Raw genomic sequence first — 72,089 nt, forward strand, 5'->3', positions numbered from 1 at the left:
CAGCTTCCTGCAGAGGATGCCCTTTCACTGCTTGATGATTTTCTATACGGTGACCAAAGCCTGTCGGAGTTGTCACCGTCCGAGTATTTCGGACAATATCCCAGTCCCGCGGTTAACACCATTGACTTAACGCAAGACGCAGCAGCGACTTGGTCGTCGCTGTCTCAGCAACCTGTTGCAAGCTCTCCAGTCGAGCACCTTCAATTCGGACACACGCAGTCCCTTGGGGAAAGGCAGTCTCCCTGTGTGCCTCCGCACGAGCTATCGTCCGCGGCGCCAGCAAGCAGAATCAACGTGCTTCCCCCGTCAGGTGTGCGCATAACCCATTCACCTCTGGTAGGCAAGGCTGGCGGTAAAGACACGCAAAAGACCATGGCAAACAAACTGAACGGGGACGTCGGTAGCGGCTCGCCGAAAAAGACAACACCGGATGACAAGGTTCACAAGTGCAACTATCCAAACTGCGGGAAAATGTACAGCAAGAGCTCGCATCTGAAAGCCCACCTGAGGAGACACACTGGAGAGAAACCCTTCGTCTGCACCTGGGAAGGTTGCAAGTGGAGATTTTCGCGGTCTGACGAACTGGCTCGTCACAAACGCTCACACTCCGGCATCAAACCGTACAAATGTACAATATGCGAAAAACGATTTTCACGCTCGGATCACCTGTCAAAGCACATTAAAGTGCATTTGCACAGGGGGTCAAGAGGAATAAGGAACACGAACAGAACTTGATCTAAGAACGTGACCTCAAGGAACAGTCCTCGAGATACGATGGGAAATAAAACTTATGAGCTGTACAGTTTCAAACTCTATTCGGAGCGTGTTCATGAACTTTTTATGCAATGAAACACGGGTAATCTAGACTTATCGAACGTAATCTATAGTTAATTGGTACAATTATTGTACACCCCAGGCACGAGGCCAAAGCATCGCAGCATTGACACTTTTACATGTAAACAATTACGCTGTACGTTGTCAGGAACGAGGACGTATTACTAGACCTGTACCTCGGTATGAAGTGCCGTCTAAGGATGCATTTTTGTCAAGCAACGCACACATTGTTATTACTGGTTATGCAGACTTTGACAGTGTGGTCAAAGATTGGTGATCTGGAGTCCAAAGCCCCGTAAAATTTGACCCGCTATTGCGGAAAGGTTAAAACTCTGGCCTCTGCAGAGATTTCCAGTGTTAAAGTTCCAGCAGAACACTGACTAGCAAGTGTTTTTGTTTTGTTTGACTTACAAGTCCTAAACTGAAGTACATTTCTCATATTCGAGCAGTGCCTGTCTCTGTTTAGTGTGTCAAGGCCTCCCTAGGTCCAGCAGTGTACGTTTAAAACCACATAACGCCCACTGGGTCGCAATCACTTCGGGCATACAAGCGATCATATTTCATTTCATTTCGAGACAGCGTGGAGTATAAAGAGTCGCCTTCATTTGTATATATTTAGTATAGGTTAAATTTTGTGGAATGGGATCTATTATATGAATGAACTTTTTTCCAAACCACATAATCTGATACTTTGATTTGTTACCTAAGAAATTTTTATCTGCTATTGCATAATCGGATCGAAGTGATTTTCGTGAAGTTTTGATAAATTTTCATCATTCCACGGAACCTGTACGTTTACTCTTCTTAGTTTTGATTAAAAATAATACGAAACACAAGACGCAAGGACTGTTTGTGTGTGTTTTTCTCGGTTCGAAGGAATGTGAACGACTTAAAAACAATCAAGACTGCATCTAGTCCAGTAAACATTCCCTATTGTTGCCTTCCGGGGAGCCTGTTTATGCCATTTGATCCCCGATTACGCACTGCCAGGAGAACAGATAGCATGCCTGCCCTCATGGGGCTAACTATTTCCCCCACACCAGTTGGTGGTTTTCCCACACCGCATTACCATGATCACTCCCTGTAACACATGTCCCGCCAATATACGCTACTTTTTCAGTCGGAATTTAAAATCAGTTTAAAATCAAAACCTGTGTGTTCCTTGCAGTGCTTGTCTCGTGGAAAGATCGACATACACACGTACATACCATGGAGCTACCAAGTGGCTCCATGTACATACATAGATACATACATAGATATATAGATACATACATACATACATACATACATACATACATACATACATACATACATACATACATACATACATACATACATACATACATACATACTAGATAGATAGATAGATAGATAAATAGATACATAAGTAGATAGATAGAGACATACATACATACATACATACATACATACATACATACATACATACATACATACATACATACATACATACATACATACATTTGTGATGTTTGTATCGATCGTTGTTTCACTCACGTTCTGACCAATCTGTGGTTTGAGGGGTCGAAATTCCACCCAGGGTTCAGGAGTGCAACTGCTTTAATCAGTTAAAACATATTTGCAAACAACCAGTTCACTCAGGTTGCGCATCTTCAAATTTCTGATCATCATATATCACGGCATATGGACATTCTCGATGGTGTTGTTTATCTACGCATTGTTAATCCCTCGCCGGCATATTAGCGGACATAATACACACGCACACAGACAGACACTCACACGCACAGACGCGCACATATTCTTTATTCATTACTGGATGCTCGTGCTCGTCACTGCTCTTCCGTCCAATCGGGTTGGCCTCAAGCACCAATGTCTTATACTGTGAAGCAGTAACTAATGTTACCACACAAGACAGCACTGGATTACGACGAAGAAGGCAAAAGACAAAAACAACCATACCAAAGTTTTGCAAACACTGAACTGAGTTATGGGCAAATTATGATCGCCCTTGATTTAAAATCGATAAGTAGGTAAAGCATGGGGAAAGATGAAAAAAGAGGCACTTCAATTTTCACACGCCACGGAGCCGGCAAGTTCGCCGACGAGTTTAGCGGCGTAGCATGTGGTATACCCCGATATCTGGGCTGTACACAACTCATGGCAAATATTAGAACGGCGGCGATACTCACATTAAAAACTTGTAAAACTGCCTTCTGAATGGCTTTATGATGGTCAGTGTTTGGTCGTATAGCGCTATCTTAAAGAGGCTCTAAAGTTGTTATTTGTTCACGAAAAGGGTAGTGACACCATGTATTGAGTTTGATTGATGGTAACACAGCGCAAACCCTCATATGACTGCGACAGGTTTGATAAAGCGATGAAGGAGAGAAAAAAAAATTAACCCGAATATTGAACAAACCGAAATCTTTGCAAGCGCACATGATGGCATGGGGTATGGCCGGCTAACGATGTCTCATTTTAAAATTTTCCGCTTTCGGTCACGTGGTTGCCTGTGCAAGCCGCGGATTTCGTCGGGCTGCACGCGACTGCAAAGGTCCCCCGTGACGCTTGTATCATGTTACAGAAAGCGCATCAAAAGTGAACACGGCTGACCACTGACAAACATATCCAGCATTCCTCGTCGTCCGAATTGTTCTGGGTAACACAAAGTTGACGAGATCGAGAAGAATGTTAAATCAAATGGGGAATCGGGTATCTGCAGCAAGTCGCAAAAGCAATGTTCGGCTTCTGAGCGCTCAACATTCATGAAAAAGTGGTAGTAACTAGTATCGATATGTTTTGCTGAGAGATTTATACCAAAACGCAGTCTCCTCAAAGGAGATGACAAATTGGATATATATTTTGAGATGATGTCCACCTTGATGTCTCAAAGTAGAAATATTGTTGATAATGAGCAAGAATAAAGATAAAGAAACGGGCATCTTACAAGCACAGTGCACGAACAGTGGCGATGAAAAGAGGGATTTGACAAGCTGAAGTAAGTGTTTCACGGAATTCATGTTGTAGTATCCATGATATATCTTGTTTTTATTTGTGCCAGGGAGTACTGACCTAGGAAGTGTTCAAACAATACCTTGCAAGAAGATGACGTCACACGGTTGAGACCCCTGCGAAGACGGTGCCGATTGGTACCATCACAAGTTTCCCTGAACCGGCTCGCCGATATCAACAAATATGTATCAAGAAACATATTTTTCGTTCGTACATCCTGTTTTCATAACAACAGTAGCTTGTATCACACATGTCAAGGCCACACTCCAATAACGCAAAACGCTAAAACCCAAACAGACTGGGAAAGTGATTTGTTATCGGATATGTTTTTACATCCGGGGCCTTCAGTTTAACTGACACACTCCGATCATCGTGCCTCTGTGTACACAAACGTGAACTTACTGACTCAAACTTGAGATGCTTGAATGTTGTGCAACATTGCAGGATGAGTGACACTCGGGAGGGAGACGCAACGGTAACGAGGAATTTTAGATATGAGCAACCTGTCTGAAGTATTTCCATAACTCGCAAAACAGTCCGAGAGTACATTTTACTAGCGTCGATCTCTCCTGGCTCGTTTTCTCCCCGGGTTTTCCAGTTCTCACTGTGGCCGTAGCAGGCAACTTTCGTTCGACTAAGGGGACGTCTGTGGATTCGCATAAAATAAATACGCTCAATTGGCAGGTGAAAGTGGGATATTTGACGTTTTGAGGGGGAGTTGGTCGGATCTTTCGGCGGCCAAGTGATCGCATTTAAAGCTTTCAATGACAAAAAATTCCAGGATAAAACTTTGATTCAATGAGGCGATTGCAGTTAGCCATGGGTATTACAAAGATAGTGTAATTATGCTGAATATTCATCTTGTTTGAAGTTATTACTCTAGACCTTTCCGATGAAATATTTTGCCATCGGAAAGTACGACTAGCGATCGCCGACAAGCCGCAGAACGTGACCAAGACAGCGCTGGTAGTAAATAACCAAATAAAGTAACTTAACACGAGAGCAATTTTACTACCTAATAATTCTGTTGACTAATTTTCGGATCACTTTTGTCGGAAATCCTTGACCGACTTAAAGCGACTTGAAAAAAAACCCAGCCGCATCGAAAACTCCGTCCTGAGCCGGAACTCACGGCATGGCATGGATAGAAACATCGGTATTTGAACCTTGGTACTCTGATGCCGGTCAGTAGCGTGCCCGAACAAGGTATTTTAATTCATCACCGGTTTCACTGATTTTTTTCTTCGAGTGGGTCGTAATGATGATTTGTGAGCAGCATGGAAAGTTTGAAATATAGCTTGATTGGGTATATTGCTGACTTCCTTTTACTGTATATTAGTTTGACCTTTATGGGAACGGTTTTCGGAGTTTGAAATATAGAACCAAGGCCTTTCGGTAATCATGAAAGCGCCCGCATAAAAACATCGTCATAAATAGTACACGAAGACTGTTCACCTTCTTTTGAAAATCGCCTCTCCATGGGTATGACAATTTTAAAGTTCTGCAAATGACACTCTATTCCTTTCAAGCATTCTGATAATGGCCTCAATGCATTTTGTATGTGAAGTTCTAGATTACGAATTGAACTGAATGGACGGTGTGGAGGCTGATCTCGTTGAACGGTGGCAAACTAAATGGGTAACACCGAGACACGTAGGGGCTTTGCAAGTATATCAAGTGCACAGTAGGCTATGTTGTCAACAACGTTCTCTTGTAAAACCTCCCCCCCCACAAGGACTTACACACTAACGCGACTGACAGCAAGTCTCAACCAACTTTTTATGTGTAATAACAATAAACTGACGATCGTGGCCCTTTTATCAGTTTATTGCGTAAGCTTTGCACCTTAGCGAGTCCTGTCGGGGCGTTCTATATTTCTCTTCTCCTGTCCTTGCTATGGAAGAAAAGTTCCAAAAGTTCATGAACGCAGTGATACTTCATCCATCAGGCGTACTCTCCGCTGCGTTGTTCATCTACACCAGAGCACAACATTCCGTCGATGACACACCCGAGAGATAAATACCGCGACACGTAACCAAGACTACCGCAGTTACAGAATACCACGCTAGTCTGATATCTTTACTGATACACTGTAGATTTCTGTAGTTGTACGTGCTTGAGTTACCAAGGTCAACATACCCACCTGTGATTGTGAGCGCCACGAGCGATTGAATAAAGAGACCCTCTTTGCGTACACTGAGCGGAAAATTCCACAAGTCTTCAAAACTCGATGCGATGCGTTAACGCTAAAATTTAGTCCGGGTGGTGAACAGAATTTTGATGGGGTGTACCAAGAAAAGTCTTTTATCATAAAGAAGTGTTTGTAACGGTCCTTTGCTGACTATGAACTTGTCTCTCGTCCCCGCAAAAACGTATGCATGCGATACATAATGTAACTATGAGAAAAAACCCTATTTTTTGCGTTCAGAAGGTTTACAATGACAAATGAAGAACGGAGAATTCCACTGTTTTTCTTTCTATCGAACGGAAATTCTACTGAGGCAACAATGCAGCATTTTGTATGAGCAAAGTTACGTGTTACTTCCATAACTCAAGTTCAAACATGTCGAATGTTTGTACCGAAATATTTCTTACACCGGTATCTCGTCTCAAGATTACGGCATGACTTTGTTGATGGAAAGTTAATTTTTCCACCAACGTTACTGACAAATATAGATTTTATATCGCCATTTTGATTTTTTTATCATTGAGTGAGTGAAAGCCCCTGAGAACCGAATCCACGTTAATCATTGCGTATCTTGAAGAATTCGAACTGGCTGGCGCATCCAGATCCCGAAGACACTCTTTATTTGAATGTCTGAAGGAAGGCCAGGAGTCGGGGTGGTCGGGTTCATGGGTCCGTTCAAAAATTGGGTAACCAAGTCGGTGCATTCTCTTCCAGTTCAGGTAACCCAGTGAACACAAACAACCATCGTATGGAGTGGCAGCATCGACACGACGCGACGGGATGATGATTTGATCGGTGTCCACAGCGTGCGTAAAACGTCACGTGATAAAGATATTGTGATACCATCGATCCTACGCTCAGTCGTTATCTGCAATGGTGAATGGGATGGTCGCGGAGGGGAACGCAATTAGAAACGGGGCTTCTTGTTTCTGACGGTGAACAGAATTGATAACATTCGTTTAGCCAAGTTTAGATTACTATCGCCTATTGTGCCGTCGCTTGGACGATACAGAGGCATGTGAAGTTTCCTCGTCCCGAGATATACAAACAAATAATAACCGAACCGATTAAATGAGTGTTAACTATACGTTGTGACCCTGCTCAATATTCCAGAACGGCAGTATAATCACTGTTGCACAAGAAACCCGTCTGACATAACATATTATTCCCCTGTTTGAGAACTAAGTCACAAGAATTGAACATCAATTTAAAAACAGGTGCTGTCAACTCACTACAATTATAAGAAAACCACCGCTGTGTACACAGTCCAATAGAACAAAGATGACCATATCTCGGAGAAAGCATGCCTCAACGTTAATCCGACATAATCTCGAGAGAATCTGGCTCACGTGTATGTAGCATGGGGACCAAACTAAAACTACATTCCCTCAATTTTTCATATATAAATACGACTGGAACTTGTGATTGTTCAAATAAAAAATAAATGTATTCCAAAAAGGAAAAATGGATGAGATAATTCTGATTCAACCAACATAACCGCACTATCCACTTAGCCTAAATCAGCTCCAATTGTGTTTATATCAGTTGATGGAAAACTAAAGCTGGACATTAAAAACTTACGGTATTTGCGCTTGATTTTATGGGATATTCTTGAAAGGAAATCAAAAGTCGGCATATAAGAGACGATTCCGAAGAACTCTGCCTGGCCAAAGGTGAACGCTTATGGCGCTTCACTGAGAATGCATGGCAATAGTACATATCGATAAAACCAGCCGCTGGAGCTTTCAATTAACTGTTTCAATATTGTAAGTCCGCGTCCAAATTTTCTGCTTGGCTCCTCATATCACGTTTGAACCCATTACTCGGAGTTACACGTAGACTTTTTTGGTACACCATGGAATTAAAAGTTTCGAATTATAAAATCGATTGTCAAAGATGACCTGATAAATAAAGCTGCGTTGACGAACTGCGTGCTGGGTGATCACTTGCACATCCTGCACGGAGAAGATGAAAAACTCAAGTAATGGAGAACATTTCACAAGTGGCGGTAAATGTTAGGTAATTGTAAGGTAATTGTAGATTTAAACGAGGACAGCATTACCGGGAAATCATCAAATTTATCCATCGATTTGTGTCAATCGAAAGAGGAGACCGAATTTTTTTCAGAGACACTGAAACACACCCGCACACATACACACACACACTCTCTCTCTCTCCCTCTCTCTCATGTCCCCCCCCTCTCTCTCTCTCTCTCTCTCTCTCTCTCTCTCTCTCTCTCTCTCTCTCTCTCTCTCTCTCTCTCTCTCTCTCTCTCTCTCTCTCTCTCTCTCTCTCTCTCTCTCTCTCATGTCCTTCCGTCGAGTACATCCGCGGTCAGTCAGTCATCATCATCATCATCATCATCATCATCATCATCATCATCATCATCAATCTCACTACAACCACCATGAAAATCGCCACAATTTTCTCTTCAGCACGTGACGGGCTCGGAATTGGATTATTGAGATCTCTTGTAAATGACGGCGCATGACAAACACAACAGCCTGCGATCCATAAAATTGACCCAGATATCAAACTAACTATACTCTGAATACCGATCAGTCAAGCTGATTAGATCCTTTCAAGTTTAATGCTATGCCTAATTGTAAAGCCATCATGAGTTAATTTTCAAATAAACAATTAATTAAAGTGGCAGACGAAGGAATTTCGACCCATGTGACCGCCGTCTACCCGAGATTACGTATCTGTGGGATTCAATTAGAAAAAGAAATTGCGCCTAATTTGTTTATCATTATGTTAGTCTTATGATTACTGTCTTAAAACAGTAAATAAATTGTCAAGTGAGTGAACTCATGGCTAATCTTCCAAAGTGTTTTCCGATGACGATGAAAATTCAATTTGCTCATCATTTACATGTTATCACATACGTGGCAGCTATGTCACGTTCAGTTAAGGTCACATGCTCGACCATGGCAACCAGCTATGAGCACACCACCAAACATCGCCCTGCCTTAATTTGACTATTCATACGAGTACATTGTACATTTCAGGTTTATCTATCTGAATCATCATGCATATGTCTGTGTGCCCATTGTCAATGTTCAAATGTCGTCTGTCTTTTTTGTCGACTATCAACAGCCGCTTATGCTATTGTGGCCTGCAGTTCGACTCGTGCCTGCGGCTCTCGGTTGCGAGGGGAAAAGCAAAGTCTACGGCACCTTCCACAGTGGCTACGTCAGTATTTCAGGTAAAGAAGCTGAAGAAGGCAAGAGGGACTATCGACTGAGTCTAGTCTTTTTGCTACTTTCATGTTCATTCATATTTCGCCATTTCACTATTATGCGATTAATAGGTTTATGTCACAGTCATAAACACACTGTAAACAACTATCTAGAATAGCACCGATTCATTTAAAGTGCACATTTTTGTCCTATGTTCAGGTATGCTTACGTGCATGGACGAGTTCTTTCAGAGAGAGAGAGAGAGAGAGAGAGAGAGAGAGAGAGAGAGAGAGAGAGAGAGATTATCCTTTGTCTGAAATCAATACAAGCCTAAATCGCTGTACACATTAGCAGAGGCGAATGTTGCAAACAAACAATAATGCTCTCTGACCTACTGTAATACAGTAAGTCCTTGCAGGAGTCCAAGAATTGACGTCAGTGCTGATTACGATTTTCACGATAACAAGTTGGAAAATTGTGTTTTTTGCCAATTCGTTGGCAGATAGACCGTAGATCGTTTCCCTGTATAGACTGAGCCGTGGTCAACGTTTAGGAGGTCACTGCTGAGACCACGACAGTGATTTGGTTTATATTGTTAATGTTTACGTATAACAGGTCTTAGTGCACATGTTAAACTAGCAGAGCAGTCATGATTTTAAGACCATTTGGAATTTTTGTTTTGAAACTGCGGCAAATATATAACTTTTCTGACCGTTCTGTTGTGCATATATAGTTTTTACAGGTTTTTGTTTTCTTCAGGGAGCACTTGGCTATGCTCAGAATTTGTTCTGTCAATACTGCCGGTATATGTAATACACTTCGATTATTGTGGACATTTTGCAAAAGTCATCAGTAAAAATGTAACAGTGGGAGATTTTGCTGCTTCGTAAAAAATAAAACAAAGTCGCTCGCCGCTCCTGTAGCTTTGCCAAAAAATCCGACGAACAATGTTTTTTTTTCTTACCTCTTAGTTTTTAAGTGTATAAGTTTCCGATACATACGAAGCTCATGTTCCTACTTATTAGGGAGGTAAGAGTTCAAGGCTTTGTTGCTGCACTGCGTACAAACACATTGTTTACAACATGAGCGCTCATCACGAGAAAGATCACCATGTACCGGCGCCACAACATCACGCATTTAGCAATACCCGTACGCTTCACTGAACTGCACAGCGGACGTCGGTGTTGAACTTGTATGCAACTGCTCCACACGAATACTTTAAGCGTGCACATTACTTTAATACTAGCTGTGGGTCCATAGCTGTGGTGTTTTCGGACGGGATTTCTGCCTTTTACGGCTGGTTTTGCTTTTACGTTTTTAACGCCGCCAACGTAAAAGTCAAAACCAACCCGTAAAAGGCAGAAATCCCGTCCGAAAACACCACAGCTATGGACCCACTGCTAATTACTTACATGCTGTCAGGGCAAAAGGAATTTTAATGTTAAATTCAACTTTCAAATATATATTATTCACAGGCTGTATAGATACATGTAGAATTATAAAAACAAAGAAACAAAAATCCCCCGAAACCGCTTGACCTCTTCGATGGAGAAAATATTCTCAAAAGGTTGAATGTGTAAGAAAATGCAAACGCAACATATGAGCATTACACACAGCGCTATAGCCTTTCTAGAGAAAAGCTACAGAAATCGCCGTCATACAAACGATAACTCTTTAACAGTTTAGATATTCCTTTCACTTTATGCCTTAGATGCTAATAAGACTGACACGCTATCACAAAAATCATTTTCACTCACAATTAATGCTCATTGGAAGTGTGACGACTATAATCTGCATAATAATGTTGATGTAGTTCACTATTACGCATGCTATTCCGTCCATAAGGATGGTATTAAAAATAATCAAAATCGTTTTCCTTTTTTTTCTTACAAAGACGCCCTCTGGAGGTCATTGGTGTTTGCTATTCCTGTCGACATAATAGCAAGTGACGTACTTTTCTAACGCAATGAGAAGTCGAAGAACGAATGCTTAAAGACATCAGGGGGATACTGGATAATTAATTTGGATATTCAAAATAGGCTTTTTGGTGAGGCGGTAAAATATATGAGCAAAAGAGGTGCTGAATTACATCTCTCAAGTTAACTACGTTACATCGATAAAAGACTACTTTTTCCTCTCGGTTACCGGCTTTGATATTAAATCAGAACATATTGCCGACAATATCCATACCTCACCAGTAGATTTATGTTGATTCCTAATTAAGGGAAAAATGACTGGTACTATATTGTGCACGTAGCCGCTGCGAGGCTATTATAAAACCAAATCTAAATTATTTAAGCGCAATAATTGTCGCTACATTAAGGCCAATATTAAGTTCCTCTCACTATTTTGGCAACGGTAATAAGTGTTGCCTGACAAACAACCGAACGAAAAAATGATAAAAGAGAAAAATAACAAATAAACAACAGATAAAAAACATTTATAAACAAATAAGTAATTTTCAAACTACGTCAACGTAAACAGTTGTATTCAGTATGCCCACTTCATCGCAGAGGGCAGACTACAAACGACGAACCTGCAGAGGAACCTCTGCTTTACTTTAAATATGTTTTAAATTACACATACATATATACATACACACATACACACATACACACACACACACATACATAAATACATACATACATACACACATACATACATACATACATACATACATACATATATATATATATATATATCTATATCTATATCTATCTATCTATCTATCTATCTATCTATCTATCTATCTATCTATCTATCTATCTATCTATCTATATATATTATATATATATATATATATATATATATATATATATATATATATATATATATATATATATATATAAGGTATACAGATGTCCTCGTGGGAAATCTACGCTGTTAAACAAACGCTCGGAGTTGGTTTCAAAATGTAGCCACCAAAACAATTATTATTTATCAAATCTACAAATAGAATGGTACGTCCCGATCACACATAGGGAGCGTTCAGTTATTACGGCCGGGGGTGGGCCGGCAAATTCTTCCTGTGCATCAGTCAAAATAAGTGAACCCCCTACCCATTGCACAAAAAATTGATGATCCCCCTTTTAAAATGACAAAAATTTAATGACCCCCCAACATTGCTTGAGTAAGCTGCACACCTCTGTAGGGCAGGGGGGGGGGCAATAGAAAAAAAAAAAAAAGATTCTCAGATTTTTTACAAATGACCCCCCCTTACAAACTTGCAAGCGGTTAATGTTCAAATTGCCCCTTCTGACTTGCTATAATTTTTAACTTATCCCTGAAAGGGATTGGACAGAAATTCAGGTGGATCGCAATATTTTTTGCCAGCGTGGTTGTACAAAATTTTGATATTTGGATTTAACTGATAATCAGGTGTTGATAATATTGATTCACTATACATGGTAGTCTATGAGAAAACGATGTAATATTTTTTCAATGCAAAAGTATATCTATGCATTTATAGATATTTGATAATTGACATAAATGTATTTAATTGGAATAGGGTTGTTACAACTCGTATGTGTACAAGAAATTTGACATTAGAATTTCACCAAAAATGTTCATTCACTATATATAGGAGTCTCTGATAAAATTGTGAATAATTTTTTCCAATGAAAAACTTGCTATACATGTGCATATATAAACGTTGGATGTTACATAATTATACTTGATTAGAATATGATGGTTAAAGGTGCACATTATGTGTACAAGAAATCTGATTTTGGAATTTCACTGAAAATGTTCATCCATTGTACATTAGAGTCTGGAAATTATGAATAATTTTTTCCCTATACAAAACAAACTAAATCTGTGTATATATGGACGTTTGATAATTCATTTTCAAGTACTTAGACTAGGATTGGTCAAAAGTTGATATGTGTGCAAGAAATTGGATTTTGGAATTTCACCGAAATATTGATTCACTTTACATTGGAGTCTATCAGAAAACTATGAATAATTTTTTTATAATGCTAAACTAACTTAATCTGTGCTTTTATAAGTGTTTGACAATTGATACAAATGTACTTGATTCAAATAGGGTATTTGAAAGTTCAGATGTGGACAACAATTATGATATTGGAATTTCGCCTAAATATTCACTTTTCATGGTACCAGTAGTCTACAGATAGCTGTTAAGTAATTTCCCTGACAAAACTTGCTATATCTCTAATATGTAAGTAATAGGAATTGTTCATTGCCCTCAGTGAGCTCGATTTACAATAAGACAAGCCTCAGAGTTGCAGAGGCAAGATGTTCATGTGACAGATAATTATACTTTTGCTCAGATGTACAGTTAATTGACTTCAGAGAATGAAATCATGCAGCCGCCGAATCATTTTTATCTCCAAGAACATTTCTGAACACTGAAACTGCTTTTTGACGGGACGGATACTTATGAAAATTAAGTGAACCCCCCCCTCTGAACTGTTTGAAAAATACATAATCCCCCCTTTGCAGTTTTCAAATTTCAGGTGACCCCCCCTGGATTTTGCCGGCCCTTAATAACTGAACGCTCCCATATATAAGAGTGTTGAGCTGAGAATCCTTTTACTTTTTCTGTCTGATGATTGCAGGATGCATGAAACTTAAGTAACAGATATCATTACTTACTTGAAGTAATTTGTGTTATTATATATATATATATATATATATATATATATATATATATATATATATATATATATATATACTCACTCTCTCTCTCTCTCTCTCTTTCTCTCTCTCAGCTGAATCGTTCTTCAGATCACTTCAAACTAAACAATTACGTGTCACGTTTTCCTAAAAATGTAGCCTGCGATGTCTGCATCGACTTAGGCCTGTTGACAGAAATGAAATTAAGACGTCGTTCAATAAATAAATGGAACGCGAAAATTAAGAAAAACCTTCCACTGGCCTTTAAAATTGAAATTGAATTCAGTTTGTTCTGGCATCTTTGACCTTCGAACAACGAAAGAGATGGAAAATTTTCACAGAATTTCGTTAAACGTGGTTTTGTCGTTTATTTCGCGTTCACTTTTAGGTTCACAGGTAGATGAGTCGGTCAGGCTTTGCTTGGCTGTTTATCACCTATAACCTGACAATACATGTTCACAACCCTGCCAAAGATATTGTTGCGACACAAACTCAGGTCAGAAAACCAGCTAAGTATGAAAACGGTAAAAGCTGACACGATAACGCTGCGCTGAAAAGATCGTAATATGGACGGATCTTAGCCGGACTAAATTTTGACGTCAACGCATTGCATGCTTCAAGCTTAAACTGAGTTCGTCGTCTAAATATTCCCAAACTTTTTGAGAACAACTGTGGAATAATTTGATGATGATACGGTGAAAGAAATCTCACTTACGTTTCAAGGTGTATTATATTTCAAATCTTCAAGGGGTGGATAATCCTTATATTTTCATATGGGAGAGACTGCTCAAGCTGAAAACGTCTACCCAATATCAAAAATGTGACCCATCGTTAGGGATTTGCTAAACAAATATTTTGATTTTCACCTTTATTCTGTTACATTTGAAGGTTTTCCTAAAGCATATGAAATTTGCTTTGTTATCGACCAATGTTTAGGTTATTTTGGATGATAAAACTACTCATGTTTGGGAATTTTTCCGTCAAAAGTGACCCATTCGGGCGAAGTCGACACACACCTTGGGAGTACCCCCACAAGTCTTCAACCTGTCTAATATACTACGCCGTCTTTTCCATGTGCAGGTGGATGACAAACAGATGTCAATGGTACATATCTCTCTGCAACAAGCATGACACGATCGCTTCCGAGTGGGATGTTTTTCAGTGCCTAGAAATTATGTTATACGTGGGCACCATCCAGTGAAATCTTCATCCCTTGTAGTGGACTTGCTTCAAGTCTGTGGGTATATCAATATCAAAGTGTAATCAATTGAAGGAATAACTTCAGCAGACTGTCGCATTGGTGGCAGGCTGTTGTGTAGATCGTGCGTTGGCTTTGCCAGCCAGTAACTGCCGCTGAGAAAAGTCAAGCGACTCGGTCCAGTCAACACTTGTAAGCTTATGTGTATAGGAAAGAATTGACACCGGCGCTGTACTCTATCTTCTTGGCACCTCAAAGCCTTGGAAGATCTATAATTATTACTTTCTTTACGGTTATTTAGAAAGATAGCAGTAGAAATGAATAAACAAAAGGAAAATACTAGTATTCTTCAGTTCTATCAGCCAATAACAACGTAAACAACAACCAAAACAACAACACTAAACACCCATATTGCTCTGTTCCCATTGTATCTAGCGGTCTCCTGGGTGACCGTGACGGGTCGCAGCGACGAGTCGTTCATTTCATTCAGAAAAACTTCCTAGTCGATATGCGAGTCCCACCCTACGAGTAATGCGTGCTGTCACTGTGAGTGGTTGCGAGATGACCTAAGCAGCCGTAACGTCGGTATTACAAACCGCAGAAACTACGGCCGATGAAACCACTAACCGCAATGAAACGTAATCTGTGCTTTGAGATGTGCACCGATAGGGGCACGACGCAATGAGCTATGTTAAAAATCCTGACTTTGAAGAAAAGGTTAATTGCAACGAATTGTAGAAAAAAATGTTCAATTGTAACAGAAAAATGCTTAAAAAAATAATGGCAAGGGAAAAAAAAGACAAAAGATTACTTGTTAAAAAAGATGTCCTTCGAACCGGATTCGAACCAGTGACCTAAGGATGACTTTGCATTATGCCTCTACAGTCCTCCGCTCTACCAACTGAGCTATCGAAGGATACATATTAACGGCGAGTTTTTATAATATAAGAACCATGTATACAAAATCGTAATTCGCTTATCCATTTGTTTTCATCAAAACTATAGCAGCGTTTTAGAATTCGTTTATTGAGCGCTGGCGACTTACCACGAGTGTTACCTAATGACAATTTTCTTGAACACACCCGTACCGGGCTACCTGTTTGTAGCGGCATCGTTGGGGGCGCTGTTCAAAGCGCTAGTTTGCGCAATAGCATAGACCTATGGGGCCACGAAAAAATTAGGGACTGGTCAGTTTCTTCAGCGGGGGGCACCCTTATTGACTTTGTTGATAGGGATCACAATGCTTTTGCAATGCTCAAGGGGGTGGGGATGTCAGTGTGGTTTGAATCAAGACACCAGCTCATACTTCTATAAAATGCATCGTACCAGCCATGAATTGCATCATACAGTTGCAATTTTCCGTGCGCTCTTCGGACGCGTAACTTTAATACACCAGAGATATATACCACAGATATCTGGATGCTTGCAAGTTGAATTTCTGTTTTTTAAAGCGCCATACCAGCCACAAATTGCATCATTCACTTACAGTTTTCGGCGCGCCCTTCAGGTGCATAAATTTAATATATCAGCGATATATCGATGTTTGCAACCTGAACGTCAGTTTTGCAAAGCATCATACCAGCCACGGATTGCATCATTCAGGTACGGTTTCCGGCGTGCCATTTGGGCGCATAACTTTAAAAGGTAACAGGGAAAACCAAAATTTATATCAAATATCTTGGAAGCTAGTACGAGGACAATTATTACTAATAAAAGACAGTTTCAGAGAACTTTAATAGATAATGCATTGTCGCTGAAAATAAACTTACCTAAATTATCATGAAAACACTGAATTAAACTTAAATCTGTTTTTGTTCTGTAATATCAACTACAGTGTCATATACTCTCTGAACCTTTTGACTCCAATTATCCTCTGTAGATGTCCACAATGATGGTGAAGGTTAAAGGTACACTGCAGTGCATAGTGTTAAGCTTGCTGAAATGGCCTGCATATGTATAGGCAAAAAGGGGTAATTTCAGTCTAAACCAAAATTTATGTATTGGCAATTTATTTACCTTGAATGATACTGATTATTGGACCTATATGTCTATTTTACACATATATGTATGCTGTGTTGTCAAACTGAAGTCTGGGCATTTCTGTCATTAATATACAGAATAAAAATCATGAAAATTGTCAAAAGATACAGCTAACTTTGACTGTTGAGCTTTACTTATAAATGAGGAAACACAGACTTTCACTGAGCCAAGCATGGCGCTATAAACACTTAAGGTGATGGCTGGCAACAGTCTAATTACCCACTGGAGTTTTTGATTTACTGCCTTTCTCTCTTTGATTTTAGTGGTTGACATCAATTCATATGGTTATGCATAGAAGCCGAAAATACATTCACAGCTCATACAAAATTCTGCATTCACACTTTAAAATTGAAAATTTGAATTTAACTTACTACACTTGACATGTTAACAATTTCATCAAATAGAATGACCGAATGTTTCAAAATATGATTTATATATATAATAACACATTACTTTAAGTACAAAGTAATAATAAATGTGACTTATAGTTTCAAGTTTCATGCATCCTGCAATCTTCATATATATATATATATATATATATATATAATATATATATATATATATATATATATATATATATATATATATATATATATTTATCACATACATAGACCCAGTTATCCCTATAGTGTGACATCACACTATAGGTATACGGTTTACAGGATTTCCGTATACTGGGTCGGCACTTTTTTTTCTACTGAAACTGTTTTACCATTCTCGTGCAGATGAAAATTGAGTGGGCACAAAGGTGTTTACTGAAAAATGCGGTAAAGGTAATAAATAGCGAAAACGTCAAGGCTTTTGGTAGCAATTGTGAAAGTTTGTCTGTTTTTTTTTCTACTGGGGAAAACGAGAGCGTTCACTATCGTCTGCTCCTTACGTTTGCTACTATACCACTGTACTGTGCTATCTCGTCACGAGCCGTAACAGCCGAGTCATCGCTCAAAATCGACCAATTTATCACCGAACAAGAATCCAACATATAATATGATGTATCAAAATCAACATCTCATCCTGTCAGGTGACGGGTTAAATTTTTAGCATCGGCAAAGTGTTGTATTGCTGTTGAACTTCTGCGGTAGGCTGTAATAAAGCGAGAATGTTTACTGCAGTAACGTACAGCAAACGCGGTTTTCAGAAGCTTGTGCCATTTCGTCGACAGCTCGATAGGAGCCGCGGCCACCATGAAGTGTTTTCATAAGACACCAGTAAAATCGAGATCGAATAAGCATTACATGCCAAATGTTACACGTTTCTTTTTGCGCTTTGTTTACTGTGATTGTTTATGATTTTAGTTTCATTCATAATTACAACGAACGATGATACACTTTTCCTCTCAATTTCAAACAACGTCCAAGGCGATGAGAATATATATGCGAACGTACGATCTTCATAGGGCACCGTACTCCTCCAGTCCTCGCCAGTTTCGAGCAATATAACTTTCCTAGGTACAGTGTGGTTGCATAAATGACCAACAAGAACGATGTGATACAGTTCAATTGTGGTTTTATTCATATATTATGACCGAAGTCAGGAACTGACAGCAGTAAAAATGACGACTGCAGCATTGCACAGCGTGTTCGTTCGAATCGTACAGTGTAAACAACGTATAAGCACCGCTATGAACAGCAAGACAAGGTTAAATTTCGATGCATTATTTACATTATTACTTTATTTCAAACAAAATAATACATCTGAAGATACTATATCGTCCTCCTTTCCCTTGTCCTCCCTGATAACGGCTATATCCATTCAAGTTTTGCGCGGAATCCGACAGCGAGAGACTACTCTGACGCATCGAGAGGAACGTGCGTCCGAATGTGAACGGAACCAGCTGGAGCCGTACCACTTCATCCGCCACGCCGACATAATAAAGGTCCAAAATAATCGCAACCATACCAATCCATAATCCAATGACAGTAGGTCAGAATTCGCAAGACAATAGTTTAAACATAGACACAAACAGCACAGAACAGACAGTAAATAGACGGTACACAAACAAAGTCATATTCATGAAAGAAAGATATATGGACCTCTGGCCAGAAGACCGAGAAGTGATGTCAGGTGTTTCGAAAATAGTAAGCGCATCCTGCCCCACATGTGGCACCCGCCATATATCAATCTATAAGTCAGATAGGTAGTGGTCACTAACTAAGGCCCAATGTCACCGATGCCATCAGTGATCATTTGTCGAAGAGAGATATTGTATTTATCTACCAGCTTGCGATACCTGCCAAAAAAGCGTTTGAATGTAGAGACAAGTCTTGCTCTGGTGTAACCTTGATTTAATAGTTTGTAAGAGAGATGGCCATGTCTCTCTACAAAATCACCATATGGACTGCATGCTCTAGCATATCGAATAAGCCGGGAAATGTATACCCCATAAGCTGGTGAGAGTGGAATATTACTTATGAGGTGTGGAAAATTGATGATACTAAAGTTGAAATCATCTCTCTTGTCATATAGCCTAGTAGAAAGGTGACCATTAGAGTCAAATTCAAGTAAAATGTCCAGATATGAAGCAGAAAAGGCCGTTTCTGTAGTTTCTTTAATCTCCAATTCTGGAGGATAAATCATAGCGAGATATTTACTGAATTCAGAGTTATTCATAGAAATAACATCGTCTATGTATCTATATGTTAGATTGAAAGTTCGAGCTACAGAGACCTTTTTCTGTTTAATTAAGTTCTGGATAATTTCTGCCTCATATGAGAACAGAAATAAGTCTGCAAGCAAGGGAGCACAGTTAGTGCCCATAGGAATTCCTATACACTGTTGGAAAATGTGCCCTCCAAATTCTACAAATATGTTGTCGATGAGGAAATCAAGCATACTGATAATGTCTTGCTCGGTATAAAACACTTTAGCGCAGAAAGTGAAAATAAAAAAAAGTTGGTCTATGCATGTGATAAATATATAATCTCCCAGTATTTCTCACTCATGTGACGTCATCGAAGACTCGGGTTTCCCCAACATAGCTGTATCCCTCCTCGCCTACCGGCTCGGGATACTGCCGCTATGTTTGGGGAACCCTCGTCTTCGATGACGTCACACTCGTTCGAAATACTGGGAGATTATATATAATTATAGATGTATATATATATGTATGTATGTATATATATCTATATATGTATATATGTATATATATATATATATATATGTATGTATATATATATATATATATATATATATATATATATATATATATATATATATATATCTTTATTTTTCCTTCGTCTCTAGGAGGGGTGCCACCCTTTGCCCGAAAGTTAGAATTCGGGCGGGGTTCAGCCACTTTTTGACGTCCACAAAAAATAATCCAATGCGCCTCCCCCGGCCGAAGAAACTTACCAGTCTCTTAGGTGTTCATGGAAGCCTTGAATATTAAGATTACATTGTAAACGTACCATGAGATGGTCTCTAACTTTTCACTCGATGCAAATCATACACAAATACCGATAAATCACTCTGAATAGGGCAGAAATCAAATCATTCATAAACCTGTTTTCTGAGGTTATTCAATCAGACAACTGAATATCATTGGGCGGTAAAAAGAGAGAATGTGGGCCGGGAAATTTAGTAAGTCAAAGCATAGACAGCTTCTGACTGTCTATGATCAAACCGATTTTGTTTTTCGAATATGATAGTTTCTTTATTGATCATAATTAGGCAAAATGAATAATATTGACCGGTATGAAGTTTTATTTTTAGCAACGAGTTAACTTTGCATAAATCTTCAAAAAGCGAAATGACTTCTACTTAGACGATCCATTGCCGTTAAGGTAATATGCGCCTCGAAAGTGAAAGACTTAAACTTTTGCTTAAATGTTCCGTAAGGAATCCTCAACCATTCTCTTTCAAAATCAAGAATAAAAATCGGGGGTCGACGTGCAAATTTTGGTACAAGAGAAACAAATATTAGATTTTCCGAAAACTAAGCCTGTGAAAAGTTTTCTTACACCTACAGCTTTAAAATTAACCCAGACAAGTGGTATATCAGAAAAGAATTGTAAAAGTTTGAGAGTCCGAATTATCTGTCCCCGAGGCGCGTTCTACCTTAACCTGCCCGATAATTCTGAATATCTTGTCTCAAAATGTTGTTACAGAGTGTGACATTTGTGACACACACATATTACAACCATAGAATGAATAATGTAGTCGAGGAAAGGTATTCAGAAGAGAACAAAACACTTGAGATATCAAACACACACCCCCCCCCACACACACACACACACACACAATACACCGATACACATAATCTTTAAAACTGAATAAATTAAAATCCGCCAAATGACTAGAAAAACACTGCTTGAGTCCAATTTGATGTAATGGATATGTAAGATGTGTCTGGGATATGGTTGATATGATAAACTCCTGGCCATCAGTTGACAACGATGCCGAGTTAAAGATAGTACATCACAGAATGATCCGAACGGTGGAACTGTGATTTTTTTAAGTACAACAACTGATTCAGACATACTAAAAAGCTTTTGTTTTCCCAGAAAAAGGTCAAGACAATCTGACTGATATGTACAGATTAGGACGGACGGCAACATTGTGAAAACGAGGAAGAATCGATTACACCACAGCCTGCGCACTGTAGCCGTATCCTGTCCGTGGCAATTTAACTCTAGAGTAGCCTGGATTAGCAAACCAGCCAGAATACTACAGTTGGCTGCACAGCATCGTAGCGTAAAATGTAGAAGCTTCATGGCAAGCTAGAAGCTGTGCAGACCAAACAGACCGATATGCGAGGAAGAGAAGATAGAGAGAAGACGTGCCACCAAATATTTGTTAGATGTTTGAGATCTTTTACCCATAGTTTTGAACGTACAAGAAATATTCTTCCAGATGAAACACTTCCAGTGTTTCAGTTTTATGGATATATGATAGGAGACAGATTAATACTAAGAATTTATTGCGTACGATCGTCTCTAGGTATGTTTTTTTTAATTAGCGATGTAAAAAAAGAACATTTCACATTCCATTCAACTGAAAGTTTCAAGAATTTTGTAAAATCGAGAATTGTTTATTCCAGCCTATGTCACTAGTCGGTAATTCTGACATCACCATGGTGATTTTGGCATTATTGTTATGTCGCATTTATTGAATCAAATTACCCAAGAATTCACAGAAATGTTTTACGTTTGAACCTTCTAATAATCAGTACTCCAGGCATGCTGCCAGTTTGTAACTTTGGAAACAGTGTGCAGCAGGTTTAGGACGGACTTAAAAATATGGACAAAATTGTGTGACATAGATATACATGTTGTGACTGAGAGAGAGAGAGAGAGAGAGAGAGAGAGAGAGAGAGAGAGAGAGAGAGAGAGAGAGAGAGAGAGAGAGAGAGAGAGAGAGAGAGAGAGGTGGAGTGTGTGAATAGCGTAACCATATACAGTGCTTGTTCATGAAATTTTATTGTGTAGCGATCATGAAGACATATAGTTAACCTTAAACATATTTTTGGTCAAGAGTGTTCGAATATGCATTGCACATTTGCATGTTTGGACGGAGGGTAGTTTATTTAGTTAACATTAGAACATTTTGAACTCCCGAGAACTAGCAAACTACGAGCTCGGAGAACTTTTAATTTCAAGATTTCACTTTGATAAGTCATTAATTCTTTTTGAGTTTGGGTTTCCTTTGCAATTTAGGTATATCGTTCGCCGCTCTCTTCAGCGCTTCGTTGTGTTCTCGGTAATGTTCGGGCAGCTGAAAAAATGAGAAGGTGAAAGAGCGTGTGAAGTTCAGTACTGAGATGCTGTCTAGGGTTGGTAGATCAAGGTCAGATTTCCACTGCATGCTGACCGAAGTCGACAGGCTATCGAAAGTCGCGTCGGTCGACGTCGTCATGAAACTGTCATCACTGTTAATTTTCTGTACTTCAGGTTTTCGTTTCTGCTGTTTCTTGGTCTTGCCAGTTCTCGTTCGCGGTTCCTCCTTTTTGTCGACCCTGGAAAACCTGTCGAATGACATGGACCTTTTCAACTGAAGAAGTTCTTCCTTGGTCGGGGAACGCTTCGCTTTGGCGTCTCTGGGAACGGCTACTTCGGGAACTTTCGGAAGCGTTGTGCTTCTCTTCATCAGGTCGTCGAAGGCGTCGTCGCTTTGTTTCCGTGGTAACGTCGATCGTGTGAATTTAAGTCTGGATGTGTCGTCATACTGACTTAAAGTACTATTGCAGCGTGAGAGGTTTGTTGAGCTCGACGGCCTGCTTGACAAATTCACCGGCTCTGCCAACATCAGACTGCTGCGCCGTCTCCTTGCGAGGTCGGCCGACACTGATGAAACCTCTGCAGGATATTGATCCCCTTGTCCAGTTTCAACATTTCTACTTCGCCCGACGACTTTCCTTTCCCCCTTGCCTGTTTTCTTAACAATTTGTCTCTTTTGCTTTTGTTCACTGCTGTTCTCTTCGTCTATATCAACCTCCGTTGGCGACAAACCCTCTGCAGTTGTCTCTTCTTCTGGCTGGCCGACAGCTGGCACCGCTTTATCCCCTGCCACACGTTTTTTCGTTTTTTTACGTTTACCGCTGGCATCATCAGGCGACCCTTGCCCGCCATCTTCGTCCAAGACACCGGCATATGAACCTACGCTGCCTCCTGAACTTTGAGGGCTGGAAAATAAGTGTTTTCCAAGAGGTCCTGGTTTCGTGTCTGGTTTTCCGGTGACGTTTCTGACGGCGACATTTTTAATGTTTTTCTTGCTGGTTTTCATACTGCCCCTTCTGGAACCAATGGCTGTTCGTCCCCCAGCATTTGAGGTCTTTGAACCTTTGAGGGCGTCGTCTAAGAAATCTTCCTTTAGTGTGACCACGTGTCCCAACTTCTCCGCAAGTTCTTTGTCATGAGTGTGTCTTCCTTTGATACCACACTTTGGATCGGTGCAAATGTTTTCATCCATGCCTTCGAGGCCTTCGTCGTCGTCTGCGGATCCGAGTGAGTGGTCTATAGACTGGCTCCTCTTCAACCTGATGCCTTTTCCATGCGTCTTTCGGGCAGACATATCGTAGTATGCATCATCGAATGAACTACCATCTGTCTTCTGACTTTCAGCGGTGGATGTGGTACCAGTTTTTGAGTTGTCCCGGCTGTTGTCGCTGAAATAGCCTTCGCTGGTGTCACGTTTATCGACGAGCATTTCCTTGTCGTAATAGTGCCCTTCCTCGTCTCCTTCGGAGAAATCTCCTTCAGCCTCGTCTTCGTCAAGTTCTTCAATCCCTTCGACCCATCCTCCGTCTAGTGGTCCGCCACCTTTCCGCCTCTTTCTCTTGGCAAGTAATTGGCGCCCATTCGTACGGCCGGAGGTGCCGTCGTCGGTGTCTTTCCCGCCGGTAAGCCGACTATCTTCCAGGTGGCTTTCATCACTCGCATAGTGGCCGGGTATTTTGGAAAATTGTGGCTCAAAGTCCCCACCCCAGGATCCCTCAGGATGATCATCGTCAGTTTCAGGGAATCTATCTAAAACCTGCCTGTCCATGTCATCATACGGAAGATGCTTTGCCGATGGCTCGGCATCGGAAAAGAGCGCGTCCCGTCTCTGCGATTTACCTTGTGTAGGCTGGTCACGGTCAAACGATCCGGGTTCCCTGGGTCCATAGACTGTAGTTGCTACACTAGGCGGACCATTCGGGTAGAAGTGTCCGTTCGGTCCCCAGTGTCCACTGGAGTAAAACTGTCCATCTGGTCCGATCTGGCCACCGGGATGGAACGTTCCGTCGGGATCGAAATAGCCATTAGGGTAATACAAACCGTTCGGCCCAATAACCCCACGAAGCAGCCTTCCGTCAGGTCCGTACTCCGGCTGCGGCGGTCCACCGGGTCGAAATCTGCCATCAGGATCGTATGATCCGCCTGGATAGCAAAGGCCGTCCGGTCCCCGTACGTTGTAGTCATGCCGCATCTTTGCCATGTCGGCCGCTGATTTGAAAGCCATTCCAATCTCGTCGCCTGGATAAAAAGTTCCATCTGGGCCGTATTTCGCATTAATGTAATATTTTCCGTCAGGCCCCATCAAAAGTGGCTGGAATTTCCCATCCTTGCCGACCCTTCCAGCCGGAATAAAGCGTCCATCGGGTCCGTAAGAGCCGGGGTAAAAAGCGCCGTCTGGGCCAATCTGTCCCGTTGTGGTACCAACTGCAAACGACGGACCAATGGTCTTGGATTGGGCTGCAGATTAAAAAAGTGATATCATTTGAGTCAATGAGAAGAATAAAAACTACCGTTGAATAAAGAACACGCATCGGGTTTAGTATGGTATAAAATGTATGTTTGCCAATTTTCCATATATTTCTAAAGAACATTAGGCCTAATCCACTGCAGATTTCTCAAGCAGTTAACACTGTATGAAAAAATATAACGGGTATTTGCACATAAGAATGTTCGCTCAAAAGAAATGTGGAGCAAACTCACATGTAACTCCAGAATGCTCGCTTGGCTCAATTCCATCGTCAGCTTGTGTAGTGCCTTCCGTAGTGTCGGGGCTGAAACCTCGTTTCCCTGCATCGTCAGCTTGGCCCTTGTCGTCAGGCCTGCCGCTGAGGGCGCTACCCTCGCCAGGTGCAGTGTGCTTGTCGATGGCCTTGAGCTTTTCTTCGGTTGTAAGTTTTGGTTCTGTTTCCGTAGAGGAGGGTCCACTATGTTGAGGTTTTGTCGTTTTGTCCGCTCCCTTTACATGATCATCATCTGTGAAAAGAAAACAGAACGGTACAATTTGAAAAATACTATGACTGTCACATCTTTACCGGGGCTCCTTGAACTTCATCAATATGATTCAGCAATTTATGCTCTCAACCAATGAAGAACATCAATGTCATCAGATTGAAACGTTTGGTCGATGTTGACATTTCTTTAGTTTTGTGTTATGAAATTGTAAACATTTTATCGCTGTGCTTTTCTAACTCTGAACACATTCTCAAAAGTCAACGTGGATATACATATATTATTTCAGTGAGTATGTCAATTTGGTAAAATTATTGGGGGAGATTTCCGTCACACCCGTCTGCGCGCTTTTCTTGAACTCGGGGATGAAAATCCTTTGGGAGGAATTTCTCTCAATAGGTCATAACATCATCGTCATCTCCAATGCGAATGCATGGACCAACCTTGAACTCCTCCGGAGCCTTGACTTCCAACTGTTTCTTCCGGACTGCTGCTGTCGCCAACGTGCTCGTCGCTCGCACTGTCACACTCCAAAGTCGAAGAGCTGTTTGATCTGTCAGAGAGTTTGCTCTGCCCGTCAGTCCCGCCGTTACCACGTGTGCCCTTCTTTGTAGATTTACGTATCGGAACGTTTTTGAAAGTTTGGCTGTCGTGTTTGATTATTATAGCGCTGCCTTCGGTGTCACTCAAATCATTCAAATTCTGAAAAAAAAATATACGAAAGAAAAAAACAATGAACGCCGTGGCGTCTCGATATGCCCCCAACGTGCTGCTAGCTTTGTTCACTGTAAAATTTCCATTCGATGAATCTATCAGAAGAATCGTTCTCCCCATCCCAAAGGCTTCCATGTCACAAAGTTTTCGTAGAGCCCCCTCCAAAAACAAAACTAATGAAAACAAAAACACCGCCTACATAAAAAACAACAAAACTCGTAGAGCCCAAAAAGCTCAACAAAACAAACAAAAAATATGAAACCATTATCGCAGTTTGTCGGATGTATATGTTCGGAATCTATGTAGGAAAACATCCATCGCAAACATACGGTGATACATGTTAAAATTTTTTGATGAATCAAATTTAGATACAGGTGCTTTATTTCACATTAATTTGAATTTACGAAACTTGCCTATTTTGTAAGCCGGGCACAACGTTGCATGCAACGTCGCAAAGAAACCAAACCTACATACATGTATACTTTTTAAAAATGCGTAATATATAGAATCAACATTTATCTCAATGCGTTTGCCTCGTATTGGCACAATTTGGGGCTGGTACAGCATTCTTAATAAAAAAAATGATGACAAAAATTTTGTTCTTCTGTAATTATAATCTCATGGAACATGACGGCCCCTTCCTCTGGTATTTTAATTTGTAAGATGTTCTCAGGCACGTGTGCTTGAATCTATTATCGTATATCAAAACTTTGTAATCAGCACGATTGGAACTAATTTAGGATGATTGGATGGTGAAGTAATGCCGGTTTAATCTGCAAATGTAAACTCATCTGCTTTCCTTTTTACATTATACACTTGTTTTTATGAGTATATTTGTAATATTGCAACATTCAGTTATAGGGCACCTAACACTTTTGAGAAATTTGAAAAATGTGGAGCTCCAATTATCCAACATTAATTTCCAATCGTGTTAATCAGATACTGAAAAAATATGTTTGATGTTAAATAATGTTGGAAGATTACCCCAACTCGATGAATGAAAATGCGTTCAAATGGAGGAATGGTGTTAATTTACTAGTATTTAATACTTAAAAATTATTTTGCATAATGCGATCAGGATCGTAGAGCTGCTTAGAAACGGAAGTTGTAATAAAGGAGATGTCACATATTAGGACACCAAGCTGGGGTTTCCTGCATATATGGGATACGGATTCTCGAAAGACGATGATGAAGAAAAAATGAAGCTAGATTAATATTTTTTCCAACACGACACTGAGGTTGAACTTCACTTTGGCGTGAAAGGATCAAACATACACATTCGATGGGTAAACACTCCCTACCTGTAGTAACTTGGAACTTTGTGTATTTAATCTGTATGTGGGACCACGTGTTGGGATTGCCAGCTCTTCACACTTGTCGGGTAGTAACCCATACTCTTTCCAGTGACTCAGGCATCTTGGGCAATGGAAGACGGGCCGTGCTACGGTGCCAGGTTTGAAGTCTCTTTTTACGATCTGGTGAGATAAAACCGACGCTGTTTCGATCAGTTCCTTGGCACTGTAGACTATTTTCGCAAAATTGTCTCGTGCACCCTACGTTTACAGGTCACGAGAGCAGTAACCAAAAATTATTTTGCTTTTTATTAACAGTAATTTTTATTGAAATATTACCAACTAACGTGTGATGCATCAATAAACCGACTTCCTCAGAATCAAAGATCCGACAACTCACAAGACAGACAAGAACTTTTCACCGATGGACCGTTAGAGAAGGCGCAAATGTTTTTCTCGAGGGTCTATGGCCAAACGCAACAACTGCATAGCTTGATCGAGCGGTAGAGGGCGATCTTCAGCAGACCACTTTCGGTTCAGTCCGCTAATTCGAACAGCGCAAAACATCAGCTCTTGTTAATCCCCGTCACTTTACCTACTTTATACGCTTTTTATTTTATTAAATCAGACAAATAATTGTAATGATACAATATCTGCTTTGCTTATTCCTCCGGATCTCCTTTGAGTGGCTATTAAGCCAGGTTTATCCTTGTTTTTTTTTTTACTCCGCAAATGAGAAACAGTAGGCCCATTGTAAAAATACACATTAATAGAAGAAGGTAAGAAATCTCTTGATCATTGGACAAACGCTAAAAAAAAAGCAGATGTGCATTTAAAGCAGACGATGCGAAGTTCGGAATTTGTCGCCGGAATACTTGTATCGCTGGATTTATCTACTTGAATAACAATGGAACAGAGAAATGTTTTTGAACATGAAGGGACCAAAGTTCACTCGGCTAACGTTTCGTAAGTCAAACCGGAATTCAACGTCCTTGTATCTATGAATCGTTTGCAGATTGCATTACCCATAATCCTCCGCAACAACGCCGGGGATACCGCTAATTTTTCTGACATGAATTGTATCGGTCACACCTGGACCGATTCCAGAGTCATTTAATCGGCATTAAAGTCACAGGGCTGGAATGCTGCCTTAATGGAATGCTTCAATCTACGGTGGCATGACTTTGCAGTAAGCAACTGAGTAACTGAAATACAAACACACAAATAGGAATGCCTCTTGTGCGACATCTTAATCTTACCTCTATAGGAATTCCCATCGAATGGCACATCAGCAGCTCTTCTAATTGTTTGTGCAGTACCGACACGTCTTCGTCGCCTTCCCGGCCAACATAATTCAAATGTCGTGGTTTCTGTGGGGAGATACCAGACAGGCTTTATGCATGTACTGTCACGACCCAGGCAGTCAAACAATATTAGCATTTTTTGTCAGAAATAAAACTACCGGAACTCGGTACAGGTTCGTGAATGTTATGTGGTGTATGTGACTACTGGATCGGTTCCGCATTGCCTGAAAACGACGTTCAATTTCAGATAAGCTTAACCCTTTCACCACCATGGTTTGTCCCAAATCCATTGTTTTCTATGGTAAAGTTGGACCTGTATACAGGGAACTGGGGGTGAAAGGCTTAAAGCAGGAACATTGTAACAGCGTAGCCAAAATTGTCTTGCAAAGCTGTTTGTGATTGACCTCTTCATTTATATTTCCTTTACAGCTAAATCTCCCAATTTATGTAACTGGTGCCTAAATCTATCAACTTATAGGATGATGCTAGCTGAACGTACAATGAACAATCGTCATATTATCAAAACTTAAAAACCTAGAGCCAGAACAGAGTGTTCCCCGTAAAAGGTGTGGCAAAAATACTTCAGCTAATCTGCTTGCAAATTTGAAGTTTCAAAAAATGAATGTACTTTCGCACTCTCTCCCCTTTTCACTGTCAAATACATGTACAGCTATTATTTTATTAAAGATGATCTGTGATTTTGGTCATACTGTGATTTTGGTCTGCGTGACATTGGGATAGCCTATAAATACAAAGTTCACTCTCTGTACAGCCTTGCACTCAGCGTCTCACATGCTGATGCAAAGCGTAGTTTTAAGAAATCTCTTGATCGGATTGTCGACGACGAGAACACGAGAAGAAACTTTGACGCCGCTCATTTGTATGTTTTCTGGCGCATTTTGTACATTACCGTCGTCATCGGTAAGCATAATGCCATGCGGAAGGTCAAACTCTTTAATTGGGGCAAGAGTGAAAAAATAAAATTGTGCAGGTTCTGGAACTGTTCACATAATATCTGAAGAAAATGGCCAATGGAGAAAGTACTATGTCGTGCTGCGGAGGAAAACATTGAACCGCATCACTGTCACAAGCACGCATTGCACTGTCTGCACAAATGCACCTTCATAACATGCAATGTTCAATTTGACGAACATTTCATACAGTGTTATGAGAGCGTAAAGTTAAGCACATGTGCATCTCTCCCATGGTTATAAAATTCCAACTCTGTGGCGAACCCTTTTCAGTTTATGGTGTGCCCTAGCGATATGGGAGGCCTCGGATACGACCATGAAATTTGATTTTCTTAATTTTTTGTCGAAATCGTGCGAAGAACCACCGCCTACGGGCACCAAAGGAAATGAACACAAGATGATATTTGTCCGCGTCAAAGCGTGCAAAAGGTGTGCCTTTTTTGCATTATCGTCGGAGGTATTTTTGTCATTATTCGCAATAAGTATTGACAAATACGTGAGGAATTGTTATTTAGCACCTGTGCTTTGATTTTGTTTACACTGTGACGCGGACCAATTCGCCGAGCCACACGCTGATACCGAAAATCACCTTCCTTACCTCACCCTGTCTTTTCAACGGTTCCGTCGGCGTTCTTGGCGGAGGCAACTGAAGGTCTTGTCCCATGATGGATAAGGAGAAGTCCAGACGACCGGCGTTCTTGTTGCCCTGAGGTTCGGCTCCATGGTGTAGGTCGGGTAGCTGGGAATACTGCAAACAGGAAACGGTGAAAAAATAAATACTTCACAAGCAACTGATAATGATTTGCGTTTTGGTAAAGCGATGTAAAAAGCACATGGCGTCCAAACTACTTCAGTTGCCTCTTTTATTCCCCCACAACTTTCTCTTCCATCCGATCGACTAATTTCAAACAGCTCTTGAAAAGAGAGTTCTAGACTGTCGTGAATTATTTATTACCCAAACAAGAGAAATTTATGTAGGATGTGGACATTCTGATATTTGTTCACAAAATGTACGGCTATGAATTAAACTTGTATTTTTCGAAGTGATGGTTAGTATGCTGTGCATTCGCTCACGTCTCCCTCCATCTTGATTATGTGTACTGGGGTAGGTGGGGGGGGGGGGGTAAAACCATATGATGTATGAAAAGACTTCTAACGCTTACTGCTTTTAACAAGTCTCTAAAGGCTTATGGTATACAGTCCAGCAAATAAAAAGACATATCTTCTCCGGTGAATGTCACACCCAAGGTTTCCGATCCAAGTAAATTTCAGACGAAGCATTTGTATTAACATGTATTAGTATTGCATTACTGACCCGTTTGAATACACTGAACCTATACATCAAGCCATCATGCAAGTGTTTTAGCTTCAAGTATGTCTTCAAAGACCGAGCGATTACGAAGAAATCGGCGGCGATTAGGAAACTAATCACGACTATCTCATTTCGGAATGAGTCAGCATTTGTATGCGCCAGCGAAAACATCATTTGTTATAATTCACTATTGATGCAGTGATTCTTGAGCTGGTGATTGAATTTATTTTTTTATAAAATTAACTGATTTAGAAGAAATTGCCACTTCTCATCGTAATACTTTTAGCTTGACAATTAGCCGCTGAGGACCCAACAGTATTGTTGTTGCTATCAGCCTCCCCCCCCCCCCCCCCGAAATTAACGAATAACGGACAAGCCTTGTTGGGTCTGGAGACTGACGAACGTGAACGTAAAACTCGCTTTGAGAATAACCGATGCAAGTTTGTTTCCTTGATCTCGGACACTTGGGTATCGTCGCAGGTGTAATGTCCGTAACATCACGACCGATGATGACGAATTAAACAATCTCCGATGTTGGACTCCATATGTGGATTCATTACAAGCAAATCATATTGCACACCTGTCTCTAAAACATGTGTTTCACAAGATGTAAACATGTCGGACATATGGTACGTCAAAATGACATAGATCGTTCGTTGGACCGTTGCGTCACGGGCTACCAAGGGATTGCCCCAATGTTTTTTTCAATTGTCTACCAACACTACTCGACCCTGAGGTTCGGGATGGGTGTTAAAGCAAAACCACACTCGATCGAGTGTTCGCTCATGTATCAATGAGACGACAGTAAGGACCCGCCGTTATGTCAATTTACACTGCTGTCTTGTGACGAAGCACATATTTCATCCCTGATATCACAATAAATGTCAAGTTTAATAAGCGTATATTTGTGAATCGTTCACTTGGTCGATCAACACTTCAGTCACAGCCAGACATCGCCACTTGCCCGTCACCAAGGAAACATCTGTTAGCCATGTTATTTTTACACACTGTTGCTATCCTTGCACTTGCGCTGCTTTTAACGTTGAAGTTGGATTTGTAGGAGGTACGTTGAACGAAGGGTAACCTCACCATAACTTTGACAACGCTTTAGTTTCCATCACGGCGGCTTCCCATGTACACTCATTTGTCAGGACGATTGAGGTCGGACTCACCGTCCCGCAATACTACAATACTGCAACAGGTGTTACCAAAAACGCTTCTGGTCAGGACTTCTTTCCATGCAATTAAAAATATTGTTCCGATCAGTCGATCTGCCTTCCAAGCACATAATTGACATTTAATTTTTATGTATTTTATTGAATTCTAGTTATTGAAATGCCGGGAGATGAGGTAGTTTATCCAAAGAACACCATTCTGCGACTTTAGTACTTCATTTTCCCCATCGTCGTTAACAGAAACAGAAAAACAGGGATGACGCGAAGGCTTTCAAGTACTGTGCGCTCCGACCAAAAACAACCGACTCTTTAAATTGGACTAAAACGCGCAATTGGAAATATTAACCCCGTCACAACTATGGTTTGGCCCAGACCTGTTGCTATCAATGATGATTGTGGACCTGTTTACAGGGAATAGGGGTGGAACAGGTTAAAATAAAGACTCAATAGATTGTTAACAGGCAGCAATAATTTGGTGTATAAAGTTTGAGCACAACTGACTGCTATACAGATACTGCATATGGAAAGTTGTACTCCGGTCGTATCTTCATCTGTTCCGATAAGATTGCCAGCGCAATAACGATACGCAGTTCAATTGGGAGCAGCTACGTCACTGTGTAGGATTACTCTGAGTTACAATACAAGGGGAGTCTTTGAACCAGGCAACGAACAAGATCGTGATCGCTGGCTTTGTTGGTCGCTATAAGAAATTTCTCATATAATGTCAATCTCAAACGCTCTGCTGACAGCGTTATATCGGGTTACATTGATTCCACTTACTACTTTACAACTAATGACAGATTTGACACAGCGCATTACAATGTATGTTACCGTCGTTCTAATAATTTTCAACGCTCCTGGCCGCTTGAGGTATTCGCCGGACCATTACTCGTTATTACCAACACCGCTGTGTTGACCGATCCAATTTACTCGGTGCGTGATGACAATTTTGCCAGCGAGAGGCACGACCTGAATTTTTTGATCGTCTGGCGGAGGCCTGCATTTCCGGCTGATGTGTCGGGTACAATTGTGTAGCCCTATATATTTTGGTTTGCACTCGATGCCTGTAACTGCTGCAAGAATTGTGTCCACTTTCGGGCATAAAGATCATGTGTAAATTGAAGTTGATTTACTGAATTGCATTATTGATATGAACCCCCCATATAAACCCCCCTGCAAAAAAACCCCCAAAAAACAAAACAAACAAAAAACAAACAAAAAACCAAAAAACAAACAAACAAACAAACGTCAACCTCAAACACGACCGCCGATGAATTAAATAAGAAATTGGCATTGATCGTCTCACAATAAAAATTTGGATGTCTCGGTGCTGCCATCCTCATCGACCACATGAGTATAAACGAAACAGCAAGTGAACATTTATATAAATGTGGAGACATTCCTTCCGCTTTCAGAACAGATCAGCAAAACCAGGCTTAAAGAGAAAATGTACAGCAAAATCTGCAATTTACAAAAAAAAAAAAAACCCAAAAAAAACAACAACAACAACAACACCCCCCCCCCCAGAAAGGAAACATACACAAATAAGTTCTATTAAGTTTCTCTCGCTGTATGGGTCGACAATCCGTACGCTGGTGGTGAATGTCGCTCTCAGGGCATCATTCATTGACTGTTGAATTGAGTTCGTAAATTTAGGGCCAGCCAATTTACCGAACTCGCTTAATCTAGATCTGTTCTTGGGTCAAAGTCTATAAGATGGTATGATCATGATTATACATTGCATTGGGTCAGATCCAAGCTCGACCCAAGATTATGGGTATTTGTCACGTTTCAGTGAAAATTTACCACGGTCACGTTCAAACGTTATCGAAGTTCTCTCTTCTTAAAGAAACAAAGAGCAATACACTGGAGAAGCAGAGATTTGCCCATAATTTTAAGATAACGCCCCCGAAAAAAAGAAGAAAGAAAGAAAGAAAAATCTGAGTTCTAAAGATATTTTTCAGAGCTTTGGAGCATATATATATATATATATATATATATATATATATATATATATATATATATATATATACAACCTGAAAAACCACAGTCGAACATATATATATATATATATATATATATATATATAATATATATATATATATATATATATATATATATATAACACCTATTGCCTGGTCATGAGGGCTATAGCGCCCGTCTATTACCCCGAGGGGCCGTGTCTTACCAGAAACACATCGCTATTTCCCGAGGCCGTAGGCCGAGGGGTATAGCGATGTGTTTCTGGTAACACACGACCACGAGGGGTAATGAACGGGCACTATAGCCCGAATAAAGACCAGGTTATAGGTGTTTTATAACACACCACACGCTCATGTTGTATTATGTTATAAAGTTTTTAATGTGTTTTGATATTTTGCACGGCAACAATCCATTGTGACAAGTTTACTAGGCGACGTTTCCGTTTTCAGTTGTGCGTGGTACCACTTTCTTTCAAAAAATATTCTGAGTATACCTAGCGACATCCTTAGTTGCGTTTTCATATTTTCCATCGATGAGCTATCTAAGTTCCTACGCTGTTGGAATGTTGGAAAACGTTGGAAAATATGTTTTAGAGAGATTGTCGTCGCCGCGGCTTATCCCGGATGTACATCACATTCTAGTCACCCGCCATTGTTACAAAGCTGCAGACGACACTACGGTCACGTGACCGAGCACTTTTCCAAATTTGGTGAAAACTATTTCCCTAGGGAAATGGTTTTTCAAAAAATACCCTCTGACGTCACTTTTGTCGATCCGGTTGGGACTAGACGTATCTATTTTATCGTCATGTGGCGTATTCTGGCGAATCGCGCAATGCAATGAGCATGTTGTGTGTTATAAATATATATTTATATATTTCAGAAGTTTGGAGCATATATATATATATATATATATATATATATATATATATATTGAACGCATTTGCCACCATACAGAAGTCGCAGTCAAAAGTGTGGAACAGTTTAATCTCTGAAAGGCGTCGCCTTAATCTCCAGTCAAAACCGCGAACTGCAAGCTCTCCAATTCAAAGAAAGAAGTACAAAATGGTAACTGACTGCGTTGATACACATCACAATTTTAATCAACACCATGTTTCATCTGTTTTGCTACTACATGATCTGGGTTCGAAAAGCGGCGATTAGATAATTGTTTTATCCATAGACCCTAAAAAAGATTTTATCCGAGCACGGATTAGAGAACTTGGACTAACGGGCAAAGAAAAAAAGATAAGGAACTGATTGCAGTCGTAATAAACATCGATCTTTGAGCTACGCATTACTCTAATCTCCGAAAACAAATACGGTTATCACCAATCTAATAGCGCTATTAATTATAGAGGCGAGAAGGACCCGGCAGGATGGTTCACATCGTAAGATTAGAAATCGTGTCAATCAGGAGTAACCGGGTTCGTATCCTTCTGACGCCGCGAAAAGTACTATATATTCCCTTTTCATCATTTTTGTCCGGCTGATCAAGTTTCAAGTCCAAAAGATGTTCATTGAAAACTATCATACTGAGGGCAAGTTAAACCATACTTCAGGTAATGTAATTAAAATCTCTGTTTGCGTATGACCTTTTGGGCTACAAGTCCGTAAACATATCATCTGCTTTAAAACGTAGACTTCCTCGACGAATCGACAGATTGCACTGTTTATCTTGCAATGAGGACACATTGGAGGAATAGAAATCCGACTAATTTAAAACTATACTCGGTTTGACGCGATAACAGACATTCACATGTATCGTGTACCCTACACACTGTCGAACTGCATCTTTTCAAACACAACGCGTTTTTCGATGTGGAGACGCTCGGTTTACCTTGACAACCGTTGCCAGGCAAGCAGCGGGCTTGGAATGGCGACGGCACTTCACGCTTGAGCGGTGGTAATGGATTTGGCTCTGTACATAGCATCGTACCTAATTGTCAAATATGCTTGTTTTATTTCGTGCCGGCAATTTTGGCAGCTGTGGTAGTGAACAAACACAGTCGCGTCAGTCCGGGTGTTCGTAGATCTGACCGCCAATTGGCCTTTTGGTACGTTGCCAACGACCAGAATAATTAGAAGTACATGTATTGGTAGATGCTATAGTGCTAACCCTACTGGTTTGTATCTAGTGGGCACTGTTTTGTAGCGAAGCTTTACTTTGAGTTGTTGATTTCTATGAATTCCCTCTTAATTTTAAAGGCTGGTCATACGATTATCCAACCACGGCTTATTATGGACCAGTCGTTTTCGGGAAAGAACAGAACAATCTTCGTAGTCTCAGTATTAGTATGTAGCCATTATTATATGCAGTAAAAATACTCCGTCAGTGATCAAAAAAGCTTGCCAAAGAGAAGTTTGCAGAAATCTATTTATATTTTTTTAAGCATAGGCCTGGGTTCTCCGGTACGACGTCGAACCGATGGGCGGGCCGGGGTCAAAAAATTCTGTCAGTGTATCCCCGTAAAATATTAATCTACAAAGTCGATAATTATGTATGTCTTGCACCAGTCAATATTTCAATAGCTTCGTTATCGTGCACTTTGTGAAATAAACGAATAACTACAAATCAGTAATCCCTTTCCCCGCCATGGTTTGGCCCTAACCCACCGTAATCAATGACAATTGTGGACCTGTTTACAGGGATTTGAGGTTGAACAGGTCAATTATAAACTATCCGTAAAGTGAAGCAGATAACTCACTACGAAAAATAAAAAGAACGACTCGATAGACACTTTGGAGAAGACCATCCAGAGGTTATGTTCCGAGAAAGCTAACGGTCTCGGATACAATTTACCCTTCCCGTTCCCCATTTCCGTGAACACTGGCCTAGATTGTACCAAACCATCGATGGTGAAAGTTCTTTGCACCAGAAATTACACTTGTCAGTGTGACGTCATTTCAGTTTGATATATGTTGACAAGTACCGCAAACTGAACCTAAAAAGATGGTCAACCTAGCCTCCAACGCTCACATTTCTCCGCATGTATATTATTTTAATCTTTTGTGACCTCCCATTTCACATTGTGTGTGCAATGGCCCAGCTGCACTACATGTAAAAGACGCACGCTGAAAATGGTTGGGAAAATACGATTTGGACAGAGACAATTCGACAAGCGAGTCTCAAAAATCATGATGTAAAATTCAGGAATTCAGGTTGTTGGTTCAACGAGTGACTATTTGGTTGACAGCAGCACTCGGGGTAAAATGTTTAACGAGAGTGCCATAATATCGATTTGGATTCACTGAGCTGTAGTCACGGTTGCCTGCCTAGACTGGGTATGTTACATTCATCTTAGACTGATTGTTTTTGCCATGATGACAACTCCTTCTACGTCATCCCAAATCTTGACGATTGAAAGCCAACGTTTAAGGTAGAATTCACCTCGGGGACAGCTATTCGGACTCTCAGACTTTTACAATTCTTCCTGGCTACCATTTGGGGTCATTTTGATGCCCTTAGAGTAAAAAAAACTTTTTTTGAAAATCGAATTTTTTTCTTCGTGGAGTTAACCAAGAATGGCGACCATTTTGAAATATATTTAAATCTTGGGTAATTTGTGTTTTTAATTTGCATGGTGACCTCCCGATTGTTATTCTTGATTTTTGAACGAAGGCGAATGGCCGAAAGATTTCCCGAGGAAACTTTGAACAAAAGGGTAAGTCTTTCACTTTCGAGGCATCTCAACAGGCAATTTTCTGTATGTGAAAAGTAATGGGTGTACGTTTGGCGATTTCGAAACCATAAAAGTTCAATAAAGATAAGTATACTTTACATTCTGCGTAAAATTTATTAAAACATTCGCAATTATCAGCATAATTGACGTCGAAGAGAAGCGAGCATAGACAGAACAAGAATTAGAACAAGCAGGAAGGGAGTCTACGGAGAGCCCGGGGTGGAAGAAAGTAAATACTGAAAAAAAGACGAGGAAGCTGAACAAGAGACGCGGTTTGGAGAGAATTTGCCACAGGGAATGTGTTACTTTACACTGAGCAATGCCTAAGTGCTTTGAAAGTTCAGTATTTCATTGATGTGAAGATAATGGAATGTTGAAGGGAAGGTAGTACTCTAGGAAGCGATCTCACAAATCAATGTTGATGTTTACCTTTTTGCCTTTTCCTTTCTGTTTGCCCGGCAAGAGCGTCTGTTGCTCCCTGTTCAGTGCCTGGTCGATGCTCTCGTCGATGGTGGGCAGACGAACCTTCCTGTCGTTGATGCTGGTGATGCCAAGGTCAAAATTCGACGAATCCTTGTAGTCCGCCGGCGGCAGCGGCAACGTTTCGTCCGCGATGTCCCCCGGACGCCCGTCGACGCCTTTCTTTGTCACCCGGATAAAACCCTGGAAAACCAAAACATCACTTACTTGTTACATCGACAATCAAATTACCTTAAATCTCCTCCTTTGTTGGACACGACAGCGCTGCAAAGAGTTCGCAAAAACGGCGGTGTTTGGTGTACAAACACTTCCACCGGCTTCTGACTAAATTACCGCGCCAAATGTTTGAGTTGCTCGCCGATTCGAATGAGGAACACGCATCCGGCGACAATAGTTATGCAATTCCCCCTTTTTTTGTTGGAAAGGTATGGATCTGTGGTATGCCATCACAGTCTGATCAAATTCCACAATGTCACGCCTAGTTATCTCCAAAATGCTAGATGACAATTCTTGTCAGCGAAAATATGCAGGCTTCGCAAGAGACATTCGTCTTGCAAAATCGTGATTTCACGAGAAATTGCTCCTTCTTTTCCGGTGCATTGTCACATAGTATTATCTATGCAATATTTTGCCAGGTGTACAGAGGGATTACCGGCACTGAATAAGCGAGCTGTATTCCTAACGACACGGCCACTTCGAACAATTCAAAGAGAAAGAAAAAGATAAGATGAGAGTGAAGACGGCAACATCTTTCCAAGACTTTTACCAGTCTTCAACTGGCGTTGGCCCGAATTAATACAGGGTAGTCCTATTGGCTTTGTTTCTAATGCAAAGGGGCAGCCAACCAGCCGAATTTTAGAAATCATAAATTAGGAGAGGAAAATAATAGCCGTCCGTACCTGCCCCCCCCCCCCCCCGCTGCTGCGGTTCTAAATGTTGCCTCTTTCGCCATGATGATCTATACCCGCTACCCCGCCATCTTTTTAATAATAAAAAAAGCCTCCCCTCTTCCCACTCCCACACTCGTGTTATCCCATCTCTTCGCCCTATACGTCTCCCTTGCCCATCGGCAACTCCGCAAAACAACCTATTGTACTCCCTGCTCGCCGACTGGGCCTCGAAAGTAAAAGACTTAAACTTTTGCTCTAACTTTCCTCAAGGAATCTTTCAATCATTCTCTTTCAAAATCAAGAATAAAATAGGGGGTCACCGTGCAAATTTTGGTACTAGAGAAACAAATTACCCAAGATTTACCGATATTAGAAATTCAAAAATGGCCGCCATCCCTGTGTTAACTCTACGGCGAAAAATGAAAATTTTCAAATTTCGAAAAACTAAGCCAGTGAAAAGTTTTCTTTCACCAAGAGCTACTGAGTAGCTGAATTTCCGCAATGAGGAAAATTCTGTCCATCACCCCATTCCCCACCTTCTGACACGGAAAAATATTACCCGCCTCCTGCAAGAGAAGAAAATCACTTATGAACAGTTTGCACGAACAGCTTTGTCGGCTTCCCCTGAATGCGACTTCTAGATCCGAGGAAACGCAATGACGGAAGAACCAATCATCTCGTTTATAGATTTTTTGTTGCGTTTCTTCACACCTCATTAACTTTGGTAATAAGTAAGGTGTCTCATTTACCCAGAGAAAGGGATATAACCAAACGCTAACATGGCGACAATGTGAATTTCGCAGCTATGTGAGAGCAAAACTTTACATAGTGCCTTTTCAGGGCGACCGTTATTTTGACAAAATAAGCAAGGGCGATAAACTCGTTGAAATAACACTTTCAGAATCTGTAAATGCACTCGTAAGACGAAAATTACACACTGCCAAAATCTTTTACTTAGAATTCGCAATTGTCGTGGCGATCAGCCAACAAGGCGAACAATGGGAACCCAGACTGGCATGGTGGCTCTATCGATTGTTACGGCCAGTTCACAGATTCTGATCTGATGACACAAGGTTTGTTTAGTTTTTTAAAAAGTTTGTATAAATAAAAATTAACACACAGAAATTACTGTGATCGTCAGAGATTCAACGCTATGTAAAAATATTACGTTAACGAGAAGGCAAGTATTGTGTACATTGCATTGAATCCCGAGCGAACCCTATCCAGACCGAATATTTATCCACAAATAGTAAACATCGCCACTCCGTTATGTTTGAATTCAGTTTTATCACCATGTATACACTTCTCCCACCTGAACTTTTCAAATATTGAGGCCACGGTCGAAATCAACCCAAATCGGCCAAATTTGCGATGAAATGCTACACCATATCGCGTTCCCAAAAATTGTACTCAACAGCACATTAAAATTATATGAACATTAGTATCGCTCGATTATTGAACAATTGACTTAACAACGGGATTGGTTGATCACCATGCGCTATTGGTTCACGCTTAAAGATAAGAGGACGGACTGCATCGGCACCTCAACGCAAAAACAAAATGTGGGAAGAGCACTTACTTTGTAGCGGCGTCGCCCATATTTTTTGGGCGGTTGTTTCTCGCCGAGCACGGCTATCATCTTCGGCAGCCCCGCAGTGCTGAACTCCCCGTTTAACAGTTATCGGACATCACTGATTATATCGGCAGGGTGCGAGAAGAGAGCGATGTGAGCGAGGAGTCGAGCTGGGTGTGACTTCTAAAGGCTCGACCCCCGTGTCAATACAGCTTTTGTGTGACTGGATTATTGTAATGAGTCTAAATAAACCCGACAACCGAGGCTTTATTGAAATATGGTGAGAGCAAACGTCAGGCTTGCCGAAAGACAAGACAGTCGCCAAGATACAGGCTCGTACAAACAACCTCGATCATAAATCAACAATTACTCTTCTTGTATTAAAATTTGTGATACCTTGGTCGATTTGTTGAGTTGAATCAGTAAAACCACTAAAGCAGTTGCGAGGAACGCTGAATATTTTTCCGGTGGCAATTACGCTAGTGAGTTAGAGTTAGCATTTTTAGCTAGGATCGGACGAGGTGATACATGAAAATTGAGTTGCTGGGCAGCTTAAAGTTCTTTTCGTGTTTGTTCTTCCGTAGATATTTGGCAGTGACGTATTTATTAATTTGTTAATCACAAGTGCGCCACTTCAGGGCAAACAACGTACAAGCAGATACCCCTCCCATATTTCGTGTCTATGGTAGAGTAGCACGTATGGAACGCATCGCGGATTGGCATTTTGCGAGGCATAGACCTGCTCCAGTGGCTTTGAATATCTCCTGTCGATATCTATGAACGTTACACGCAGATAATCACCTACATATATCAAGGTTCTGTTTACTTGTAATTGCGTAATCATTCACTAATCACGGCCAAAACATCGAAATGCTATCTCGTGTCAAGTACAGTCAGATATTTTAACCACGGAGGTAATAGACCGATCTCCATGCTTTAACATACAAATAAGCTCACTTCAGGGTGTAATCTCTCAAAAAACGTTGGATATCGCGAGGTGGACACACTGAGGGCGACATAAAATATTGATCCGTCAGAGAGTAGTTTTGTGCGCGCGCGTGGGTGTGTTTGTACATGCGCGCGCGCGTGTATGCGTGCGTGTGTATTGAACGGCCTCGGGGAATAGCGATGCGTTTCTGGTAACGCACGGTCCCCTTGGGGTAATAAACGGGCGCTATATCCCGTATAAAAAAAACTACGTTATAGGTGTATTATGTTATGGTTTTTCATGTGTTTGGGTAGTTTGCATAACAACAATCCATTGTGATGTTTACTTGGCGATTTCTCCGTAGCCGTAACAGTAGGCCTAGTACCACTTTATTATAAAAAATATTCACCTACAAATAGAATGGTACGCGCCGATCATACATATATAAGACTGTTGAGCTAAGAATACTTTCACTTCTTCTGTTTGATAATTGCAGGATGCATGAAACTTAAGTGACAGATATCATTACTTTGTACTTCAAGTAATTTTGTGTTATTATATATATATATATCTATATATATCTATATATATCTATCTACATATACATGTATCTACATATATATATATATTATATATATATATATATATATATATGTGTGTGTGTGTGTGTGTATATATTAAAAATCGGACTCATACGCGGGTGTAGTTTACGATAATAGAGAAACAACTTACCTAAATTAATTTATTATCAAAATGACCGCAATTCCCATCTATCGGCCCAGTGAAAATTGAAACATTCAGTTTTTACAAAATCAAATGGGCAAAATGGGCGCTATTAAACTTTTAATTTTCCCCGCAGCTTTCAACATGAGTCCGCATGAAAGATTTGGAGAGTTCGGATACATTACTGAGCTCCACTTTGCCCTTACATGGAGTCGTATTGGAATAAGTAACTCCCATAATAGTGTGGGGCAGTACTTATAATTGTTTGTCAAACAAGAGAAAGGGAAATTCGATTTTATTGACGATATGAAGGCGGTAGTGTGACGGTTGCTCTCAAACTTCAAGTTATGTAACCGGGTGTAAAGCTTGGTGTAAATGAAGATGTTACAGCTTTGGCTTAGTGGGGCTGTCAATCATTTGGTGTGACGAAGATGCTGATCAAGGTCACAGGAATATCGTACTCAGGAAACAAAATCTGAGGAATTTGATCGTCGGTGACATCAACGAAAAGGTGAACTTACTTACACAAAGAGGGATTCGACCTGTTTGCATCATATCAAAGGCACAATGGGAGCAACAACTCAGTATAAAACAACAAACGTTGGATTTTTTGACGTTTCATTTATGATAATATCAACGAACAGGAAGACCAACAACATAGTTATAAGCAATGACATTTCCAGGACCCCATGTCATAGAGATTTAAACCGCCCACCCCCATTCCCTGTGAACAGGTCCACACTCACCATTGATAACAATGCATTAGGGTCAAACCATGGCGGTGAAAAGGTTAAGACGGAACAAGATGATGAAAGTTCACCCAAGAGTAAGTGCGGTTGAAAACCAATGCATTGTGTCCTGCCCTCTACTGCTAATTGGAGTAAGGATTGTGTGCTGCTGTTTTGAAGCCAACGAGGCACCATCAATAGATGCTTTGATTAGATAAGATTTTAAAGTTCAAATTCCAACACATCGTTTATCATGAGAGGCCACTACGCAAACACCGTTAATTTTAGAAAAAAAATCATTCTAAAGAAACAAAACATTATATTTTATGTCGTAAATTGCCTCAGTAAAAGTATCAAACGTCGTCGTAATCTTGCACCCAATGTAATTTTATTCCATTAAATTGTCGAATATTTCTATTGCTCACTTTTGTATGCAAGTATTCATGAATTCCTATAGATACCTATGAACATATTGCACTACTTTAAGAAAACAACCGTTTCTAAAATACTTGAAATTCACTTCTAGTTCGTAGACTGTCAACAATCAGCTAACAAAACGACATTATTACTCTTAATAACTGACGGGTCTGTTTTCGTTCGTGCTTGCCTGGTAACACGAACTCTCCACAACTACCTCACGATTGTCCTTGAGCCTGCTAGAGAATTGGCTTCGCTCTTTCATGTTACCAGGGTTAAAGAACACAAAAACACGTCCCAAGCGAAAACGTTTCACACATTTCTTGACCGTATCCCTGAACTGTTGTAACTTGGCTGAAGTGGTTGTCCCGGGTTACTGGACTGCCGCCAAGGGTCGAACCTCGGCTACATTTTCGTGGAATACAAATTAAGTATACAAAGAAACACACATGCAAAGTTTACTTTCACAACCGACGGAAGACAGAGCAAATGTTATAATCATCGAGATCAAATGTAGGTCACAGTACTCACTGGAAACGATCTATAACGTGGAGTGTTTATTCAGTGTACCCTTACCCATAGATTTGATCAAAGCGCTACCATTGTATCAAGGATCTATTAACTTTAAACTCGAGATTAATTACTTCAGAAAAAAATTATAGTTCTGACCAAACATAAATCGTGAAGATGCGAGGGCGTACACATCTGCAAATTGAACTCTCTGTCCTGTGCAATTACGTGTGAATACATTTCACACGCATTTTCTGTATGAACTGTAATCGACATCGCAATTCCGCTATATGTCAAGTCTTGACCAATTATGCTGAACTTTGCATGATATCTGCTTTGCTGACAGTCAAAGTCGGTAGACAATTATTAATGTAACTGCTACGTCTATTCGCATAAAAGTTCTTGAGTACCAAAAGAAAAACTTTCGTTCGGTTTATTCATCTCCCGTTTCCGATTTGAAATAAGCGCTCTTACACACAGGTATAACCTTAAGCTGAAATTTGGTTAGCTTTATTTATCAAAAGGTCATCACTCAAAATAACACATTAAACAACCTTGAAATGTGACACATTCAAGACACTCTCTGCTAATGACATGCAATCGTTCCGTAACAAAAAGTATGAGAACAGTACTGAACTATTCAAAGGTTATTTGGTCTGAAGAAGAAGGACCAGGTCTTTGACATATCATGATCAATTATTGACAGAGCATCTTATTACTCTAATACAAGCAAGCGATGTAATCTTCATATATCAGAAATGTTACACATAATCTATGCTGATAAATCCTCGCTGTTAAACTAACGCTCTTAGTTGGTTGCAAAATGTCGGCACAGAAACAAATATTATTTATCAAATTTCAACACCACCTAAAACACTGCATATTTGTACGTCCCAACAATAATGATAGTGAACAGAAACAGAAGAAATTCAGTTCTGTTTATCTCTCTGAAGTTTACAGGGTACATGAAACGTAATTACTTAATTAAGTAACATATATTATGACTTTGTACTTTTATACTTGAAGTAATTTGTGTTATTATTTAAAATGCTCTGATTTTAGCATCGAGCAATGTAATTTCCATCGAGGACATCTGTTTACTTATATATATATATATATATATATATATATATATATATATATATATATATATATATATATATATATATATATATATATATATTTTCAAAAAGATACAGCTAATAGGGCTTCATTATTTGAAAAATTCTTGCGGTGAACGCGGTGAACGACAAAGCCTTGAAAATCTGACACTCTTACATCAACAAAAATACACAAAGTCATCCCCTCCTCTCCTTCCAAGTCGTTTTTAACTGATAAACACGTGCGTCGACATGGGCTATTGTCTGTTTCCGTTATCATGCCGTCAGGAAATAGGGTAGGTCGGTTTGGAACATATTTTTATATTTTTAATTGGAGTTCGACCTATCAACAGATCAAACAATTGGCAAAATAATGCGTAATTTTTAAACATGTGCAAAAAAGTAAAGGGTCAGATTTTTTATTAGGGTTATTACTGGTCGGGTCACCGGAAACACACTTTTATATACAGCTGTTCGACAATTAATCAAAGACGAAATTACTTTTCGTTACATTCATGGTGAAACTATCAATTTTATCCACAGTGACACTGTTGCATGTTGCAAAATAGGAACTCATCATAATTACTCGTTTGCTTTGGTAATTGCTATATGCTCTTTTAAACGCCTTGAGCCGAGAATGTTCAACAGCACATTGTGAAAAAGGGATAAGAAACTATTGCAATATGTCTTGTATTGCATTTTCTATTACGGCAACAGACTTTTTTAATTTAGCGCAATTTCATGGCTTTCGGATCATGACGGCGATAGCGTGATGTATGATTTAATGAGGTGACAGTTTGGGGAAGAACACTGACAGAGAGAAGAAACTTGCAGGGGGTGATTCGCTGGTCAGTGAGAGCCTTTCACTCTTTGAGCGCCAAAGTCAATTTTTGTCGCCTTTATCAAAGTTACCCCAGTCAACTTTTTTCAGATTTTGACAAATTTTCAAATTTTGACAAAAAGCTTTAGCCAATGAAATGTGATGTCCATTTGGTCCAAAGACGTCAAAACAATTACAGAAAAATTCTTAAAAATTGGTAAAATATTGCTCTAAAATTTTGGAGGGAAAATGTTATAGCACGCAAAGGGTTAATAAACTTTTCAAGCTGAGACTCATATAGTAACAAGCCTGGATTAAATTTGTCCTACAAATAAGAGGGTTACTCTAAAGTAAGAGATTAACTCAATCACACTGACTCGGATTTGTATTCACGTTTAACAGGACTGTATAAAATGAGTTATTGCTGATTAGAGTTTCTCTTTGGGGAAAACACTGTGGTAAATCGAATGTTTAAAATCTAAAATACTCCAGAAACTCATCTGCATGCAAATTCAGACATTTTCGTTACAATGCATGTCGTTTCTTCTAAACCTAGTGTGATTGAATTTACATGTTGATTGCATTGCTTTTCCGTTTTGCGTTTTCATGGACTGCAAATTAGAAACGTTAATTGGAGCCAGCAGAGTAATATTAAAAAGAAAGTATACCCAGAATCAAAGAATTATAAGGCCATTTACAGATATCAGATCAAGGGGGAATAATGTGTAAGGGGAAAAATGGTTTTTGTCAACAGAAACTGGGATTAATAAAGCATTTGTTTTTTTCGGGTACAGCGCAATTGCAGTAGGACCTAGAGTTCCACATGATAAACAATTTCGCCACTTCTCAGAGTAACTCTTCCTCAGGATATTACAGAAATTGTTACTCTGCTGCCATTAAAACCTGCTGTCTTCACGAGACGTCTCTGCGCATGCGTGCAGTTCTTCTGTATTCTTTTCGTGCCATCTTTACATTCGCACCAAAGCAGTGGTATCATGTTTGTGGCTTGGGTCTCGTCACATGGAGAGACTCTTAGTCGTTCATTGTGACCTTTATCTCACGCAACGTCACCCTTGATGCTTTTAAATTTCTTAAAAACCTGATTGCTCTAAATGTTTGTTGTTAGATATCTAGATGGATTTCACATTTCATTTGCAATTGTCAACACAGGCACAATTTTCTTTTTAAGCCCCTGCTATTACAAATTATATCTTCATATCCTGATATACAAACAGGCTCTTAGGGGCAGATTTGTCATATTGCACCGAATACCAGTATGTTCCTTGTATAATTTCTCGCTTTTCTCTAATCTCTAATACGATTGCTGTACTCCTGAACTTCGTTAGAATATCCGGCTGTATTCAGTGTATTTGATACGATTGAATGGGAATAACAATTGACTGCACAGTCCTTCCAGCCACTCGTTGAACGGAATTGCCTCGTTTTATATGCTTCGTTGACAAAACAGTACTTACATGTATGGGTGCACTGTTTCAATTTCGTTGACGTCAGCGGGATGGACACCTATACTAACCTATAAATATCTAGGAAGGCTGCCAACAGGTGCAGCCAACGAACAATGCACTTTTTAAAAGGTCCTTACTATGATAAGATATATTGTACATGACAAAAAATGTGAACTGACTAATTTTAAGTCAAGAGGGTAATTAATTAGCTGTTCATAATTTGCCCTCCCACAGAAAATTTTTTGACTTACCCTCCCACACTCAAACTTCATTTTTACCCACTCCCCACTTATTTTTGCCTGTTTCCCCTCCCCACTGTGAATTTTTGAAGCTCCCTTGCCCTGTAGCGAAAAAAAGTTGCCAATTTCCCCTGCCCTGGAAACAATTCCCCTCAAAAGGTTTTTCGCAAAGCCCTGTCCCCACGACAATCAACCGATATCCGTCCTGCCCTACAAAAAAAAAACTAAAATTTGCTCCCCTACCACCTAAAAATATGTCCCCTGCTCTAGCAAAATTAAAATTCCCCTACCCTCGAAAATTGCTGCTGGAATAGCTTTTTCGATGAATAGCTCCGTTGGCTGCACCCGTGCCAATTTCACTAAAGCCACGCTGTGAAATGTTGGGATTACTCTAAGCCATATAACAATTCAGTATTATCCAAGGGGAACATATTTATTTCCGTTTATTGTAACTACAACAGAAGAGTATCGCATTGTGGAACAGGTCCAACAATTCGACAGATGGAAAAAAAATTCCAGAAAGATTATCTGAGAGATAAACACATTCTTCAATTTGCCAGTCAAGTAAAAAAGTCCGTAATAACATTTAAATAAGAAGTATACTAACGTTCCTTGTTATTATTATTATCATTATTATAACCGGTTGGTTGACTTTTGCAGTCGCCACAATAACAATTATTCACAGTGTGAGTCGAATGAGCAGCCGAAAATAACAACCATCTTCTATAGGCGCTCGATAGAACAGTAAGGGTGGAATACAACAAGCGGTTTGTCCCGAGGCGAGATGGACCCACGTAAGTATCGTTACCGGAGCCAGACCATGCAGCAGAGCATGGTCGTATACCTGCCGCAAGTATAAACTTGGAGTATAAACTTGAAAAGAGTTTCTCCGACTTCGCAGAGATTTTTATATATCCACGGTCCCCTCAATAGTCTCCTCCGTGGTATCAAAGCGAATCTTTTCATCTAGCAATCCTCCACGCAGAATAAACACCACGAAGAATTTAATTTAGTTCTCTTAGGTAATACGGATAGCGTCCTGATGCAATCTTAAGTAGGAGGGTGGTGTAGAGTAAGAACAAATAAATGGTTTAGCTTATCGTGTTTTGTCTTTTGGATTTTTTGCCAGTAACGACAGGTATTCCTGTGATGTGAAATTGGCATTTGGGTATGTGAAACCTATATCACCGCCTTCCAATTAAAGATATCTGCCACAAAACGTCTGTTCATGAACTTTCAAAGGCATCTGGAAAGCTTTTAAGCCTTTCTGAATTCTGTATCTAAAAGTTTGTTGTGTGTATTGTATATGAACCTTCCCATACTGGCCTTAGTATTGTGGGCACTCAACTTCTCCGGGCAGAATAAACTGTTTATGTGATTTCGCAATTGTCGATTTGTTAAAGCAACGTTTGTAGTTTGAAAATATATGTATAGGCCCTATATAAGCTTGCGTTTCTAGTACTCCCATAATCGACCTCGAAATGTCTGACGACAGATTACGTGGTGTACTCGGTATATCTGCGGGAGTCTTTGGCATTTTTACTTCATAAAAACATCAAATGGACAGCCATCTACTGCTACTTACCGCAGTGCCACGGGTTGGTCTCTTTGCTGTACCTTGACTTTGTGCCCGTCTTCGGTTTTGCTGAAGCACATCGTTGTAGTCAGCAGTGGAATCGACGAATTCGGCGATTCTGGGCAAAATCAGCCTGGTCGATGACATTGCTCACTTAAACGGTCGACTGTAGCGATTGTTGAGACAGGAGAACCCAGTCGCTGTGTATTACACGAGTGCCACGCGTATTTTCGACAGAAAATCGTTGTACTACTTAACTACAGAGTTATTACATTATAATTACATCTTGACTTTAATGAGTCAGAGCGCCGTAGCTAAGGGTAAGATCCAATGTTCTGGAATGCAACAGAACCAAGTGCAACCGCCGACGCGTAGTGAAGGCCATCAATCATTGGTTCGGAAGTCCATTCCCGTAGAAGATGTGCGCCACCAACCGGCGAACACCTGCACTGCAGCGTAGGCAGTAGAGAGGGTCCCTCTACTGTTTACGGCTGCATGCATGGACGGTGCTGATGAAAGTTGGTACCACACGTGTATATGTGATAAAACGGAGCATGACACGAGGTCTATCATGTTTGCTGCTTGTCGCGGAGTCCAGAAAAGAGGTTCGGGGCGTTTTTGTTCAACAAAACAGCTTTAACTGCGTCAAGGAACAAAGTGTGTGTTTCCTTGTTATCAACTTTCTATCATTTTTATCTATGCTTACTTTAAAAATTGAAGAAGAGTGCTCAACAAACCAAACCTTAAGCCCCATTCGCAAATCTTGGCACATGTAGAAAACAACTCCATCACATTACACGTGAAGTATACTAGTTTTTCCTTCACCAAACCTTAAGGTTTCACTTGGCAGTATCATCATTTTTGCCAAGACAACTCGTTACTTTCATTTTCCAAAAACACGCGACCAGGAAAGTCCGTTTCAAAGATATTCATATTGACTAATAGTAGTATGTATACCTTACTACATTAACTCGTTTTCACTTAAATTCAGGAAAATAACAGTTGTACAATAGCGACATGCAAAAATATACCCAACCCCAAGACATCAGTGTCAACGTCATTAGTGTATGGTGTCCAATCCATGCCAAAATTACTACTTTGATTTTGCAACACAACATGCCATTCCGAATTCTATTTTACAATTCAACATGCTATTTCACAACTCAACATGCTATTTGACAACACATCATGGACTTCCAAATCCTATTTTACAACTCAACATGCTCTTCATTTGACAATTCAACATGCTATTTCACAACTCAACATGCTATTTGACAACACATCATGGACTTCCAAATCCTATTTTACAACTCAACATCCCATTCTAAAGCTAGCTCTGCGGAGCAGGGCAGTGTTACTGGCTATCGAACAAGATTCAAAATGGCGGACGCGAAATGGTCCCCTCGCACAGAGAGAGAAATGCGAACTTTGCACAAGTCTAAAAACGCAGCTTAGTACATTGTGTATCTAAACAAATGAGCGTGCTCGAAAACTAGGATCGATCACGATTATAAATTAAAAATTGCCTGTTTTTGGAAAAGAAACTGCGCGCTGCAATCAGCAGTTTTGTCTATTGTGCACCGTGCGTGGGAGGCTTATCGTGAAAGACCGAGATTTACTATATGGCGCATCTGATATGGTCCCATCGCATAGAGAGATGAAAATAGGCTTTGTCTAAGTTCAAAAGCACAGCTTAGCTCATCGTGCATCTAGACAAGTTGAGCGTGCTCAAAATAGGAGATCGATCACGATTTTGGGTGAAAAAACCGATTGTTTTCGGTGGAGAAACTGCGTGTTGCAACCAGTGGTTGGTTTTGCCTATGGCGGTCAGCAGGGCTGTGGTGGGAGGCCTTTAGCCGGCAAGGGGTGGACCATTGGGGAGTGGAAAATTTTCGAAAAAAAATTCCCCACAAATTTCAATAAAAATAATCAGCCAAAGAAACTTGAGAAAAACAGATGACGCACTTAGGTAAAAGGAAAAAAAATCCGTCAAAATTCTGAAACATTTTTATTTTAGTCTGCATCAGATATACTATGATTCTTTGGCCAAGAAAGGGGGGGAAGGGGAGATCTGAAGGGTATAATCGTGGCCAGTAAATGAAGTAACTTTTTTATTTTATAACTTTTTGTTTTGTTCATCATATGTTTTTCTTTCACTGAAGTTTGGCATCGTAAAGTAATTCGAGATATAAGATAATATAAAATCATATCTGTGATATCGATTGTTAACAACTGTATTGTGGGTCTTTACACTATGATTAATTAACAAGAATTCAACAATTCAGGCAGCTTGTATCGGTACATAAAATGGGAAATATTCACCAACCATATGACAAACAATCACTTTCTTTGTATTTCACTATTCAACGAAACTGATTTCCATTGTAATGTTTAAACTTTATTTACAATTAAACATTACAAATCCGTATTTTTCTTTTCAAAATTCATTTGTACACTTGTCTTGACGGTTGAATACCGTGCGTGTGAAATGCAATAGTGCAGAAGAATACGGATAGCGACATTACAGCGACCTCTATCGGTTGTTATCCACAAGTCTTTCTCGCGAAGTCCGTTCCAACAGAGCTTTGACCCTTGTCTGGCCCCATATTCGTATTTTACATCTCCGCTTGCTGAGGCTTAGTTGTCAGTTGTCATGGCTGCTCGCTACTTATGATAATCATTGAAATGAATCGTTCACGTAACACAGCCTTCATCAGGCAGACCATCACAGAGAAAATACAGCTATTGGAAAGAGAGTTAGAAAGTACCGATCATGAGTATGATGGGCTACACCGAAGAATGGTAACACTGCTCCGGCTTGTTGTTGTTCTGAACGGCACTGGTCATGGTATCATAAATGATGATGTAGTGACCAATCTCCAGCAAGCTGAGTATGAAATATCTCAATTGCAAGCCTGTGTATATGACGAGGGATATTATGTGGAATTAGAAAGAAAAGCGAAACCGTCAAGACAAGTGTACAAATGAAATTTTGAAATTGAAAAGAAAAATACGGATTTGTAATGTTTAGCCTAATTGTAAAATAAAGTTTAAACATTACAATGGAAATCAGTTTCGTTGAATAGTGAAATACAAAGAAAGTGATTGTTTGTCATATGGTTGGTGAATATTTCCCATTTTATGTACCGATGCAAGCTGCCTGAATTGTTGAATTCTTGTTAATTAATCATAGTGTAAAGACCCACAATACAGTTGTTAACAATCGATATCACAGATATGATTTTTATATTATCTTATATCTCGAATTACTTTACGATGCCAAACTTCAGTGAAAGAAAAACATAGGATGAACAAAACAAAAAGTTATAAAAAAAAAAGTTACTTCATTTACTGGCCACGATTATACCCTTCAGATCTCCCCTTCCCCCCCCCCCTTTCTTGGCCAAAGAATCATAGTATATCTGATGCAGACTAAAATAAAAATGTTTCAGAATTTTGACGGATTTTTTTTTCCTTTTACCTAAGTGCGTCATCTGTTTTTCTCAAGTTTCTTTGGCTGATTATTTTTATTGAAATTTGTGGGGAATTTTTTTTTCGAAAATTTTCCACTCCCCAATGGTCCACCCCTTGCCGGCTAAAGGCCTCCCACCACAGCCCTGCTGACCGCCATAGGCAAAACCAACCACTGGTTGCAACACGCAGTTTCTCCACCGAAAACAATCGGTTTTTTTCACCCAAAATCGTGATCGATCTCCTATTTTGAGCACGCTCAACTTGTCTAGATGCACGATGAGCTAAGCTGTGCTTTTGAACTTAGACAAAGCCTATTTTCATCTCTCTATGCGATGGGACCATATCAGATGTGCCATATAGTAAATCTCGGTCTTTCACGATAAGCCTCCCACGCACGGTGCACAATAGACAAAACTGCTGATTGCAGCGCGCAGTTTCTTTTCCAAAAACAGGCAATTTTTAATTTATAATCGTGATCGATCCTAGTTTTCGAGCACGCTCATTTTGTTTAGATACACAATGTACTAAGCTGCGTTTTTAGACTTGTGCAAAGTTCGCATTTCTCTCTCTGTGCGAGGGGACCATTTCGCGTCCGCCATTTTGAATCTTGTTCGATAGCCAGTAACACTGCCCTGCTCCGCAGAGCTAGCTTTAGAATGGGATGTTGAATTGTGAAATAGGATTTGGAAGTCCATGATGTGTTGTCAAATAGCATGTTGAGTTGTGAAATAGCATGTTGAATTGTCAAATGAAGAGCATGTTGAGTTGTAAAATAGGATTTGGAAGTCCATGATGTGTTGTCAAATAGCATGTTGAGTTGTGAAATAGCATGTTGAATTGTCAAATGAAATTGGGAAGAGCATGTTGAGTTGTAAAATAGGATTTGGAAGTCCATGATGTGTTGTCAAATGAAATTGGGAAGAGCATGTTGAGTTGTAAAATAGGATTTGGAAGTCCATGATGTGTTGTCAAATAGCATGTTGAGTTGTGAAATAGCATGTTGAATTGTCAAATGAAATTGGGAAGAGCATGTTGAGTTGTAAAATAGGATTTGGAAGTCCATGATGTGTTGTCAAATAGCATGTTGAGTTGTGAAATAGCATGTTGAATTGTCAAATGAAATTGGGAAGAGCATGTTGAGTTGTAAAATAGGATTTGGAAGTCCATGATGTGTTGTCAAATAGCATGTTGAGTTGTGAAATAGCATGTTGAATTGTCAAATGAAGAGCATGTTGAGTTGTAAAATAGGATTTGGAAGTCCATGATGTGTTGTCAAATGAAATTGGGAAGAGCATGTTGAGTTGTAAAATAGGATTTGGAAGTCCATGATGTGTTGTCAAATAGCATGTTGAGTTGTGAAATAGCATGTTGAATTGTAAAATAGAATTCGGAATGGCATGTTGTGTTGTAAAATCAAAGTAGTATTTTGGCATGGATTGGACACCATAATTAGTGCCTGTTATTGTGCCTGTACAACCGTATGTAGATGTAAGTTACTACTCGCTAGCCAGACATTAGATAAGTACCATTCATCAGTGGCATAGGAAGTTGGGGCGGGAGGGCGGGAGGGGGGGGGGGCTTGGCCCCTCCATTTTCAAAAGTAGAGAGGCCAGCATATGGTTTGGCCCCACTTTTCATGATGGCATATCTATTTCACATATATCATTTAGTGTAAGAACAAAAGGGCTTTCAAAATACTGCCACACACGTGAGGTTAATAAAATGGTAATGTATTAAGCCTACTTTACCCATATGTCATGTTCACATTGAGTAATTTGTGTCGGCCCTGGACCGGTCCAGGTTTTGGGTCGACTCAAAATTATCAATGTGGACGCGCTGGGTCGGGTTAACGAAGACACCAGAAACACCGTGCACTGGTTATTTCTGCACCGTCTGCGAGTCCAATTATGTCTTGTAAGTTCATCCAAGAGATACTGGAGATGTTGTGACTGGTTCAAATGTCGGTTAGCAGTCAGGTTAGCTCTTTTAGCACGGAAAAACAGCAAGAAAGAAAAACTAGATTTTTAAACTCTGAACAGGTCAAAGGTCACAAGTGGTGGTCCTGGGCCGGTCCTATTATATTCTAATGTGAAAGTGAACCAAACCTTTTCCCCAAAGAGAATTATTTTAACCCAGCCCAGGACCGACCCAAATTTTCTATATAACACAAACATTTCCATCGTTCACACAGGCAAATTTATTCGTTGATTTCTCTATCATATAAATATCTCGAATGCATCTTTGTTTTCACAAAGACTCAGACAGGTACCTGATACATGTCTCAACAACATACAATGAGCTAGATACAGTATCGTGCACTTTAATTATAATAGTATTAAAATTATATGCAAAGTATTAAAATTATATATATATATATATATATATATATATATATATATATATATATATATATATATATCACATATATGTAATATATGCAAAGTATGAACATTAGCATACACACACACACACTCACACACAGACACACACACACACACATATATATATATATACATACATATATACATATATACATACATACGTATATACATACATACATACATACATACATACATACATACATACATACATACATACATACATACATACCGAGTATTAACAATAGTATATTACATTTACATTGTATCTATTTACCTCTTAGAATGGAAGACGAGTACGCGGGCATTATTATGAAGTTTAAAATCACTCTCATAACGTTGAATACAACGCATAAAAGATCGGGTCGCGATCGGCAATAATGATTACGATGTGATCTTACTTTCAGAAAGTGTATTCTCACAAATTTTATTTTTATTTTAATTGATAAATCGTTTGTGCGCTTCGGTATACTCCAGATACGCAATAAAAGTGAACAGTTTGTAATAATATTTATATCGATTTATAGATAAATGATGATGTCTTTATGATAAACTTTCAAACAAGGTCAAGCACAAGTTCTTGTTAGCCACACAACGCGGCAGACGGCCCCTAGCCCTGTGACCCAGAAAACAAAATCTGGGTCACAGGGGCTGTCTGCGTGTAGTTAACCACAAGTGACTGTATGTTGCATGCATCGATATAACTGGGGACCGATTAAGATTATTACAATGTGATCATATATTTAGATTATCAAATTTGAACTACAAACTCTACTCCGCTGAGTTGAATGACAAGTACTACTCACGGAAGTGACGGAAAATCAACTTGGCAAAAATGAAACGAAAATTAACCCACTCAGTGGGAAATGTTTGTTAGTGTATGTTAAAGAAGCAAACATAGGCAAGTTAGCTGTGCGAAGGGACGGACCATTTGATCTTAGGAGGTGAGGGTGGGCACAATCAGACTGTGAATATTTTTTTACAATTGTAAATTGTTGGTTTTTTTCCAAGTGAGTCGTGATGTGCTAATTGTTTTTCTCTCAGTTAACTGTCAGATTTATATTTTTTGCGTTCTGGTTCTTTATTTTTTTATTTTGCAAACTAGTCTGAAGATTTTTTTCCTAACTTTTTGCTTTGAATTTATTTTTGTTTTTGACCACCCCTCCCAAGATATAATGGTCCATCCCTAATATTGGATGGATTTTAATGCCAACTTGAGAAAAAACAGGAGTGGTGTTAATAGTCAAAAATTAGGCAAGTTGGCTATTGATATCCACTGGTGAAAGTCGCCTGCAGTAGCACTGGGATTTCAAAATAATGACCACAGGGGACATATAGAAAGATGTTTTTGGTTCCTTAATGGAATATACGTTGTTAAGAATAACTAAGCCAAGTTTGGACGAACTTTAAAGTCAGCTAGCGAGAAAACGGGAAGCGTGTCAAAAGACTCGGCCAGTTCTGAATTCCTCACTTCACTTTGGAGATATATACGTTATTCGAAAATTTGTGTTGGCCTGACCCAACTCCAGTTTTCATAGTACCGGACCATGTAGGCCTACTGCATGTACACACATTTACCCAGTAGGTAGTCTGGTTCCCTGACCCATTTCCCCGGTAGAGGGCGTGGGGAAATATAGGGTCAGGTACCGACTAATGTAAACATGGACGCTATTGGGTTAAAATAAAACAAGCTGTGATTGGATGAAAGTAACACTTGTAACTTTTTCTCGTGTTTCTTGGGTTTCGCACTTTCAGGCTCACTTGACACCAACTTCTTGTTTGTACCACAAAGCCGTGGAGGTAGAAAGAAAGACTTTTTACCTCCATGATTTAGCCACTGTGATTTAGCACACCTCTTGATACTTTTAGAACGTCGACATGATGCCTGGCATTTTTCACGAAATTCGGACACCATTCTATCCATCGAAATCAATCGTCGATCACAGTTCCAACAAAGTTTGCTTTCAATTAGCTGTGATATCGCAGCAGTACTTGTTGCGTGTATCGAACGTGCTCTGGTCATTGGGGTCACGCCACAGTCGGCGATGACCTCAATGACCCTAGCGCGTTCGATACACGCCACAAGTACTGCTGCGATATCACAGCCAGCCTTCAATCACATCTATTTCCCCGTACTTCTAGATTAATCCTTTCAGTTTATGTTTCCCGTCTCGTGTGCCAATGTTTTTGGTTCGGATACCAGTGTTCGAACATAATTCTGATCCAGTCGAATTTTGACCGGCGTTTTCATGGTAGCAGCCATATTTGTTGTAGCATGTTCTGTAAGGTGACTAACCTCCGCCATCTTGAAAAAAATTCTGTTCAAGATGGCTACCCGGTACCTGACCCTATATTGCCTTGTCGCATTGGTTTTGTGTCATTATTAAACACTAATTCATAGAACTAGTAATGTTCAAACCAATATAGCTCTAGTGTGATTTTGCACCAAGAAAACGAAAACCTATTAGAGCCAGGACTTTGGACTGTTTTAAATTACATGTTAGTAATACATGTATTCTAAAAAATGTGACGTTGTGAAAAAACTGGACCAGTTTCATAGAAAATGTGGACACCTGCAATAGCTCAGTGTTTAAGTGAGTTTTCTAAACCATAATTTCAAACATGAATAGAATATTAAAGAATCTTGAGTAAAGGAATTTTCACTGATAATTATTTGCATTCATTTGAATGAAGATATATATCCCTGAAAACCCACCAGATTGAAAGCTATTGACTGGTTCATCCAAACTCAAAATTCTTAAGAATTAAGAGAAGAGGACCATTCCACAGCAAGATGATTTACACAGGTTGATTAGAAGACAATTAATCGCTCTGCAAGACATATTAGTGATATATTTCTTTAATTAATCTGCATGTAAGTATAATATATTTGTGCATGTTTAAGTTATGCTTCTTTCTTTACTTATATTATTTTATGTGTTTATTTCATACTTTTCTCGTCTATGCGTTTTTGTTTGTTTGTTTACTTATTTTTTATTAAGACTCAGGTTACTGTGGCTTGATCAATCATTTTGTAGAAAATTTTGTTTTTTAATCAATCTTTAGTAAAAAATGAACACTTTTGACATCCCCTCACATGAAGAGATGCACTTTCTTAGATTTTATGCTTTGTACTTCAAATGACCAAGGGGTACACCTGAACCAATATTACTTAGTGCTTCTTTTTGCCAAAGATCTCACAAAAAGGCAAACAACCAACCAAGAACTTCAAAAGGTTACTCAAACTTCAAATAATTGTACTCCGACACTGTACCATGATTTTGTGGGGAGGTCCGAGGGATATGAGGGACAAAGGGATTGTTAATTTTCAAAACAATTCCACTGGTGAATAAGGAGAACTACCAACAACCATTATTTGAACGCTAACCCTAATCCACACAACACAAACAAACGAACACAAAATCAACAACTATTCAAATATTTTTCACATTTTTTTCTTTGCACGATGACAAGTCCCCCGTTCACCACAGCCCTCGCGTGTTACTCCTCGGCCCTCCCCACAAATAATGATACAGTCTAGGAGCAGCTCCTTGACACAATACTTTACCTGCTGGTCCAACCGCGACCAGTATAAAAGTTTTTTGATAAAATGAGGTAAACAAAATTCTTTGAAATCGACATATGCTTATTTATTACGATTTAACAAAATTTGGCAGGTGACATTACGAACTATATTACACAATATTTTGAATTTCTATATGTCACAAATTGCATATTTCATGGCAGAAACCTGGACTACAAATACCAATTTCTGTTAGTGACTCGGATGTGAACACAAATACGAATATAATTTCTAGAAAAAGCGCAACACCAAGGGAAATTAACACAACCACAAAGTGAAAGCACATCGCGATGGGAAATGGACACAATGACATTGCACCAACGAAACGAAAGAACGCCACCGGAATTTACTAACAAAAGGTTACTCAAAGTTACTGCAAGTGGATGACACTTCAGCTTACGGAATTGGGTACAGCGACAAATTTGTGACAAAGTGAAACTGAAAGCACATGCCGACGGTAAACAGACACGCTAAAATGTGACGCACAAGCAGCTGTGAAAAGCGGTGGTCAAAAGTGTAATATTAATCGAAAATGTTCAGCTCTCGTCAAAACTATACCTTTTCTACCTAGTGTTCTGTGTGGCCGCCGCGAGCAAGCACTTGAAACTGTGAACAGTCGATCGAATCTATTGACAGTAGGCCGGGACTGTAGGATGAGTCCAAGCGTTCTGAGTTGGTCTCCAAGTGCCGACAAGGAAAACCAGATATGAACTGAAAATAAAATGCTCACGTGTTTAATTATATGTTCCGACCTACTGTCATTGGATTATGGATTGGTATGATTGCGATTATTTTGCAGTTATGTGTAAATTTGAACCTTTGCCACATGTTTGCAACTTCATTGAAAGTGTTATGATCAACATAATGAATAATATTCACCACAGATTAATTTTAAATCCAAGTATATATCCCCAATCAGGAAAGTTCATTAAAATATGCAAATTAGGAATTGACTGAAATGTTCTCATTAAATATGCAAATTATGAATTGGCTGAAGTAAAAATGTTAAATGACTTTCAATAATGTCATATCATAGTATCTTTAATGTACAAAGCAGTTCGTCAACTTTGGTCTAGTCAAGACAGATAAATATCCTTAATTAGGAAAATTCATTAAATTTGCAAATACGTAATCGGCTAAAGTAAAAATGCTTAATGACTTTTAATGCTGTATCATAGTATCTTTAATGTACATAGCAAGTTTTGTCAAATTTGGTCTAGTCAATACAGATAAATATCCCTAATTAGGAAAGTTCATTATATATGCAAATTAGGAATTGGCTGAAGTAAACGATGACTTTTAATAATGTTGTTTTATAGTATCTTCAATATATGTTGCAAGATTCATCAACTTTGGTCGAATCAATTCAGATATATATCCCTAATTAGTGAAGTTCATTAAATATGTAAATAAGTATTTGGCTGAAGTAAAACTGCTTAATGACTTTTCAACAATGTTATATCATAGTATTTTCAATGTACATAGCAAGTTTCATCAATTTTGGTTAAGTCCATTCAGATTTATATATCTAATTAGGAAAGTTTATTAAATATGCAAATAAGTATTTGGCTGAAGTAAAACTGCTTAATGACTTTCAACAATGTTATATCATAGTATCTTCAATGTACATAGCAAGTTTCATCAATTTTTGCAAAGCCCATTCAGATTTATATATCTAATTAGGAAAGTTTATTAAATATGCAAATAAGTGTTTGGCTGAAGTAAAAATGCTTAATGAATTTCAACAATGTTATATCATAGTATCTTTAATGTACATAGCAAATTTCATCAATTTTGGTCAAGTCAATTCAAATAAATATCCCTAATTCCAAAAGTTCATTAAATATGCAAATTAAGAGTTTGATGAAGTAAGAATGCTTAATGACTTTCAATAATGTTAAATCATAGTATCTTCAATATACATACCAAGTTTTGTCAATTTTGATGAAGTCAAATCAGATATATCCCTAATTATGAAAGTTCATTAAATATGAAAATTATCCATTATCTTTTATGTCACCCCTTAATATCTTTCACAGCTGATATATCTTGGTGTGATCAATATTTGTAGCAAATCCCATCAAATTGTGTGCAATCGTTGTCAATATATATCCGTTTTTTCTAAAATCATTAATTATGCAAATGAGCAAAAAGTAAGCAAGCCACACCCACCAAAAACTAATCAGTTCTTGCCATTTGCAAACTGAATATATATACCAGATTTGATTCTGATCTGATGAGCCGTTTTTGAGATATTGAGCCCACAGACAGACAGACACACAGACAGACAGACATCGCTGCGACATATGCTCACGTGTGTGAACACGTGAGCAAAAAATATACCCAGCATCCAACCGATTACCACAAATTGTTTGACCCAACTTGACACACACATATATAACATTGTGTAACCTTCGTTCGCGGACTCAACCTCAACCGGGTCAAACTCACAAGTCAACAAGAAGGATTCAACTTCAGGCGGGACACAGATCCGTAGAGTTGCTCCTTCTCTCTATGTGTACTACACGGCAACTCAACGGACATGTGAGGCGGGATATGCAGTATGGGTATCATCATGTCGCTGTGGACGTCGAGGGCCGGACGGAGTAAGACAAGGAGAACAAGCAAAGCAAAATAGCCCAGCACTCCTTTCATATCACTGATACGATGAAAGCACGACGTATTTATTGCTTACAGAAAAGTTAGCATACTATTCGGGTAGCATTACCTTACTCGGAATAACCTCTGGGGCACTACGCAACTGCTAGCTGCTCCCAACCAGATATGAACTGAAATACTCACGTCTTTCATACAGTTATGTGTAAATTTGAACCTTTGCCACATGTTTGCAACTTCATTGAAAGTATTATGATCAACATAATGAACAATAATCACCGCTGATTAATTCTCAAAGGTCATGAAGTATACAAATATGTAATTAGCTGAAATAAAAATATTAAAGTTCTTTGACTGCTGTCATTTATATAGCAAGTGTAATTACCGTTGGCCAAGTCCTTCAAGCCATATATGCCGAGCTGTGAAAGCTCATTAGATATGCAAATTGTAAATTAGCTGACATGAAAATGTGAAATGACTTTCGATATTGTTTTAACCAGGTATAATCATCAATGTTGTCATGTTTTGCCAACTTTGATCAAGTAAATCCCAGTATATATCCCTAATAAGCAAAGTTCATTAAATATGTAAATTAGGAATTGACTTAAGTAAAAATGCTAAATATTGTCAATAATGTTGTATCATGGTATCTGCAATATATGTAGCAAGTTTTGTCAACTTTGGTCAAGTCAATTCAGATATATATCTCTAATTAGGAAAGTTCATTAAACATGCAAATTAGGAATTTGCTGAAGAGAAAACGATTAATGACTTTCAATAATATTGTATTACAGTGTCTGAAATGTACATAGCAAGTTACATCAATTTTGATCAAGTCAATTCAGATGAATATCCCTAAGTATGAAAATTCATTTAATATGCAAATTAGGAATTGGCTGAAGTAAAAATAGCGTCAATGACACTGTAGCTCCCATCCTGGACTATTTAGTGTTTGTTCTCTGGTCAGATATTTGAACATGTGTGAAAGGGATAAAGTGCATGAAGTGAAAATACTTAAATGAAATGTACTGGAGACAGTGAAATATGTTTAATGTAATTATTCAGAATATAAAATGGAAAAAATACAGAATTAGATATATCGAATACTGTGATACAACCAATAACTCAACAAGTCATTTACAATGACATAGTCCCCACTTGTAATAGGAGTACTAGTCTTGATGGGGCAGGAAAATGTGGTCATTAAGAAGTATCATTGGAGTGAATATGTTGAGATCTATGGGCACATAGGTCTATGTCGTTGTTCCCAATTTGAAACACATGAGGCATGTCTAAGTTACGGTTCTAAATCGGGAAAAAAGGTCAGACCTCTAGCAGTATTGGCCAGCCAAGAAATACATATGCGCATTATAAATGAGGTACAAGATGTGACATCTTAAGGTCTAATATCCTATCAAAATTGAGGGTATAGAACTTGTGGTTACTGAAATATGCATATATATGTATAATCAAGGTCAAGGTCATCAAGGTCACATGACATTTTCAAAAAAAAAATTATATTCCTAATTAATCCCTATATGCCAAAAAATCAGATCTCTAGCTCTATTCGCTTGCCCAGAATTAGATGTGTACATAATTAATGAGGTAAAGCGTGTGCTGTCATAAGGTCTCCCATCCTACTAAATACAAAGGACATAGCACTTGTGGTTACTTATTTATTGACATAAACATATATTTAAGGTAAAAGGTCATCGAGGTCACATGACATTTGGTCAAAAAATTTCTCTCCTATAGTTATCCCTATATACCAAAAATCAGACATGCAGCTCTATTGGCTCGCTCAGAATGAGATATGCGCATAATTATTGAGGTACAGTATGTGGCGTCATAACGTGTCCCATCATACCAAACATGAAGGGTGTAGCACTTGTGGTTACCGAGTTATGGAAAAATATGTATATTGGAGGTCAAAGGTCACCGAGGTCACGTGACATTTTGTCAAAAAAATTGTATTGCTAAGTTATCCCTATATACCAAAAATCAGACCTCTAGCTCTATCTGCTCGCTCAAAATTTGATTAGCGCATAATTAATGAGGTACAATATGTGGCGTCATAAGGTGTTCCATCATACCATACATGAAGGCTGTAGCACTTGTGGTTACTGAGTTATGGACAAATATGTATATTTTAGGTCAAAGGTCACTGAGGTCACGTGACATTTTGTCAAAAAATTGTATTGCTAAGTTATCCCTATATACCAAAAATCAGACCTCTAGCTCTATTGGCTCGCTCAGAATGAGATATGCGCATAATTAATGAGGTACAATATGTGGCGTCATAAGCTGTCCCATCATACCATACATGAAGGCTGTAGCACTTGTGGTTACTGAGTTATGGACAAATATGTATATTTGAGGTCAAAGGTCACCGAGGTCACGTGACATTTTGTCAAAAAAATTGTATTGCTAAGTTATCCCTATATATCAAAATCAGACCTCTAGCTCTATTGGCTCGCTCAAAATTAGATATGCACATAATTAATGAGGTGCAATATGTGGCGTCATAAGCTGTCCCATCATTCCATACATGAAGGCTGTAGTACTTGTGGTTACTGAGTTATGGACAAATATGTATATTTGAGGTCAAAGGTCACCGAGGTCACGTGACATTTTGTCAAAAAAATTGTATTGCTAAATTATCCCTATATACCAAAAATCAGACCTCTAGCTCTATTGGCTGGCTCAAAATTAGATATGCACATAATTAATGAGGTACAGGATGTGGTGTCATAAGGTCTCCCATCATACCAAATATGAAGGGTGTAGCACTTGGGGTAGTCTGGCAGAGACCCTGCGATTCGCGTTCTCCCTTGTTGGAACACGCGCCCTTCAGAGACGCGACGCGAATCCCAGGGTCTGGACGTTCTTGCAAGCGACCGGTCGGATTTCTGCCTGATCCGGGTACTTTATAGAGCTCCACACGTCCTTTAATCAAATAAAAAATGACAAGTACCATGGCCAAATAAACTTTAAAATGAAAAATAAAAACATACCTTGATATAGGTCTACCGGCTACTAGTACATATTCTCTCCGCCCAGTTAGATAGGTGTTTCTTTTGAGGTCACTACCTTATGAATATTCATACCCTTGCAAAAACGGACAGTCGCTGTGTCTGGCATCGCGTTCTCACAGCTGCACAGCGTAGTCTTCGAATGCAGGCCCGTCGTGGGCGCACACAAAACAAGGCACAGCGACTGTGGAGAGTCTACACTTGGGGTTACTTAGTTATTGCCATATATGTATATTTGAGGTCAAAGGTCATTGGGGTCACATGACATTTTGTCAAAAAATTGTATTGCTAAGTTATACCTATACACCAAAAATCAGACCTCTAGCTCTATTTGCTGGCTCATAATTAGATATGCACATAATTAATAAGGTACAGGATGTGATGTCATAGGTCTCCCATCATACCAAATGTGAAGGGTGTAGCACTTGTGGTTACTGAGTTATGGACATATACTCATATTTAAGGTCAAAGGTCATCGAGATCACATGACATTTTGTCAAAAAATTTGTATTGCTAAGTTATCTCTATAAACTTATTTTCACTTTGTGTAGTGTGATTAGATATTATTTTAGCTGAAAAAAGGGTCCAGGGAAAGTAAGGAAAATCCAGTATTCCACAGTGTAACAATTGGCTGAAAATATAAAATTTATTTCAGTCTCTAGAATCCGAAACCGAATCCGAAACCGAATCCGAAACCGAGTCTAATTTCAGCATCGTCTAGCCAGAGTGTAACGTGGGGATAGCGCCCTCAAACCACAGATACCGGCTTCCAATAGACTACCATGTATCAGAAAAATTAAAACTGTGATAACTTCATTAATATGCAAGCCACGCCCACCAAAACCTTTTCAGTTCTAGCCATTTGAATTCTGAAGATGTCTACCAAATTTGACTGAAATACGTTCAGCCGTTTTTGAGAAAATGGACCCACAGACAGACAGACAGACACACAGACAGACAGACAGACAGACGGACAGACAGACAGACAGACAGACAGACAGACAGACATCGCTGCGACATATGCTCACGTGTGTGAACACGTGAGCAAAAAAGCAACTGCTTGCCGTTGAATAGTTTTTCGAACTATTTATAGTACTCAGGCCGGATCAACCGACATAAAGATTATTTGCATAGAGAACGTCAAAGAAAACACTGATTTGAACAATTTACCTTAAAAGCCTTGGAGGAAATGTTGCGTTGCTAGTCAACATCAACAAACAGATCCACAGCGCTGTCAATCAAATTAACCGTTAGGTGTAAACTGATCCGCCTAGGTGATTAGGAACTAACCGCCAAGGATTGCGGTCAAAAGGATGACGATGGCGTTCCCGCAAGAAACGTCACATAAACACCTGAAGCAAATTTCCGAAATAAAACACTACCTATCTGACGATGGCATGAATGCATGTAATAATCATTCGCATAATAGGTACCGAACAGACTGGATGTGTTCTCATGTAATTGTGATATTGCTCTGCAATCCTGCATCGAGCACCGGATCGAGCACTTTGTACCCATCGGAGAAGATACAAGAGCAACTTTTGTAGTGGGTGTGTGTGACGGTGTATATATATATATATATATATATATATATATATATATATATATATATATATATATATATATATATATATATATATATATATATATATATATATATATATATATATATATAAATAATAAACAGATTACTTCAAGTACAAAGTAATGAAATCTATTACTTAAGTTTCATGCATCTTGCAATCCTCAGATAGAGTGAAAGGATTTCTAGCTCGACACTCTTACATATATGATTGGGACGAACCATTCTATTTGTAGGTGTTAAAATTCGATAAATAATATTTGTTTTGGTGGCGACATTTTGAAACCAACTCAGAGCGTTTGTTTAACAGTGTAGATTTGTCAGCATTGATAATGTGCAGCTTTTCTGATATACAAAGATTACATCGCTTGTTCATGTTAGAGTAGCTCAATGCTTTATCAATGATTGACCATGAAATGTCAAAGTCTTGTCAAAGTCTTGTATATATATATATATATATATATATATATATATATATATATATATATATATATATATATATATATATATATATATATATATATATATATATATATATATATATATATATATATATATACATATATGTATACACACACATATATTACCTTGGCTCGTTTTCGAAAGTTAGAGCTGGATTTGTTTCCATGAACGGGCTTGGTCAGCCACTTTTTGATGTTCATCCGATAATCCATCTCCCTAGGCCTTGCCGAGGAAACAGACCGGTCGCTTCAACATTTCAAACTCAGATTCCTGCAGCGGTCAATGAATATATACTATAAGGGATGGACCATTAGATCTTGGGAGGGGGTGGTCAAAAATAGAAAAAAAAATTTCAGAGCAGAAAGTTAGAAAAAAAAATCTTCAAACTAGTTTGCAAAATAAAAATAAAAATAAATAAGAAGACAAATGCGTAAAAAATCTGCAAAAGTCTTTAAAATCTTGAATTATTTTAGATTTTACCGACAGGAAGCAACTTTCTGTATTTTTAGTAGATCCTCCAGGCACATTTTTAATTTTAATTTATACATTTAGAGTGACTGTATCCCTTATACTGGAAGTTGTGATTATCTTATCTTTTCAGGACTTTTGTATTCTGATCACTTGAAAATTATAAAATTATAGAGCCTGTTTTCTACTTGTTTCCTGCGTACAAACCAAGCAGGTACACTAGGTAAAACATTGAAACTATGGTATGGTTGTCAAGACAGAAAGTTATATCTGCCTTTTAAGATCAAGGTAAACAGATGCAGGCCACATCAGGTTCATTTTTTTCACAGCATTTTATTGCAATGATGAATGCAAGAATGGGTGAACAAGTAGAAACACGTCAATAATGATAAAACAACATACCAAGTCATTATGTATTATTTTGCTTTTAAAAAGGCATTTTCAATTCTTTTTTCTCAAAAAACAGCCTCAAAAAACAACAGCAACACATTTTTTAACATTCAAAATACACTACGTAGAGTGCCATCTATCCAACAAATCCCAACACAAAAACACACAAAAGGGTTGAACTTTGAAAGTTTCTTGATAGCAAATACTGAATAAATCTGCATGAATAATCGTTTGTGTGTAGCAAATGCTGAATGACAATCATTTGAAGAATTTTTCCACCACAGCTCCAACGGCAGGGGGAACACCGACCTCCTGACCTCCCCCCGTGACCGCTTGCGCGGCCGCTTGTGGTGCTTTGCACCACATCTTTGCCCTCTTTATCCTCAGACAGCGACGAACTAAAAAAATTATAAATCTGAAAATCTGAAGAATTTTTCCACCACAAAAAAATCTTAAGGGACTTATGTAGCAAATTTCAAAGAAAATGTACAAGCCCTTTCAGAGAATACACAGCTTTTTTGACCATGAATGGCGTAAATTGCCCTAAAAAGACAAATATTGAAATTTCACCACATCTATACACATATCCAATCAATTTGGACATGCTGCTACAGAGAAATAGATGTTTTGATCAAAAAAGGGCAACAATTGCTCTAAAAACACAAATATGCAAATTTCACTATATTTTGCAAACAGCTTCTCAGCTTGTCAAAATCAATTGTAAATCATGAGATATGCATGATGTTTGGTGGGGTGAATGTAGGCATTTCACCACGCAGTAGAAAGGGAAGCCAGGAAACCAAAATAGTCAATATTCAAAACTATAGGAAGCTACTGAGGAGCAAGAAGACCATGTTTCAGAGGAAGATGTGTAATCTGAAAAAAATGCTCCCCAAGTGCCACCAAATAACACCATTTTAATCTCTATTTTTCAAAAACTCCAACGGCAGGAGGGGGGACACCCCCCTCCTGACCTCCCCCGCAAAAATACTCCCCAGGTGCCACCAAATAACACCATTTTCATCTCTATTTTTCAAAAACTCCAACGGCAGGAGGGGGACACCCCCCTTGACCTCCCCCCCGCAAAAATACTCCCCAAGTGCCACCAAATAACACCATTTTCATCTCTATTTTTCAAAAACTCCAACGGCAGGAGGGGGGACACCCCCCTCTTGACCTCCCCCCAACAAAAGTACTCCCCAAGTGCCACCATATAACACCATTTTAATCTCTATTTTTCAAAACTCCAACGGCAGGAGGGGGGACAACCCCCCTCTTGACCTCCCCCCAACAAAAGTACTCCCCAAGTGCCACCATATAACACCATTTTAATCTCTATTTTTCAAAAACTCCAACGGCAGGAGGGGGGACACCCCCTCTTGACCTCCCCCGCAAAAATACTCCCCAAGTGCCACCAAATAACACCATTTTAATCTCTATTTTTCAAAAACTCCAACGGCAGGAGTGGGGACACCCCCCTGTTGACCTCCCCCCCCCCCGCAAAAATACTCCCCAAGTGCCACCAAATAACACCATTTATTTTTCAAAAACTCCAACGTCAGGGGGGAACACCCCCCTTCTGACCTCTCCCCGTGACCGCTGGCGCGGCTGCTTGTGGTGCTTTGCACCACATCTTTGCCCTCTTTATCCTCAGACAGCGACGAACTAAAAAAAATTATAAATCTAAAAATTTACTCTGAAAAAAAATTTGCACAGCTAATCTCAATTGGAAGAAATTTTTTTTTAGAAATTTGCAATAGTAAAAAAAATTTTTCACAATTTCATTGTGACAACCCCCTCCAAGATCTAATGGTCCATCCCTAATACTCTCGCGTTTCGTTGGAAATGGACATGGGCTAGGGAGGTCTTCTGCTAGTTGCGTCATCACAATGTCACCGCCCACCACCACCATATGGGTACAAGGACGCCAGCCAATAAAATGCGAGATATATTCTTCAATCTGGAATAAAATCGGAGTTGCGCTTACATTCGCGCCAGTTTCTAGCATTTGCATCATTTGACTGGATCGTCAAATCTACAGCCGAAAGAGTCAGTATCATGGCCGCAGTGAAAAGCTATGTAGTTTGGAACAAGGGAGGTGTTGGGAAAACAACTTTATGTTTTCACATCGCAACTCGCTATGCCTACCAGAATCCGAACATCAATGTCTTGGCGATCGACATGTGTCCTCAAGCCAACCTATCCAGTGCTCTGCTGACAGGGGACGATCCCGAGAGCGGTATTGAAAGAGTCCGTCAAATATCCTCTGAGGGAAAATCAGTCGCCGGTTACCTGTCGAAGAAACTTGAACCAGAACAACGCGTAGATCCATCCGACTATCTCATTGGTGTACACTCGTACAACAGCCAAATAGCAGAAAATCTGAGCCTAATTTGTGGAGATCCTGTTCTGGAGTATGTTGGTAAACATATCGAGCATCGTCGCCAGGCACAGTCGCTTCCGACCTACGATCCCTGGAAGATGTCGACCTTGCTCTTGAAAAAGATGATCGATGAAATCGTCAGTCGCGAAGAGAGCCAATGGTTCGTCATAATCGACACCAATCCAACATTCAACGTGCACACGGAGCTGGCAATCGTTGCGGCGCAGCGTCTTCTTGTACCGATCAACGCTGATTACTTTTCCACGAGAGGTTTAATCAATATGTTTGAATTTCTCTATGGGAAACGCATCCTTCCCAAAGGCGAGGAATCGCCCTTCGAGCGCTTCAGGAATTACGCGTTCAGCGAAATTGCCACAACGAAAAGAATCGAACTGCCGAAGGTGCACTTGCTCATCAGCAACCGTACGACGACTTACGACACTCGCACTGCCACAGCATGGCGAGCCACCACCAAGAGGGCGACTGAATGGATGATTGAGTTTTTTCAGCGGTATCCTGACCTGTTCACCGACAAGGCACTGAATCCAAACATGACGGCACTGGAGGATTTTACGAAGTCGTATCAAGAAGATCTACAAGATTTTCATACTTTGGCCGTCCTGTGCATTTATTCAGGCACACCTATGCATTTTATAAGAGGCAGAAGAATGAAGGTGTACGCCGAAATCGTGACAGGGAGTTTGAAGAAGCGCGCGGATGGCTATGGTTTGGCCCTTGATACTCTTTTAGGAAATCTTATGTAAGCGACAGCCATGTGTATCGAATTGTAGATCATAGATGATGTCTTTATGGTACAATTTTAAACGTAGGAGAAGAATCATCGTCTCAATAGTTCCAAAATTTCTATAAAATGTGAGTTTTCATGTATCCACCATACAGTTCTGAACTGTCTTTATTTCGAACTGAAGTGCATAATCCATAATCGCTTTGAAGTATAAAATCACCCTTTCAGTTAACAAATATTTGGATCTCGTGTAGGTCGGACTTCCATGGTGCAATCGTTGCCATTTTATCTCTATATTTTGACCAAAAGACGGTAAACCTTGAATATACTCCTGAGCTCCTGAGCTGTTACACAAGGTCAAACATCCGCGTTCCAATATCTAACTCGAATATGAATCAGATGTAGACATTACTGACTGACTTTGGACAAGTCTTTGCAGATGTGACCTCGCCTCTCGAGGTGAAAGGACAATCCCATGGCAAGTTCAACACATGTGTATAATTACCCTGTTGCATGTTTTGATGTTACTAAGGACTCATTTAGAACAAAAGGAACTCATTCTGTACGAATTGCTTGCAAGTATTAGAGAAATAACTATAGCCATATTATGTCGTACACGAAAAGCTTGAAGTTGTAACGCCTTAAAATGATGACATTTTGACCTTTTACCGATATTTAGGATTTTATTACCTTGACCTTTTACCGACTTTCATAACTTGTATAACTTTTATGGTTTTATTACTCTTTCACGTTGTAAGTACACGAGTGACATTACGTGCAATGAACGTATGTCACATGGAGTCAAAACGTGATATAATTTTGATGAAATGTATAAAAGCCAATGATTTTGATAGTTCGAGAGACGGAAAGAACGGAGAACTGAGAACTTTTGGGAGAGTTTTTGCTGATCGATGATTGTATCCTGAGTACGGACTTGGTGCCGCTCTGCCTTAGTAATAAAGATCTGAAGTGGTGAGTTAAACTGACTACTTGGTGTGCGTTCCAGTTACTGAAAGTATTACGATTCCCCGTAGTACCTCTCGATTGTGTGACTTTGAGTGAGTGACGATCCGTCGACAATTACAAGTTACGAAAAGTCAGTCGTAACACTTGCAGTTGTGTTTCAGTGTCACTTATGTGTTTACACGCGTTGCTGGATATATACCGGCACTTATGAAACTGATTGAGAGTATAGCGTTTCAGTGTTACATTGTGTTTACATGCGTCTTTGGATGTATTGGAGTGCAGGTATTACTTAAACTCATTAATAAAACTGACATTTTACGATTATCATTTTGTTCAGTACAATAACTGTATGCGTGTGATTGCACATTCCGCTATGCTTGCTAAATCGTTAGT

At 39.4% G+C, this 72,089-nt stretch overlaps 2 protein-coding genes, 1 long non-coding RNA gene and 1 other non-coding gene across 5 annotated transcripts in view; 2 read left to right on the top strand and 2 right to left on the bottom strand.

The window, feature by feature from the left end:
- LOC139135105 (Kruppel-like factor 1) overlaps nt 1–1,672 on the top strand; it is a 54,728-nt gene extending 53,056 nt beyond the window's left edge. The window contains exon 2 of the mRNA XM_070702344.1: nt 1–1,672. This exon is cut by the window's left edge and continues 614 nt beyond it. Within this exon, the coding sequence (XP_070558445.1) occupies nt 1–735 (735 nt within the window). The 3' untranslated portion in view covers nt 736–1,672.
- Nucleotides 1,673–4,191: 2,519 nt separating this feature from the next.
- LOC139134292 (uncharacterized) lies at nt 4,192–6,980 on the top strand. Its single transcript, XR_011552773.1, has 2 exons — nt 4,192–4,300; nt 6,728–6,980. It is a non-coding gene; the product is annotated as an uncharacterized lncRNA (long non-coding RNA).
- Nucleotides 6,981–15,857: 8,877 nt separating this feature from the next.
- Trnay-gua (transfer RNA tyrosine (anticodon GUA)) lies at nt 15,858–15,947 on the bottom strand. Its single transcript is given in 2 exon segments — nt 15,858–15,893; nt 15,911–15,947. It is a non-coding gene; the product is annotated as a tRNA-Tyr (tRNA).
- Nucleotides 15,948–22,469: 6,522 nt separating this feature from the next.
- LOC139135107 (uncharacterized) lies at nt 22,470–49,974 on the bottom strand. 2 transcript variants are annotated; one of them, XM_070702346.1, is made up of 8 exons: nt 49,627–49,974; nt 38,597–38,830; nt 30,614–30,763; nt 29,000–29,110; nt 27,750–27,923; nt 26,178–26,436; nt 25,486–25,758; nt 22,470–25,242 (listed from the first exon to the last, which is right to left on the bottom strand). In XM_070702346.1, the coding sequence occupies exons 1-8, from the start codon at nt 49,762–49,764 to the stop codon at nt 22,688–22,690; spliced, it is 3,894 nt and encodes a 1,297-aa protein (XP_070558447.1). In that variant the 5' UTR covers nt 49,765–49,974; the 3' UTR covers nt 22,470–22,687. The 2 variants fall into 2 exon arrangements, with proteins under 2 accessions (XP_070558447.1, XP_070558448.1); XM_070702347.1 differs by lacking the exon at nt 49,627–49,974 and adding an exon at nt 41,117–41,304.
- Between the last annotated feature and the right edge of the window lie 22,115 nt (nt 49,975–72,089).

Source organism: Ptychodera flava, chromosome 6 (assembly GCF_041260155.1).
Source record: "Ptychodera flava strain L36383 chromosome 6, AS_Pfla_20210202, whole genome shotgun sequence".
NCBI lineage: Eukaryota > Metazoa > Hemichordata > Enteropneusta > Ptychoderidae > Ptychodera > Ptychodera flava.

Coding starts and splice junctions, on each gene's coding strand:
- LOC139135107 (XM_070702346.1), bottom strand. CDS start 49,764: ATGTCATCGACCAGGCTGATTTTGCCCAGAATCGCCGAATTCGTCGAT. Junction 38,831..49,626: donor GACCAACCCGTGGCACTGCG/GTAAGTAGCAGT, acceptor TTGGTTTTCCAG/GGTTTTATCCGGGTGACAAA. Junction 25,243..25,485: donor CGAGCATTCTGGAGTTACAT/GTGAGTTTGCTC, acceptor TTTAATCTGCAG/CCCAATCCAAGACCATTGGT.